At 31.4% G+C, this 60,716-nt stretch overlaps 3 protein-coding genes and 1 long non-coding RNA gene across 4 annotated transcripts; 2 read left to right on the top strand and 2 right to left on the bottom strand.

The window, feature by feature from the left end:
- The first annotated feature begins 3,423 nt into the window (after positions 1 to 3,423).
- On the top strand, positions 3,424 to 7,382 carry LOC148271550 (uncharacterized). Its single transcript, XR_015825067.1, has 2 exons — positions 3,424 to 3,596; positions 5,936 to 7,382. It is a non-coding gene; the product is annotated as an uncharacterized LOC148271550 (long non-coding RNA).
- A 3,366-nt stretch (positions 7,383 to 10,748) lies between these two features.
- LOC148271549 (ankyrin repeat domain-containing protein 13C) lies at positions 10,749 to 14,350 on the top strand. The gene is made up of 2 exons (XM_088241260.1): positions 10,749 to 10,930; positions 11,339 to 14,350. Exon 2 carries the CDS (start codon positions 11,456 to 11,458, stop codon positions 12,818 to 12,820), a length of 1,365 nt encoding a protein of 454 aa, XP_088097386.1. The 5' UTR covers positions 10,749 to 10,930; positions 11,339 to 11,455; the 3' UTR covers positions 12,821 to 14,350.
- A 31,630-nt stretch (positions 14,351 to 45,980) lies between these two features.
- On the bottom strand, positions 45,981 to 47,782 carry LOC148271548 (uncharacterized). The gene is made up of 2 exons (XM_088241259.1): positions 47,593 to 47,782; positions 45,981 to 46,327 (listed from the first exon to the last, which is right to left on the bottom strand). The coding sequence occupies exons 1-2, from the start codon at positions 47,700 to 47,702 to the stop codon at positions 46,093 to 46,095; spliced, it is 345 nt and encodes a 114-aa protein (XP_088097385.1). The 5' UTR covers positions 47,703 to 47,782; the 3' UTR covers positions 45,981 to 46,092.
- Positions 47,783 to 49,030: 1,248 nt separating this feature from the next.
- LOC148271547 (cyclic nucleotide-gated channel alpha-3-like) lies at positions 49,031 to 59,592 on the bottom strand (the record flags this gene model as incomplete). The annotated part of the gene is made up of 3 exons (XM_088241262.1): positions 49,031 to 49,233; positions 56,207 to 56,344; positions 59,492 to 59,592. Coding segments are annotated over 3 exons (442 nt in total), but the record flags the coding sequence as incomplete, so codon positions are not given.
- Positions 59,593 to 60,716: the final 1,124 nt, after the last annotated feature.

The raw sequence follows: 60,716 nt of genomic DNA, 5'->3' as shown, positions 1-60,716 counted from the left end.
TCTGCATGTGAAATGCCGCATGACGATTTATTTATAATGTGGTGTCGGTTGTTACATGCTTTATCTGGTGATTATTTTGTATTTTGTCTGGTTGATAAACCTATCCCATTCATTTTGTTTTTATTTATGTACTATGCTTAGATTAGACATTAGACCATTAGGGCATGTTTATAATTCCAATGTAGTCCACTGCTTCTGTTAATCAGTTCCTGCTTAATGGTTGGTCATTCCCCCCACTTCCCCGCTTATCACTACGCCCCTAATGACTGTAAAGCTTCTGCATTCAATGATTTTGTATCGAATAGATACCATTTCCAAGTAAAATAATGTATTTGCTAGGTGGAAAAGGTCGGAGTCATTAAAAAAAATTATAGACAATCACTCGTTTTGAATGATTCTATTTAAACTAGATTTGAGTGATATATATGCAATAGAATTCATCGCGCTCAAATTATTTTTCTATAATCTACATAGATGGCCTAATGTCTGGGGATGGTAATACGCCATTTCTTAAAAGTAATACCCATCATGTTTAATGTAAAGTCATCCGTGTATAATAATATTTTTATTTTATGAATGATTTAGGCGTTACAAAAGGTTAAATATAAAAAGGTAAACCGATAAAGTTACACACTAAAAAAGTATAATAGAAAAAAATATACTACTTATTCACTATCAAGAGTGGATTATCTTACCCTTATACAAATTCTTGCTATTAAAACAATTAAATTTCTTAGATTTTCACTGCTGTTCAGATAAACGATAAAATTTTCAGAGTTATTGTGCCGTGTCGTTCACACACTTTCTGACGTTTCAGATTGTATTACAGCGTTCATCATCAGGGTTGATGATCTGAAACTTCGAGAAAAAGGACAAATGACACACGGCGCAATAACCCAGGAAAACTTTAGTGTATCTTGCTAACCATGTTTAGCAAAACCCTTTTATGATAATGTAGTCGTAATAATCTTAAAAACTAGTAATCTCACATTTTTGCAGCTTCCTCTATATCATAACCACGTTCTTAGTTATTTTATAATGTTTGTTACTGCCTACCTCAAGTAATTATATTACATAGGTAGAATTCCAATAATATGTGAGTAGCTGGTGATCAAAATAGGATATTTGGACCGAATTAAATTTTACGAAACTGCCAAAAAACTAAAACATGTACTTCCATGTAATTTTTCTGCGTTTTTTTAAAGGAGAATTATTAACCGTTTATAGTGGGTCTCCTTAAAACTCTTTGTTAAAAGGAATGAAAAAAATGGAGAGCTCAAAATTTAAATTATATCTTGTCGATTGCCAGCTCCCCACATGTGATTTGGCAGATTCTTGCGTAGTCAGTAAAAATCTCTATTTCATACAATAGAACCTCGATTGTTCGAACTAATTCAGGGTGAAAGTTATCCGGATAACCTTATTTTAACTTTCAATACGATGGTTTGTTGTAAAAAGAACACTCTTCTCTCAAAACCATAGTTGTATAGAAAAAAAATCCAAAATTTTGTTTGTAAATAATCACTTGTGGATAACAAATAGGTGATATATTATATAAATAAAACACGAGTGATACTTTAATCCACAAATTTGGAATATCCAGTGACCGGTTTCATCGCTTTCGCGACATCTTCGAGACTGGTATAAATTTGTTGATAATGATCCTTATGATAAAAATAACTTTATTTAATTTACTTACATATAACTTTGAATTATCTATCCTTACCTCTGTTCTCTATAAATACATTTAACTCTTTAATAAAGATACCAGTCTCGAAGATGTCGCGAAAGCGATGAAACCGGTCACTGGATATTCCAAATTTGTGGATAAAAGTAACACTCGTGTTTTATTTAGATAATAAATTACAATGAACTTCTATCAAGAATTTTCACTTACAAACTTAAATGTTTTAAATAGGTGATAGATATTAATTACATTTCACTCTGAGTTAGTTCCATATAAACCTATAAAATTACAATGACAAGATATCTTACCGTATCGTAGTGTATTAAATGTTTATATTTTTGTTTTGAATTTAATTGTTGTGCCTAACAGTGTATTTTTGTTTTTCACAGCTGTCAATAACAAATAAAGCTATTTTATTTTAACATGTATTTGTGTAGGTTGAAAGTATTGTATGTTTGTGTATCTTAACTATGTATATAGTTGCTTAAGTCTTAATTAGTACCTATTTTATTTGTTTTTTATTTCATGTAGTAATGTTTGGAACACTTTAAAAGTTCTTCCTCCTTACAACTAACTTTATCCTAACCTCACATTTGAATTTCCTCAGAAGTTTGTAGTTCCAAAATAAAAGAAACCTTACTATAACTAAAGACTATAGACTAAATTGTCTGCCTTGTTGACACTAATGGTCAATGCGTTTGCTGACCATATTAGAGGTTTTGGGATCGATTCTCAACATTGTTGTGGCTTAGAGTTTGATTCTCTATACGGTCGACTAAATATTTTAGTTTTTAAAACTAAATTTATTTTAGTTTTATTTACTACGACATTTCATACTTTTATATTAAGTTGTAAGATGTGATCATCTTGACATTGTGTAATTCATCAGTTTAGATGTCAAACAATCTAGTTTTACACATAAATAAGTTGAGCTATAGGAAATTGGATCTAAAAATATTTTTCTTACACCCGGTAAAAATTAGAGCATTTAATTGTATACGAAGTTTCTCGAAAATGTATGAACAAATTAATAAAAATTAAGTTCTTTGAAAGACGTCACTAGTTCTCCGAAACCAACCGATGATAGTGTTGTAATAGATTTCCAGTTACCGGGAAGCCAATTCACCAATCAAGTCAACTCACCGAAAAGAACTTGTGACGTCACAGGCGGAGTAATTTCAAAATCATAAAACTTTAAAAATTCATAGTATTATTTTACTAGTTAAATAGTCTATTAGCAAATATAAAAAAACTACTGATCGTTCTCATTATGTTATATCTATAGATAATTAACCAATGCTTTTAATAATAAGACATCATTTGTAAACCCAGACTTCTCAGGAAATTTCAAACTCTCACAAATATTGCAAATCAATGCTTAAATGTTAATGTGTTGACGACAGGTTATTTATACATAATTTGTGATAACATGTGCTAAAACAGAATTCGCAGGAAGAATGAACTTTTATCCCGCTTATTTGAATTGTTTTAGTATCACTACATTATCCTCTTGGTCCTGCCTTGTAGGTGCACTCAAGTGCACATTAGAAATGCATGCAGTGTGGTATTAATGCCACATTTCCGCACCGTATTTCGCCGATTTAAACAAACTTGTTTCCTTTAAATTCAAACTCTTGATATTGATTTAATTTTTGGTTTGAGTTGTAGATTTGCAATATTTCTTTTCTGTTTTTCTAAACTTTCTGTCCTGTTTAGTACATATGGCACCTCTATTTTGCAGTGTTCGACGATTATTCAAGAGAAACTAAGCCATAGGAACATCACCCAGACTGTCACCAACCACAATATTCTTAATTCTATTCACTTTGCAATATTTCCAACTGAGCACACTTAAACAGAGTACAACTGCTTGTGTGTGATGGCCGGCCTAATGAAACCCAATCAGTGTGTATGTTTGTCTTGTTTATCTTTAGAGCGAGTACTCACCAACAATATTTCATTTATAGTTATTCCAAATATTATTTTGCGTTGTGTGAAACAATAAAAACAACAATAACGTTTGATATTTTGCCTTTTAGAAGTGTGTAGAAAACCACTCCAATGTTACAGCACATTAACAACACCATCTGTAGACTTTAATGGTGCTGACATTAGAAAGGTTTAATTAAAAAGTACCATTTATAAGAATTAAATGATAATTTTACTAATAAACATAAATTATAGTGTGCACGGACAGTTGGCTCTCAATCGGCTCTTTTAAAGTACCTATTAAAAATAAATCTAGATTACAGAAAATTACCGCAATAAATCTAACGGTAATCTGACGGCAACATTGTCAGAAATTTTCAGTTTGACTTAAGTGAGCTGTATTAACATTATAATGTCAGAGTTGGTATATTTTTGCTGACATACTAGAATACTCGCTCAAGAGCCAATAATTGTGTAAAAGTGAAACAATTCAGTCTGACAAATAAATCAGAGAAAAAACAGCAAAATTTAATAATACCATATTAGTAATGAAATCTCGCTGGTGTGAACTCGCTCATATGTTTTCTTTTCAATTAACACGAATACTCTTACACAAACAATTGTACTACTTCACTCTTTTTTAGGACAAAATGTACCTACGAAGATATTTGAAATTATTAAAAAAAAAAAACAATATTAAGGTATTTTCAATGACACTGAAAAGGTATTCACATATATTTTTTTTAAGTATGCCATTATTAGTCAAATAAAAGGTTACATGTAACATCTAGTGATAATAAAGTAATGTCATTTCAATTCAATATTAATTTTTCAAATATCATAAATAATTGTTGGCCCAAAAAGAGATTAATCATATTTGCATATTTAGACATAGCTTGTGGTATGAAATACAAAGTTGTTTAAGAAAAAATAACTACATATAATCAAGCATTATCAATTAATAGGGATAAAGTTGGATTATAGAGTTGGGATGAGGTTATTTACAACTCTGTAGTTGAAAATAGCCGAAAAGTTATAATATTTGGAAATCGTACGACTACAAATATATATTTTTTAATTTGTAAATTATTTTTTATTTTATAAGGGTGCCTATTAATTTAGTAAAAAGGTTACTATATTTTAAATAAAACTGTTGAAAAGAGGAATGTTTACAAGTATAGTTCCTAGAACTTCTCAGTTATTTACATGAAAATACCATGTTTCTTCAAGTCATGAAAATACGTAAGTAAATAATTTAAATGTATATAAAAATCATACGGGAATTAGTGGCAAGCATGGTTATGTATGTTTTGCTTCCATTTTTGAACAAACTTTGTTTTATGTTGAGTAATCGTGTGAATTGTTCTATTGTCTTGTATATACTTTATGTTTTCTGTTTGTCCTTGCACGGTTTTACACAAAAATATGGTAAAATAAAATGGCTTTATACTTTATACAAACAATATTGTAACATAGTTTTGTAAATCATAAACTATCACTCATTCTCATTACGCACTGTTTTTTTCATTTTGTTTTCTTAAAACGCACATGTAAATCAATGTGGATGTCCTATATTATTGGTATTTGATACACATGAAAATGAATTTGGCACTTTTTTTATTAATTGGTATTATTCACTTAATTAACGGAATTTTCGCAACTTTATTAATTTGGTTTTTTGTACACTTGTGTGCAGTAGAAACACATATGTATATCTGTAGTGCACTTTGCACAAACATTTAAAAGTGTTAAAACAGGAAAAATTTGATCAAAAGTGATATATAATTTATGTGACAAAAAAGTTGGAGTATAGTTTGAAAACTGGCCCTTAGAGTTCAGAATATTGTCACCCAAACATGTAAAACTTGTAAATCTACAAATGGACATAAATAATATTTTGGAGTTTTATGTTATGACTTCAAGTAATCTATAGTGTGTTAAAATTGTATATCCGTAGAGTGTTGCATTACCTAAAAATAGTATATTTAAAAAAGAAGTAAGTTCGTGATTTACGAGTTTTACAAGTTAGTCTGATGATATTTGACATTGAATAGTATATGATTTGAAACGATAAACCATACAACTATTTATATATTATTGAAAACCGATCACTTTAAGTAGTGTTAGAGGAGCCATTACTAAAAATAACTGTCAAAATAAATATTTAAAGTAAAGACGTTTATCTTTATATATGACGCAAGTAAAAAAATTAGTGATTTTCCTGTTTTAACATATTTAAGTTTGTTTTTTTGCATGTATTTACATTATAAATAGTGCAGTTGACATATTTTAATGTATTGTTTAAATCTGACACAATAGCGGGTGCTGATGAAAGGAACTCTGAAACACCAAGAAACTCCGGTTCATCTCGGGAGACTTCCATCATGGCGGCATTTCTGTCAGCCATTCTTATTCTGCTGACCAAGTGCAGAATAATTACGTAGAAGACAATTATCAACAATGTGATTAATTCAACAAGCCAACGACGGACTGGCCCGTCCGGCTAGCGGGAGTATCCTACAAAATGTACAGAATGACTGACATAGAGTAAAAGCTACTCTGATAGACCGATTTCCTGGACTATTTCAACCGCCAGTCTGCCGCTGTCAAAAGCCTCCGATAACCGAATGTGGAAAAGTGAAACGAAGTTCTGAAATTGTGTAGTCAACTTTTATCATCTGCATTTTGATTTTCTCGGGACATTATCGTAAATGATGCCAACTTTTGACCTTTTCAGCAACCATTTTCACAATAATTTCTGTTAATGATTGACTGATAGTTCAAGAAGTGGCAAAGAACTTCAAAATGCATTCTAGGTATAAACCATTATGTGGCTGTGTTTCGAATTAATCAATGAACAATAATAGACAATAAAATGAATATTTATGTTAATTGTAAACAGTATTTTTCGAATAAATAAATGTATTTTTGTACACTAGCAAATGTCTGATGAAAGTTTAATGAGTGTCATATACAAGTCATAGGCTAATAGGCAAATTTCATTGAAATTTTATAAGCTCCAATACGTCCTTTGAAGATTTATACTAAAAAATAAGTAACTTTTTATACAAAGTAGTATTACAACTGTCAATCCTACTTGAATAATGATAGTTTTTTTTATTCAATTTTTACCTATACTATTAGGATACAATAATGGCCTATGTGTGAAATGATAATCTACAAGTATCACTATGTTTTTCCTATGTTTGCTCAAAGAGTAATATTAGGCTATCAATTTATTTTAAAATATATGTTTGTCACTTTGGGGTCTTATAAGAAGAGAAATATAACATAACGATAATAAATATAGGTATCTACAAGCACTTTTGAAACATCACCAATTTGTAATAATTATCAATTAATTTAATCGCACCAAAAGCTATAAAAAACATGTTTTTAGTGTAGAAAACATTTCCTATTTTTGTGCATACTAGTCAAATTCACACTTTTCAGTATGAGACCTCATTAAATATATAAAAAGATAAATAATTCATTTAGAAGTGCCTCTTGAATACATATCCAGCAATAAATCAAAATTATCTACTCACAAATTGTGCCTTAATCTTTTGAAATACATTTTGTCGTATTTCAAAGACCACCAAGGCCTTTAAAAATCATAACTTTTTAGTTTTAAAAAAGGCTTCAAATGAAAAAATCTTGAAAATATTGAAGAGTGCCTTATTCTTTTATAAATATTGGTTTTTTAAACACTATTACAAACTGCATCTGTTATTTTTAAACACTGTTACATAAAAAAAAAACAAAAGTGCTGTCAACAATTTATTTATATGCAGTGTTCTTTTCCTAAATTTAAAAATAGGTCTTAAATGCAAGAAAAAGCATATCATTTGACACATTCTAACAAAGAATTTGTTACACTTTTAAGTGACTTTAATATCTTTATGTCTTTGGTAGTTTATTTATTTTGTTTAACAAACTAAAGAAAACTTAACATTGTAATTTAGCATACAAATATTTTTTGTTCACAACTACACAGTTCTTTACTCTTTGATTTATTATTTAAATAACAAGTCTTCCAAACCTTTGTTTATTTCTTATGAAAATTAAGCAATTTTGCTGAAATCCTTCATTTCTTCTTTGGTAGGTTTAAAACCTACTCGATGTAAGTTAATTTTTAATATTATTCTGTATAAAATTAATAATTACTTAATTGTTTTAAGATTGCGATGTATCCTTTTCAAAAAGCGTTGGCAGTGTAATAGGTTGTATTAAAAGGACAATAACTTATTTTGTGCTTTTTGCAAGAAAACAAGATGCATACAATTAAGAATAGTCCAGAAGGAGCGTAGAATCATATTTGAATACATCGAACTGTGTCCAATAATTCCCCCACTTAGACCCACTTTCGCCGTGCGCATACTTGAAGTCACCGGGTAATGTTGCCAGATGGCGAAGAATATAACCATAACACAAACGTAAGAGAAAAAAAAAGCAATCTGTTAATTTCTCTAAAATTTCATTGTGTACGCGGAAACATTAATTGACACAACAGAGTTGATAAGTAAAGGGTCATTTAATAAGAGTAATTGAATTAATGAACTTTGAACTTAACATATAAAACAAATTTTATTTGATATAAAACGGATATTTTTATATCATGTTTAATAATATTTTATGTTTTAAAGATAATTTCGTTCAAATGTCCCCCACGGCGTTGTTTAATCCGAGGTTGAATTTTCATTAATTCTTTAATTAGATGAGTAAAGTAGGGTAAAAAAATTTACTACTCTGGCAACACTAACGAAATTTCCATTTTGTTTCTTCGACAATCTGACAGATGGAAAAATAATTCAATTTTTAATAATGCATTTATTATATACACATTCATTTGCAAATTACAGATGAAATGTGATTGCATCCTGTTTCTTTAAGATCCTAGCAGTATTTCTAAACTTTAAGGGGACACAACACGGCATAGTTGAATTCAAATCAGGAGTTGCGTACTGAGCAACGTCTACAAAGAAACTAATGGGTCAAAACGTAAACCTACTCATTTATGAGTAATTGAGTCGCCTTCTGTTTGATGCGCGTATGCGGTTTCTGGACTATTCTTAATTCTATGGCAAGGTGTATTGTTTATGATTTTTTTTGAATATTTTTGTATGAAGTCTTTATTACATAAATGTTATCCATATTATACATTGTAAGGTAATTTATTCATTTGCAGACAATTTATAATTGTTTTGAGAAATTGAATAATAAATAAATTTTGATAAAAACATGTGTTTTGATTACTTGAATGTTCCTGATATAAAAACAATATCACCCAGACCCTGCTATATCTAAGATTAATGTTTGGAAAATCAGAGTATGACAGGGTTACGAATAGTGAAATCAGGCAAAAGTGCAAATCTGAGACAAATATAATTGATAACATTAAGAATGGGTCACAAAGATGATTTGGTCATATCTGACATTCTACAGAACTAATGAAAGACAAAAAAATGGCAAAACAGATCTTTACGGCTTAGAGCTAATGGCAACATAGGACGAGAACGGCCAAAAAAAACGTGGCATGTTTAGATAAATCAAAGCCTCAAGTCTGGTCTTGTCAAAAGCAGACACAACCGAAGGGTATATATGATAAAATGTGTGAATGTGGTAGAAGCTAGGAATGTTTGTCAGGGTGGACGTGTGTGGGGGTCCATCCTCTCAGCCTACCCCTACAGTGAAATAACGTGATGGTATTAGTAGTAGTAGTATTACCTACTACGGCGGCCTCCGTGGTGTAGTGGTCAAGACGCTTGACTCACGCACGGAAGGTTCGGGTTCTATTCCCGGTGAGAACACAAAAAATTAAAAATGTGATTTTTCTCAAGCCTGTGTGCTCTGTGATGTAATTCACCACTGTAATTAAGCCTCCTGGCCTGTTGTGGTGCAAAAAAAAAATTAAAAAATACCTACTTATATATTATCTTTTAAGGTGAGATCATCAAGAGTAAGAATATAAAATATGGACAATACGTGGTAAGAAGTGCGGTGAACGGGAAAAATGTTGCCAGAATAACTTTAAAATATTTTTGTTATTTATTATCTACGAAGGATTTTTACAAAGAAATATAATAATAATTTATAATATAATATTAACGTGGACATATTTCAAAAGAGTAAGACAATGGATAATCTTAAAATAAATGTTAGGTGGATTGTAATATTTATAAATGGTACTATTTGTTGATTCTAAAATTATACTTATTTACACTTTCTGAATAATGGCTTTTTTGACTGTGCCCATACGTTATTAGTCAAATTATATTTGTTTCAAGAAGCTTTTAATCCAATATGAAATCGAATTTTACATTCAAAGATTAGAGATCCGACATTCAAACCTTACTCTATCCCAATTTGATTCCTATTTTCTAAAAATGAGTTCATTACAATTGAAAATTGCCCTAAAATTGAAATATTTGTGTATGTAAAAATGCAAACGTTTATATTTTTTTAAATATATGTTTAACATATGAAAATATGATGAACAAACCTAATTTATATATTATATTATTATTTTTTTTATCTCATTCTGACACTGTCCCCGTCCAGCAATTAATTGTATGTTACTTTTATTAAATAATGCTATTGTTGCTTTGATAATAATTTTTTAATTACCCAACATCATTCATAATTACGTATTAATTGATACACACAATATGTTGAAAAATATCGTACTGCTTATATCATAGTGGTTTAGAAATTACTCTCGCACTTATAAAAGATTTTCACTGAGGGTATTTTAGAGACTTTTTAAAATACCGTTTATTTGCCGAAATTGTTTTTTATTGCTATTGTGTATTATTATGGTAAAACTTTCTGTTATCGAGGTGGGTAGGTGCTTTTTTCATATTTTTTTCAATTAGGTACCTTTTTTATTTTTCACGTTGCATGACTGCGCTATGCTTTGCAATCTACCGAATTCGATGAAAATTAATTTATTTTTCATCGTTAAAAAAATGCTTTATGGGCAAAAATCGTTAAATTCCTTATATGAAAAATCCTGGAGGACTTATTTATTTTCCAGCTCCCTTCCCCAGTGATCTACCAATTATTATTCAACAAATCTACCGATTTTTTGTTTCTGATTACCGAATTCCACTTGATAGAGGTTGGCGACCCTGATGCCTGCGATCCTGCGAAAATTAAGGAAAAAAAATGTGCGTTATGGCCGTATAGTTGTTATTAATTTGCTATATTTGTATACAAAAAGGTTTACAATATTGTTGGTTGAGTATCTGTGTCCATTCTAAGTATATATAAATATATATACACACTATTGATTATATTGTATGATGAATTCAGGTGAGCAATCGGATTATTTAAAATACTTTCGATTAAGATGTTTGCACAAACGTCACCTATATAAAGAAACCTAACCTAAACACAATTGACAACTAATCTTATCTGTTTTCTTAACCATTTTGTAACAGCCTTATTGATTCTTGAGCCGTTTATTCTAGGATATTGTACAATTTGATATGTTTTCGCTTTTCAAAGCGTATACCTTGGGACTGTTTTGAATGCAATGAATTCTGCAAAGCTGGTTGGCAGTGAATCAACGAATTGGCACTTTTCAGTGATAAAATTTACGTCACATAGACACGCAAATTTGTATTTTACCCGACATAAGCGAAATATATGTATAATGGAAATAATTTGGCGCTAATGGACAAAATTTTCGATTGATTTAGACTACGTGTATCGTTCTAGGTGTCATCAAAATGAAAACCAGTTTGTGCACATTGGACGTGTATAGAGCTCAAATCAACACGTAAATATTGAAGGAGCATGTGAATTTAGGCGGTGAAAAATGTCAGCAGTCGTATTATGGTCGATTACATAGCCAGCACAATGTCGGAAGTTGTGGAGCCTGCCAATGGCGAGCAAGAAGAGGGGTACCCTCTGCACGAGTGTGTCTTCAAAGGGGACCTGCGCAAGTTGTCCGCCCTGATAAGGAAAAACGACGTGGGGAAGAAGGACAGGCACGGCAACACGGCGCTCCACCTCGCCGTCATGCTCGGGAGGAAAGAGTGCGTTCAGATACTCCTCGCCCACGGCGCTCCGGTCAAAGTGAAGAACCTCCTCGGCTGGTCGCCGCTAGCAGAGGCCATCAGCTACGGAGACCGGCAAACCATCTCTTCTCTCGTGCGCAAGTTGAAGCAGCAAGCTCGCGAACAGATGGAGGAACGGCGACCGAACCTCGTGCAAGCGTTGCATCAGATAAAAGACTTCTACATGGAGCTAAAGTGGGACTTCCAGTCCTGGGTCCCCCTCGTCTCCAGAATACTCCCCTCGGACATCTGCAAGATCTACAAGTCAGGGTCTAGCATCCGCCTCGACACCACCTTGGTCGATTTCTCCGATATGAAGTGGGAGAGGGGCGACATCAGTTTCATCTTCAAAGGAGACGAAGTCCCAAACAAGTCTCTAACCGTGTTAGACAACAAGTTCAGAGTCTTTCAGCGAGTTCGCTACGAAGAAACTCAACTAGAGATCGAAGACGAAGTGGATATCTTAATGTCTAGCGATATCCTAGCTGCTCAAATGTCCACCAAGAGTATATCTTTCACTCGCGCTCAGTCCGGATGGTTCTTCCGAGAAGATAAAAAGGAAACAGTAGCCGGACAATATCAGAGCGATCTCTACTGCATCAATGGGCTCGTTTTGGAGTCGAGGAAACGGCGAGAGCATCTTTCAACCGACGATCTCCAGAAAAACAAGGCTCTGATGGAAAGCTTTACCAAAGGGAATACGCAAGGTCTCGATTCTAACGGGGAGCCGGTCAGAAGAAGTTCATTGAATCCTCCGCCGGAATGCGGGACTTCTTGGACCGAGTATATCGATTCACCTTCTGGACGGTACACCGGTCTGGGCCGCGAGCTCGTATACAAAGAAACGAGTAAAAACTTTCGCGCCACTGTCGCCATGAGCGACGATTTCCCTCTCAGTGTCGGGATGCTTCTTAACGTCCTCGAAGTTATCGCGCCGTTCAAGCATTTTTCAAAGCTAAGACGATTCGTCTCTTTGAAGCTACCGAGCGGCTTTCCCGTCAAGATAGACATCCCCATCTTACCGACGGTGACTGCGAAAATCACATTCCAGCAGTTCGAGTTCCGCGAGGGAATACCGCAAACCATGTTCCAAATCCCGGCGGACTACGTGGAAGATCCATTCAGATTTCCCGACTTATGACGCTTTGATATACTAACACTGTTCGACATGGGGGAGAGGCAGAGATGGAGGTGGGACATGACCAGAAACCGCCACACAAGGAAGAAGACATATCGTCCTACTCCACTATCCGAGAAAGGAATCGTCTCCATTGAGTTCCCTATGCTGTTTGGCCTCGGAAGCTCCTACTCCAGTCACTGCGTTCTGTACGTAGAGTAATGTCTTCGTTTCATACTGTAAAATGGTATTATGAGATCTCCAGGCTTTAATATTTTACATATTTAGAAGTACTTTATATCGGAGTTTATTTTATACTCTTAAAAAAAAATACAACTGAAACTATCCAATCCCTTTTGAGAAATAATTAATAGTTTTGTAAACGATGATTATTTTTACAACTACATACTAGTAAACTACCGTGTTTTGTATTCCTATTGTTGGTTTCATAGGATATTATTACAAACAGGATGAAATTTATGTCAATTCTTTTACTATAAAGGTACCAACTAAAGTAATCATAACAAGGTGATTTCATTTATCTTATAATATGAGATATCCACTGAGTACTTAATTATTGATACAGGCGTTAATGTGTACAATTTTTCCTTAGTTTATTTACACATAAATGTAAATTCACCTCGATGGCTACACCACTTGTGCATCACACGCATCTTACTAATTTTTAGCCCACTTGAGTAGTTATGTTTTCACCCGTATATTTACGTGTAGAGATTTCAAATTAGCCGTAGTTTGTTAGCCCTTCACAGAACTACCATTAGTGTTACAAAATTACAAACCGTGTTATTAAATAAACAATACCGCTTTAATTGTAATATTTTAACTGTTTTTAATGTCCAAGCACTATCAGATCTAGGTAATAACCATAGCTAAATGGGTCTATTTTACAAACATTTTATGGTAATACAAAAGAAGACTTGAGTTTTGACAGCTGTAACTGTCAGTTTGTTTAGTGTTTAGCTCCAGTAATTTTGCCATATTTGTGTGTTTTTGTGATTGTTTCCAAAGTGTTTTTTAGTTTTTTAATGGTTGCTGGTAAAGGAGTACTTCCCAGATAAGCTGAATCTATCTTTGTTTTATTATTTTGATCTTCATTTAAGTTTTTAAATTTCATACTACTGAAATTTTCAGTTTCAGATGTAAATTGCAACAATAACTTTTTTTTGTTTTTTTTCACATTGTTATACAGTTTTATAGTTTCAAATGATTTAATTTTGTGGGAATATGGAGAGGTTACAAACGCGAGGTAAGGAACCTCCCGATGTCCCCTCTACATCTTCATCAAACACTTCATTATCTTCTTCCCCAATTTCACCAAATAAAGTAAGAAAACCATACAAAAATAATTCTGTCAAAAATATTCAAAATAATTCTTCAAACGTCTTAACTCCTATTTCTCAGTTATCTTCAACATGAAACCAACCTTCATCTTCAGATTCAGTAGATATTATCATTAACAAATATACAGAGAGAGACAGTGGACCTTTCTGTGTTTTTGTCCAAATTTCATTAAATGTCATCAAACTTGGCCAACTCTTGCATTTCCTTAATATTTACAATATCATACTTCGTGCGGGAATAAAATTTATTGGCCGAAACCACGTATCTGTACAATTTGTCGACTTTTTAGCGGCAAACGCTTTTATAGATGATAATCGTTTGGAAACAAATTGTTAATTCCATTTCAAATAATTTTTCATACTTGGTGGTTTTAACGCACATTCTCTCAGCTAGCGAAGTGCTCATGCAGACCGCTCAGGTAGGAACATCTAGAGTTTCATTGACCTTGGATTAAGCAGTATGAGAACACTCGCCCTCCACTCAATAGCCAGACTCTTAAATATCTAGGCTTGAAGGACGAGAACTAATTTACGGAGACCCGTCACAATAGATCTACTCAGGTCGCACTGACATCAGGAGCTTATATAGTCCTGACTCCCAATTTTTTAAATAATAAATCTCCTTCAAGCTCAGTTCTTTAAAGTATCGAGCTATTAGTAAGGTAAGGGGGGCAAGCGCTCTTAGATGACAACTTTAATATTCATTATGTATTTACCCCTCAGTTCCTCTTGACGTGTATAGGTATGGTGATCTCTGATCTCGTGATGATTATATTCATTACTTAAGGAATATTTGAAAGAATAACACTTAGCGATGGATCCCCTATCTGGAACGGCTCTGTGTGGGCTGCGCTGTGGGCATTTGTCACGGATAGAACTGATAATTCAGCGACTAAGCAGTTCCATCTTGTCGACATCAATGGGCATTGTTTTTCTCAGTATTAACAGTACAGACTGTCCAGAGTTTTTCTTATAACAAATAAAGCGGTATTGTTTATTTTAACAACAAAATGATATCTATTCATATAGATTGAGAATCGATGATTGAAAAATCACCCTTATCTTGCGTAACTTATTACCTTCACTGTCCTAAACACTAAAGTACATCGTAATGTTGATCGTTATTGATATTAAATGTTTTAAGTCACTAAAAGTAACTTAATTAGTTAAAATACAGCACTGCTGATGAATATTATTATTAAACATTAGTCCTATTTTAGACATGTATTTTTTTATGTTGAACAGTGTTAGTAAGATGCTTTTTAGATTTTAATTTATGTAGTATTAACTATAAAATATTTGACTTAGTAATAAATTTTATGACTGTCCTGATATTAAAACCCTCTGTAAATGAAATGATTTGAAATTGTCATTAAATTTCATTACTGATAAAGCGATTCGGAAATCGAAACAATTCAATCTGCTAAATAGTAACAAACCTGATTGAATTATATCAATACCCCCTCTTCAAAGGTCTGGGCACTGACAGTGCCCCCAGCGGTAGAATTTGCTTAGCCCTTCAAGTACGAGCGTGACCGTATGCTGACAGTGGACATTGTCGTGAAACACTGTCCTCACTCCTGTTTTTAAGTAAATATATTTGTGTTTACTTTATTTTGGCCCTGAAATATACAATTTTTAGTATGTGGTGTGCAACAAGGGAATAAACATTGAAACTATATTTATTACATTGATAATTTACAGTAAATAATAGTCACGTTAACTCAATTTTGATTCTCCGTAGTTAAGTCTACGCACTTGATATTTGTTATAATTTACGCATGCTTTAAAAATCCATTGCTCTTTTCCGATTATTTGTCATATGTAAATGTGTGTGATCTTTGATTGATGATCCCAAAACAATATTTAAAAAAAGATGTTTGTAAAAGTCTATGTTTTCGGACTCCTATGATAGCCATTTTGTTTCCAGTGTCCAGGCCTTAAGTCTAGGTGGTGTTAAATATATCATATTTTTTCACTTTCTTCTTGTAAGTAAAAAAAATCTGTACATCAATCTGTTAGATTGCTACCAGCATCAAAATGTCATCTAAAATATTAAAACAGTTAGTGTATTAGATCTAAATTTGTTGCATCAGAGAGACAAAACATTTTGAGAAAGGAATATTTAAGTCTAGGCATTTACATGGCTTATGAGCTGTCATTGGCCGGTTTAAGTGGCCACTTTGAACACTGTGTAACATTCACCATTCTACCTATGTTTAACATTTAAACATCCACATTTCCTCAACTCTTCCATCGGTTCTCTATTGACCTCTGTGAAGTAAAAGAGCTGAAACCTTTATCATGTAAAATAACTCCCTAGAGAGAAATCCAGCCTGTCTGAAAAAAATTTGACATACTTAAAAACATTGAATGAAGATTTAGTTTAATAAATCCATGACAATTTTATCGGAAATCGAACCGGAATCTCATTATTGATATCTGTCTGTGTAACATTGGCCATTCTGCCTATGTTTGAAAATTCTCATTTCCTCATCTCTTCCCTCTGTTGACTTTTGTGAAGTAAAAGAGTCAAAACCTCCCTTCTCAAAAATGTTTTCCCTCTCTGATGCAACAAATTCAGATTTAAATAACTCCCAAGGTGGAAATTCAGCCTGTCTACCGACATTTGGACATACTCGAATCATTTTCGGTTAAAATATTAATTTGTACAATCTTTCCACCGATTTAATTAAAATTATTTTTTATTTTAAATTAAATAGATTATAAGAATTGCACTCAAACCACATTTCCTAAAAGACATATCCAAGTTCATTGCAGCTTTTAGAATGCATACTTTATATATATGCAGTTATTTAAATACCCCATCAATTTATTTAAGTCCTGAATTTTGTATAATAATTATGTATCCAGTTGCTACTTTCAAAGTTCCTAGACTTTTCATTTTTGGAATACAGAGTATGTCCATAATCTCGACGGTAAAATGGCTAAATAACTGATGCGTAGTAAAGTTAATTTTGCAGGAGAGTGATTTTTGATCAATTCCAAAACAATGTAGGTAAGACATATGCTATGTAAAACTATTAGGGCTATGTAGGATAATTACCAAACACCGATTTCATTGTAAACCTAAAAAAAATAATGAATCTGTTGATTTCATGAACATCACACAACAGCATTTTTCATATAAATGTCAAAGTATATGTCAGATATCCATGGGTGTTTACTCATATGACGCAGCTTCAAATTTTGTAAAAAAGGGTACAGCAGGGCCTCGACAATCCGGCCCGGCTAAAAACTGGACCTTGTCGGATTACCGAGGCACCCGTGTTGTGGTTTGCAATACTTTGATGGTAATAAAACATAAATATTATGTTTAACTTTAGAAATTTCTTAATTTATCAAAAGACAATATTGACAAAAGTGAATAAGAAACTTGTAGGAAGGCTGCACGTTTGAAATGAAGCTGAAAAAACAGAAACAGAAGCGCTGCGGCTCTTATTACAATAGAATTATGGCTCATCAGTTACTTAGCGTTTTTACCGTTGATATTATATGTATTATAAGCAACTTAAAATATTTAGTGGATAGTTGTGTGACTCCTTTAAAATCATATTTTTGCCAGTGTTAAAAACCTCTTAGCAAACAAAATTGAAATTTGATTATTAATGAGGAAGTTTAGTTTAGATTGTGATTACACGAGTTCTTCTACACGGTACACTCGATACATTTTGTGGATATGTAAGATTCGCCCGGAAACCAATGCCCACTGTCATCTGACCTACTCCCAAAGGGGAGAGAGTCTGATTTACGTTTCCGTTTCGCTGCCGTTGGTGATGTTTTAGTTTGGTGTGTTGGCAGGCCTGATACTCGGTGTTGCCAGAGCCCAGTCTTGAGGACAATGCAGAAGAAAGAAAGAAGTAGCAAAAACATCTAGTATGTGAACAACAAATATCAAAACATACAAAATACTCATTACTTACTGTGGATGTCAAATTGCTGACAGTCGGGGAATAGAAAATTACTTAATTTCCCTACTCGCAAAAAGAAAGAACAACATTGATCGCCACTACAAAAGCCGTGAAGCCCTCACTACAAACACTTAGTTCGTTCGGTCACTTCATCAGTTAATTAGTAATTTATTCCATTCCTGATTCAAGACGTAATAAATACACATTGAAGCATGACATTTTTTTCTTATGCCACTCTGGGGTAAGAGCTCCCTATGCAGTGGATAGCATATAACATAAAATCCTATAGATACACTTGTGACCTTATAAAACAATTGATTACAAACTGATCAACAGAACTGATAAAAAATAATGACAACATAAGTTTGTCAATTTTTGACCATTTTCCTTAGTTAGTCGTAAATAACGGTATCAGAAAATCAAATACAAATTGTAATAGAGTGGGATATGTACCTCGAACCACCCGATTCAGCGTCCAAGATATTACCACAGGACCACAGCCATTCTCCTCATCAAATGGCTTAATAAGTTTGACGATCATTACGCTTTTCAAATGTCACATTAGCCGATTGTGAATGTCAAATAATGATGAAAAAGAAACGTGAATTTGAAGGATGTAATAATTAGTAAGGGTTTTTTTCGTGGGCAAATTGTAATCATGTCCAAAAAAATTAATCCATCTTCAGGTATCCCTAAACTTCCTCATTCTTTTGATACTTCTTGCACTATAAATAAAATTCATGCAACAAACGAGGGTTGATATGCGCTTCCTGACCTATTTCGAAATGTATGTGAAAAAAAAATCTACCTTATTTTTCGATGTAGTCATTTCAAACTTGTATGAACTTCTTCCAGCGATGCTCCAACATTTCTATACCTTCTTGGTAGAACATTTGTCCGATCCCTGCTAACCACTCCTCTACACAGCACATGACCTCATTGTAATCCAAAAGTTTATTTCCCCGCAAGTGCTACTTGAGTTTTGGGAATGGCCGGTGGTCACTGGGGCTAGATCAAGTGAATGCAGAGGGGGGGGCTTAACCAGTTCACACCCGGCTTTATGAATTAATTTATTAACGGTTATTAAATTTATTGTCCATTTATACAATTTCTAGGGTTTAAATATTACAATCAAACAGATCTTGTCTTGAGTTATCAATACTACAAAGACGGGTCATTGGAGAATTAAGGCTGATCGATGAACAGTACTTCATTGTTTCTTAACCTACGAGTGGGAATATGGAATTTTACCTGTCCCGGTAATGATAGCACATCGATTATACATTTTAGTATGCCGAACATATATGTGGAGTCGATATTAGTTCTACGTTTTTCTAGACTAGAAATATTTAATTGTCTCTATATCAGCATATGAATAGTTACCTCTCTCTAGTCCAAGTATTCACCCTACTTTTCGAAGCAAGCGATGTTGGACTGATTTAATGTGATTTATGCAATTCAAATAGAATGGAGACCAGACCACGGAGGCATATTCTAGAAGAGGGCGAACAGTTGAGCAATAAAGAGTTTTGTTAGTGCCGACATTAGTAAAATCAGAGGATATTCTGTTAATGAAGTGATTTATTTACTATATTATCATATGCTCATTGTATGTCAGTTTATAGTCCAAAACAACTCCTAAATCTCTAATGGACTTAACAACATCCATTTTGGAGTCTTCTATTAGAGAAATCAGTTGTTTTGTTCTATGAAATGATATTATTTTGCATGTTTTAATAATAAGTTCTAATCTATTGACTTTACATTAGGTTAAAAGAATAATAATAAGAATAAGCAGCCATTGACACTAACGCCTTACGCGCTGGAGCATTGTCCTGCTGAAATAACACCCCCTTCCCAGTGCCGTGGTCAGCGGCCTGTTGTAACTAAACCTTTTGCAGGTTTCAATTTGTCCCTCGGGACTTTACACATGAGCATATTAGACACCTTGAAGCAGGTCAGGGGTAAAGCGTATTAATCAACCCTCGTATGGGCATTCTGTCTAAATGAATGGTTTGAAGTGCACTTGGGACAAAGCGAAGTAATTAAAGTAGCTTCGCATCATTGGGTGCATATCAGGTTAACCTGCTGGCCAGGTTTTAAACGTAATATTCAAACATAAGACAATATATGACATGTGTGTGTTTTTTCAACACAGTGTGACTTGATCTATTCTAATCATGAAATTAGTGCATAAGCACTTGGGTAAAAATTAAGAGATTTTCATAGCAATGATAATTTTTTCAACGCTAGTAAACCTCCATATACATTTATTTTTTAATTCACCCCTTAAATTTTAAGTATTTAATAAATGTCAAATGAAATTAGCAAATTGATGGTGTGATTTTCAAAGACGTATATTTTAGAAAATAAATCTATAATTATTGATGTTATTTATTCCATCGGTGTAACTTTGAAATGATTGTTATAAAGGATAAGTTATATGTATTAGTTAATTGAATGTAATAGTTGTTTGTTTATATTCTAAGCTTCTTCACGGATATAAAATATATTTAAATGTTTTTCTGATTGATGTTTTTTCCCAAATGTATGCTTGTAGTAACCGCACACAAGCCTTTGGATAAATCCTATCTTCCTTTCCAGCATAGAAGTCTTCTGCTGAAGATTGTATATGTACAGCTTTGTTTTTCTGAAGTTGCCTGCAGATTACAGATATGTTCGACATTTAACAATCGTCAAGCTGTGACAAATAGCGATTGTAAAATGTCTCAAATTGCTACCAGATATATATTTTTTTCAATTGTCAAATGTCACTGACAAGATACGTCTAAATTTAGAAGATTGTTGAAAATGTCGGAGGGTGATGTAGTATATATGTATGATCAATATTATATTATAATAGCAGTAACATCTTTGTGCGTTACCTCCTCAACTGTGAGGCCATAAATTCCGGTGAAATAGCATATGGCCCTGCAGTTAGAATGCGGTATTTATTTAACTTATATTCCCAGATTATGGTCTGTCACAGACATTTATGGATGTTACACTGGAAACATCATCGATGCTCTATTTTTTTTGCTTTCCTTACTGATTTACGATAAATTAATACATATTTTATTTTAATTAAATATATCTCACTCTGCAAAGTACCACTTTTTCATTAATACTTACTCAACAAGAGATTCATTAAAAATAATTATATTGGATTATTCCACAACGGGGGACTCGTACTCTGAAGGTCCATGTTTCGTATGATTTCTTCCAGCATTAACTTTCATCTGCTGACACCGCAGCTTGTTACTTTTTCCAAAATTTGATGCCGGTAGGATCAGGGATAGTAATATAAAACTACAAACTAAAAAGTTTGAAAGTTGTCGAGGTCTTCTATCGAGATGTGCTGACCTTTTTTTACTGATTAGTCATTGTATCAATTTGTGTACCTACCTTCCAGGTGCCTGTGCGGTGTCCAGTGTTGGTATTAAATACATTTGCTTGCTGAATACGGCTTCTGCGGATAATATGGATCTATTTTTCTGTACACATCGGCAGTTTAGCAGCTATCTGCCTTTTATTCATTAACTTCTAACTTATATTTACAGTCTGCATTATGTAATGGGTTAAACTGAACAGCCTGTAAAGTAATGCTCACTGCAATTTGTCAAATAAATAATGTTACATTATAATTGATAAATAATCAACCATCATCGCCCTGTGATATTTTCTAAAATAATCATCTTACCTGGTGGATCAGGTGTATATTATCGGCAACATCTAGCGATTATAAAAAAATTGACCATATCTATTAGCAACCCGCAACATTTGGTAATCGAACATTTGTTTCAACATTTTACAATAGTCTCATGCCGGCAAAAGTTTTGAGCAGCACTTTAAATCTGTATGACTTATTTTCACTTTGTAATATCATAATTATTGTATTGATGCAACACTTTCCTATTTATAAATTTGGGATGAAATTCATATTTTTCATAAACATTTTTGACATTCTGGTAGAACATGAAATAATACTTTTTCATTCATTCAAATCATCCAAAGATCTTACTTATGACATTTGAAAGATTTATTTTTAACCATCTCATCTTTAAGGTAAATAATAACAACTGAGGTAAAATTATTATTCCCCTTTTTTTCCCGATTTTTGTGACAGCCTCATTAATTACATATAATAGAATATAACAATAAATATATTGTGGACTATCAAATTATTGCATTATGTTTATTAGATGTCAAAGGGATTACAATACACAAAAATGATTTTAGTAAAACAGGAAAAAATATCAGTTGATTCCTTGTTATTGCATGCTACCAAAAATGTCTATATCATCAAAAATTATTTGTAATTTAATTTTATAATGCTTAGAATAAATATTTACTTTATGTGCAATGCTTTCTGACTCTTTTGATATGTAAAAAATACATAAATGTAAAAAATATGAATGTATCGGTGTATGTAGTTATTTTCCAAAAATATTTATTCATGACTGTTTTCTTCGAAGCCATTTTATGACACTCCTATGTTATTCTCTGACACCTTTCCTACCTCAAGTGTATATTGGGTACCATTTGTTTGTGTTACTATGAAGTTTCTATGAAATAAACGAAAACGGAATACTCGCATGCTTTCTTTTCAAAATATGAACCACTCAGAAATCAAGTTGGCCAGAGACTTTGTTAAAGAATGAATTTGGTGGGCATAGAATTAAGAATAGTTCAGAAAGCGTATACGAGCATCAAACAGAAGGCGACTAAACTACTCATAAATGAGTAGTTTTACGTTTTGACCCATTAGTTTCTTTGTAGACGTCGCTCAGTACGCAACTCCTGATTTGAATTCAACTATGCCATGTTGTGTCCTTTTAAAGTGTAGAAACTACTAGGATCTTGAAGAAACGATGGGATGACATTTCATTGTAATTAGCAAATAAATGTGTAAGTAGCAAATACGTTACTTAAAAATTGAATTATATTTCCATCTGTCAGATTGTCGAAGAAAAGAAAATGGACATTTCGTTAGTGTTGCCAGGGTAGTAATTTTTTTTACCCTACTTTGCTCATCTAATGAGAGAACTAATGAAAATTGGACCTCGGATTAAACAACTCTGTGGTGGACATTTGACCAACATTATCTTTAAAACATCAAACATTATTCAACATTATATAAAAATATCCGTTTTATGTAAAATAAAATTTGTTTTATATTTTAAGTTCAAAGCTCATTAATTCAATTAATCTTATTAAATGACCCTTTACTTATCTACTCGGTTGTGTCAATCAATATTTCCGCGTGCACAATAAAATTTTAGAGATATTAACAGATTGTTTTTTTTTTTTTTACCTTACATTTGTGTTATGATTATATTTTTTCCCATCGTGCAACATTACACGGCGACATCACGAATGCGGGCGGCGAAAGTGGGGAAATTTTTGGACACAGTCCGATGTATTCAAAAATGATTCTACGCTCCTTCTGAAGTCGCCGCGTAATTTTGCCAGATCGCAAAAAATATAATCATAACACAAACAAAAACATAATTATATTTTTAAAAAAAACTATTTATTAATTTCTCTAAAATTTTATTGTACACGCGGAAACATTGGTTGACACAATAGAGTAGATTAAGTAAAGGGTCATATAATAAAAGTAATTGAATTAATGAACTTAAAAAATAAAACAAATTTCATAAACGGATATTGTGTCATAAAAACAAAACAAAACGCTTTGTTGGTTTCCAAAACTCAGCTCGCCGTATGCTTTGTACTATTTTTATCCACTCCGTTTTCCTTTTTTCATCAGCAGGTAAGCTAAAATTCCACTAAATCAATTAAAACCAATGTTTTTATAAATAAAAAGTAGCGTATAAAATTTAACTACCCTGGCAACACTAACAAAACATCCATTTTGTTTTCTTTGACAATCTCTAAATTTTTTAAAAGTAATGCATTTGCTACTCACGCATGCATTTGCTAATTACACATGAAATGTGATCCCATCCTGTTTCTTTTTGATCACAGCAGCATTTCTACACTAAAAACGACACAACACAGCATAGTTGAATTGAAATCGGGAGTTGCGTACTGACTGACATCTACAAAGGAACTAATGGGTCAAAACGTAAAACTACTCCTTTAAGAGTAGTTTAGTCGCCTTCTGTTTGATGCACCTGTCAGTGCACCTCAGTATATATATAGTAAATTTGTATGTCATTATTTTATTTATTTATTTTATTTTATTAACATAAACGGCAAATCTGCCTTTTTCAAAAATTTATAATACGAACATATTTGGCTTAATATTTTTTTTTAAAAAACATAAATTTCCTTTTACCCAAGATTTATAAAAAAATTTAACCTAATAAATATACAAGATTTATAAAAAAAAATTACCTAAAAATTATACAGCAAATTCAGTAGAAAGTTTAAACAATTTAAGAATAAATAAAAAAAAATATATATATATTTTTAAGTAATATAACAAGAAAATTGAAAATATTATGAAATGTATAAATAAATAAACATAATTACCATTCACCATCTTTGAAAAAGTTCAAAAGGTTTGTTCTATAGGAACAATACCCTACACTAAATATATCCGATACGTGGGAATAACTATTGCCGAGTTCATGAAGTCTTTTCAATACAGCATTACAAGTATATACTATCCGTGAATTGTTGCTACAAAATGGTGGCACCTGTCTAGTCATTCTTCCAGGCACCCTGAAGTTGATGAGAGATAGCAGTTCAGGGCAATCCCATATTGAATTTACAATTTAAAAGGTCTATAATTTTTCTTCTATCTTTTTTATTATCAATCAAATCTCCCAATTCTGACGATGGAAGGGTGTGTTAGTTCCATTAGCTTGTTAGACCAGAGAACCAACTCCGATCGGGCAAACCAGGGCCCCGATTACAACGGGAAGTTATCTTCGACTATCTATAAAGAAAAACCGATATGTGTGTATGAAAATGAGTATATTTGCATGAAAATTTAAAGTATCTTCCTCGGTAACCTAAAATTGAACATATTTAGAAGAAAAAAGTGTATTCATATTCTGCTTTTCATACAGAAAACTTAATTTTACTTTGTAGATAAATTAACACTTAGGAGTTAACACTCCCCATTGTAATACGGGCCCAGAGCTGTCGCCACCCATCTACTGGCCATTCTATAACAGCTCATACAGAGCAACCTTTCACATGAAGGATGGGGTTTTTAAAAAAAAAAAAAAATTTAAATGGGAGTTGCTTTATTATTTACCTTGCTTATAATATACAAGGTTTATATATATAAAAGTGGATTTTTCTGCAGTTAAATTTCTTTAAATTTATCTAAACTGTTAGGATCAGGAGGGATATACTTATGTGGACCAATCGGGAACTTCTCAGCATTTGCTCATGTGATGAAGCATGGGTTGCCCTGGCATAAAAAATAAACATCTTTCGCATTTTGCAGTTTAATAGACACCCACCCTGATTCAGACATCTACCAAAATTTAATACCTTTCAATTTGAAGAGAAAAATCAGGGTTTACAAGTCCATTTTATTCCCAGAATCACTTACCATAAATAAATTTTTAACATTTTATTTTTTTATTTTTCAGAAATATTTGCATTCCCAAATATTTAATTTTGAGGGCCATTTTCAATGAGTTGTAAATAACTCACTATTAGAAAATGGGAATCAAGTTGGGGTAAAATTTATTGCAATAGAGAGGGAAAACATTTTTGAGAAGGGAATATGGGAGTCTAGGCATTTGTACTTAATCGCATCGCCTCGTATGTCGACATATTTCACGACAGTGAGCCTTCCCTTAGGAAAGCACTTTCTAACTTTTAATTTTTCTTTTTACATTTTGTTATATTATTTTAATAACATAACTATCTATTGTAATTTGTGATCTATTTTTGTATTTAAAATGAATTGGGTCTTTTTCTGTAATGTTCTAAATATCTGAATAAATAAATGAAAAATGAAAATGAAACACGGACCTTCGGTCCGTGAGTTCGAGACACTAGCCACAATACCACAACCCGATTCAAAAACATTAGGTTTTGAACTTCATATTAAAAAAATTTAAATGTAAGATTATTTCTACGGGTAGAAACAATCACAAGTCAAAATGCCTTACTTTTCAAGAGATAGTGTTTTGTATCTCAAACATTGCGGGAATCAAATCTAACATCGAAAGAATGTCCTTTTATTCCTCAATACTTATAGGAATTGGATTATTGCTATAATTCGGGAATACATAGTTAGGTGAAAAGTCTTCAATGATATGTTGTTTAATGCATAAAGTTTAAAAGGTTCTTCCAGAAAACTTTTTTGTAGCTGATAAATAAACTAATAAATTAATTTTTATGTAATAATGTTATTTGACCTACGTGTTTTGGAACACGTGTGGATATAGTTGCATAACTACAAGGACAAGCAAATAAAAAAAATATATAGATAAAGTTTATGTGATTGTTCCCTGCCCATAGATTTATATTTGTCAATACATTCAACTCCATGCACGAGTTTGATTCTGAATGCTGACAGCTCTTACGATGCTGATTGACTGTCGGGTTGTGGTCTGGTAGTTTCGTGAGCTCTGCATCTGATGTCTGAGGTTTAAAGTTTTAAACCCTGTTTCACCATAACTTGATTCTGAACATTTGAGTTGTAGAGTTACAAAATCTGCGGTGCTATTCTGAACCACTCTTGGCCGTAGAAAACACTTTTATGTTGCATATTTACATACAAAATACGCGAGTTAAAAGAATTTTCTATGGCCGTGAGAGAGTTTGGAATATCACCCCTGGACGAATTTTGATAAAAGAGAGGCAAGGGTATCATCTAATAATCTACAAAAAGATGTGACTGAGTTACTAATCCTGCTCAATGGTGGTAAAAGTATTTTTAAGAATATTAGTAAATTGCAAAGCCTGCTACAGTTAGTTTATTGAACCTTAAAATTCCCCTTTTCTTGTTGTCAAGCTTTTTCTTTATGAAAATATTTTTTTTTCGTTTCGCTGTTAGGTCAGTAAAAGACATCAATGATATTTAGCGATCATTTATTAGTTTCATTTTAAATATTTACAAACTGTGTCGATTCATAGACGTCGAACGATGACACTTGAGTTCATAACTCTCGAGCCACTCGTGTGGCCTTTTTCTGAGGAACTAAACAAAATATTTTCTACCTAGTAATTCCATAAAAATGAATATTATATATTATGCAGCCCACCTTAGAGGCCATGAAAAAGTATTAAAAACTATGTATATATTCAAATATTTCCATAAACTATATTAAAATACACCTGATTACATAATTGAAAAACAAATCCAAACAATAATAAATAAACACATTTTCTTTCATGCAATTGTAACATTAACTACATATTCTTTTGAATTTAAACTTAACAGAATGTTTTATACATGGTAAAATATTTGAAAAGATAACTTTTTTCGAATTATAACCGATATCTTTCTTAAATCATTATTTTATTACACAATATCCAGCCTTTATTAACAAAGCAGTTAATTATATAAAAACATCAAATGCCTTCGAGATAATGTTTAAATAAACTTCGTAGAAGCTGTCAAAAATTTAAATATTTGAAATTTGGCACGGAATGCTATATAAACATTTGACAGTATTATTTTTATGATGGCAACATTCAAACGTTGAATAATGACAGACAATAATAATTTTAAAAGCCTTTGGATGTATTTTTATTATCAAATAAGTTATTTGGTATTACTCTTTAAGTAATTATAATCTGTACATTTTGATTATGAATTAAAATTGTGAAAGTGCCACAGTATAAAATATTTGTAATTTATGGAATCAAATCTGCAAATGTGTGCTCTTTTTGATAATCACTCAGAATGTTCTTGCTTTGCACAAAAATATGTTACTTTTAGTAGCATTGTTTGATGAGCAGTGTGATTCTGAACGCTCTCTATGAGTAGAGAGGTACGTAAATTACGTGCTAGCAACGCTCTCTCTACCTTCCCTTGTGGGCATTCAGAATCGCACAGCAGAATTATAATATTATAATTTTGGCAAAGCTTTGCAAAACATTCCATAGATGACAGTACCGTGTACTTGCAAATGCGAATTTTTGTAGCCTTATCTGCAGCTAACAAAGAAGTTGAATAGTTTTGATCAGTTATTATTTGTTTTATATGCATTACTTATTAGTTCCATAGCATCTACAAATTGGCCATATTTGACAAATACCATGTTTATCCTGTTAACATTTCTCCGAATATTTTAATCTGTGGCTCTTTCGTTTTCAATCCTTCGTTTTGACAAATAAAAAACAAAATAGCAAAACATCACAATAATTTTAAAATTCTTCACTATCTACAAATGTTACTCTTTCGATTTTAATAAAAATGCGTAACTTTATATATTATTTCAAATACAAAGTATTACCACCAAACAGATATTATATAAATACATGTTTATATCCACATGTATACAGAATAAAACAAATTAAAACATATATTAATAAATTTCTTGTTTAAAAAATAAAATGGATTGAATTCAGAGCAGACAGAATGCTAGTGATATTTTTGACAGCATAAAATGAAATTAAAATCACTAATCAACTTGGTGTTCACATGATAGAGGTTACACTAAACTAATTTTGTAAATTTCTACTTGCTTATTACTTTTGTAAACATATTTTCAGACATATAAAAGCTTTGAACTAAGTATCCATAAGCAATTATATATTTGTTTTATCTACATCCAGTTCTTATTGAAAATTTCATAATTTGTATCTTATTCCCGCTCATTTTGCACAAAATAAATACACATGATTGTCAGAAAGTTGGAAAATCATAATATATCACTATCATAGACTTTGTTCTGATTTAATCCATTTAAATACATAATTGTATATAATATACATGTTTATAAAACTTCATAACGAAAAGGATTTGGCAGTAATGGTCTGTTTAATCATATATTTTACAGAGCCTATCTAAAGAGACGCTAACGATAATTTTTCTATCGATTGACTACATTTTCAATTGGAAAATTTACATTTTAAAGTTACTTGACACTGGAAGATGATTGAGAATGGTTTTGTGAAACGCCGAATGAAATTTTGCAAAATGAGTGAAGTTTTAAAAGTGCACTCGAGCATTGACGGTGTCGAGGCAGCTGGATGAATTGGTGAGCAAACTGTAGGTTGCCCAAATGTGCTCCTCGTAATGAACTAATGTTGTGGGCCTGGAAGCAGAACAAATGGAATGGAATGCACCTGGTTAGCACCATGCGAAGGAACCAGTAAAGAAGTGCTTGCAAAGGTTTACTTTCGACTTGATGAAACTTAGCCGAAACCAAGTGAGGGTTATCGTATTGCATTTTTACGTAGAATTTACATTTTATACATAAACCAGACATGCAGAGATTAACAAAATTTTAATAATCTTGCAAATAATTAGAAGCTTGATTTTTTATTCCTTCAGTATTTTTTGTGTGGTGAAAACATCAACAAAAGTTTTATAGAAGAGTTAATTAAATACATGGACCTTTGGCATAATTTTTAAAGATTCTTTTTTGAATTTAGGATTACACTTGGTAAACACAAGAATCGTATAAGTATGAAAAAGTAAAGCTGGCGGTTCAAAGTTCATGTTTACCCCATAAAATAATTTACGCAGTTATTCTAGTGGCTGATACAACATGTAATAATCAAAAGACATTGTTTAAAACTTCACTCACTTCGCATTAGATAGTTGTTTGTTAGAAGATTTTATTTTGGTCCCTTACTGCGCTTCAAAACACCATTTTTCGTAATTACTTTGTACAAATTTTAAATACAATCACATAGTGAAATACTATATTACATGGTCACGGCATTGCCGACAAATTCAACATATTTACATATAAATGCGGAGTACCTATTCAAAGTAACGCCATTATTTTGATAAATCCGTGATTGCTAGCAGTAATTTGAAATGGAACGAAACTTAATATAATTACTACTCCACAAAGGTACCCGTCGGGGTGATTAATTCATAATCATGTATGACATTAAAATTATGGTCACAATTGAAATCTCTTCTGGTTTCATTTTTTTATCTCCTATCTATTTGTTTTAAGCACACCGGACTCCCATTTTACGCGGTTTTAAAAAGAAAAAAAAATGCGGTGCAAACAAATTTAACTATTCAAACATTACGTAACGGTATTCATTTTTGGACATTTTCACACCCCTTTCACGTACTTACAACTCAGTATGCGTAGAGAGGTACGTGGAAGGCTCTAAATATTTCAAGAGATGAAAACCATGTTGTAGTCAATGTACGTAAACAGGTACGTCTATCTATATATATTACTACTACTACTATCATCACTCCACATTCAAAGGGGTAGGCAGAGAGGACGGCCTTAAATGCCCTCCTGACATACATTGCTAGCTTCTTCCACATGCATACATCAAGTCATACATGCCCTTTGGTTGTGCCTGCTGTTAACATGACTTAACTGGAGGTTTTGGTCTTAAAATTCTTTTGTCATCCATTCGACCAAATCATCTTAATGATTCTTTCTTAAAATTACCAATTATACCTGTCTAAGATATGCACTCTAATTTCATAACCATGTCATATGTTGATTTCCCAAAGTTTCATCTAAGAGATCACATTTCAACCGCATTCACTTTGTTTTCATCCTTACTCTACCAGTTCCATGTGTCACTTCCATTCAAGTGTTGGGTCTTACACTCTATGCTGTACCAAATGTGCGAAAACAGGTATGTCAATCGTCCGATAGTGATAATTAATAATATTTTTTACCAAATCTACTAAAATCAAATTATGCAACAATCTTTTTCTAGTGCCTTGCCGGGTCCACCCGACGTTGGCGATCACTACAGCGAAAGCATATGTATCGGTCCTGCGCAACAATAATGAAATTTTATTTCTCGATATCCTGAATGGATGTTTTACAAGGAAACCTACGCACTATTTTCATTTATTGTACTTTTCTTCACTGTATTGCGATCAAAAGGAATGTATCCTCTATGTCGAACAGGACTCCGGGTATCCTCTATGTCAAACAGGACTCCGGTGCATTGCTAATCAAGATAAAATCATTTTATAATCTCCTCTTCTAAAACTAGACAATGAACAATGAAACTGAAGCGACATTTAAAGCATCTTTGTGGAGAAGTAATTTTTCCAGTAATATCTCAATTTATATTAAAAGTCTTAATAATGCTCATGGAATAAATTAAACAATTATAAATGAAGATCGTAAAATATAATTTCTGTATTTTTTGGCAAACTTTTGGAAGAATTAAGTTATGTGTTTTGGCATTGTTAGTTTTTCTTACTTAGTATATTATTATTAAAATAACAAATTCGAGTATAAAATTGTATTGGCAATTTGCTCCGGCTAAACTTACTTTGAAACTAGTTGTATTTTAAATATTCGATTCAAATTATTGTTAGTACGATGGAATGCCACCTTGTGTAAGGACAATAATTTTATGCCTCACAACCAATTGTTTAAGGTTACGTTCAGTTGGGTTATTTTCACAGAGTTATTCCATAAATCCAAAAGTTAATTGTATAAAAGATTAATCTGCAGGAGCAAAATATCTACGAGGTAGGCCGATAAAGATGTTAAAAGCAAAATGTCAAACTTTTGGAACTATTCCATTGAAATGATAATTTCATTTAAATAACACCCAGACTGTATTTTACAAGCTAACTTCATTTTCAAATATTCATAGTCTGTTAATATTTCGATTTGATAATAATTGTATTTTAACAAAATGCATAAGTTTTTTAAGTGCATATTTCCAAAAAAAAATAAAATATCAATTAGAAACAATTAATTTATAATCTGTTTATGCATCTACTTTTTTATTATGGGATAAGTTTGTGAATTTTCACAAAAGAAAAGTGAGGTTCAAAATGCTACAATGCTACACACAGCAAATAATTTTAGGATTCAAATGTTAGGACACCATTTATGGCTGTCAGTTAAAATAGTTACTGTTAGTACAATTCTACTTTGTTATATGAGACTCATCTAGAAACCAATGCCTGCTGTCATCTGACCTGCTAAAGTCTTAAAAACAGCGCAGAATGTAAATTATACATTTTCCGAATATCAACAATAAATAATAAAATATATTTAAATGGTTGATTACCTAGTACGGATGTCAAATTGCTGACAGTCAGGGAAATAGAAAATGACCTCAATTCCCCACTAGGAAGTAAAGATAACATAATGGACTACTACTACTATATAAGCAATGCCCGCTGTCATCTGACCTGCTATCGTCTTAAAAACAGTGCAGAATGTAAATTATACATTTTCCGTATGTCAACAATAAATATTAATTATTAATAATATTAATTCGCAGATAACACCCACAGCACAAGAAAAATCTTATGGCATAAATGCTGATGGGAAAATTAATGCCCCCAGGAATCTAGTTATCTTTAAGAAATTAAATTGGATAAATACATACGTATTTAATTTTATATTTATAAATATTTAACTCGTTAATTCAAGTATTAAGTCAGCCAGATTAAAAAAAAACACCAAAATCCCTTAACATGTAATTAAATTATTTTAAAAGCTATTGTAACAAAACGACAAATGCATTATGACACAACATACATCAAAGTTTTACTAGGGCTGGCTTGTTTCTGCATAACACATATCTTAGGTTGTGCGGTCAGCCAAACTTTAAAAATCTTCAAAACTTTTGTGTATTAAAAAAAATTGATGAATGCATTATTTATCATTTGACAAAGTAAAAATACATTCCAACTGTTAGTAAAAATACATTCCAACATTATTCACTCTTTTCACAACGGTTCGATTATCTCAGTTTCACTTTTCTATGTCTGCTTTCTGCATAACTGCATTCAATTATTATAATTTCTTTGCCTACTGACATTTTTGAATGAAAACAATGCTTTATTTGAATCCTAAATATTTTTTGCCGTGATGTGTCATTTTTTAGCATGCATACATAAATAATTGTATAATTTAAAATACCTACGTATCTTGGAGTGTTTTTTCATTACATATAATAAAATAAGTGGCACAATGTCTTAGGTATAATAATTCCTATTAATGTATATATATGAAAATTACTTAATCGTTTTATTTACAATTCGTTTTATATCAATCACTAGTCATTTTAAACGTTATTTTAGAATATTTTTGAAAATAAAAAAAGAGATTTTGATTCCTTAACTTAGTAAGTATGTACAAAAATTATGTTTAGTGGAAATTTTAATGGTCATTTTATGTATATTTATTACTAATTAATGTTCCTTTATTTATTTTAATTCATGGTAGACTATTAAATACCTATTTTACAAAACCATAGATATTTCTACGTTGAACTCAAGAAAGGTAACAAAATAACTGTTATGCTAAGTACTTTTTTGTATGTTGACACAATTGAAATTCTGTACAATTAATACATAAATAATGTTGGGTTTGGTAAATAGATATTATGATCCACTTTATTTGATAATTATCAGGGATTTTATTAACTTTAACATTTGTTACTATATTTATTCGTTAAAGAGGATGTTTTACTTTATTTTTTTGCATTTAAAAGGCGCGAAAAAGTATCAGATGTTGCCAAAATGGGTATAATTTAGATAAGGTTTGGTTAGGTTATTATATCTATGTGTGAAATAGAACCAGACCCCCGGAAGAGTGTTTTCGACTTGATGGCTTAAATGCGGTAAAAATTATGAATATGAAGTAGAGTGCAGACAATTCCACCTTGTATAATAATTGGCTAGTTCACCTACGATCCTTAAGGTCCTGAGTTCGATCTCTGACAGGGCGGATGTAAAATTTTGATTTCAAAGATTGTTTAAACTGGAATATTGAATTGTTCCTGGATTGTCACGTTAAGGTGGTGTAACTTAAGCGTAGGACTGATCACCTTATCTTCATGTAACAGATGATCTAAATATGCTGCATTTGGTTTAAGAATGCAGTGCCCTATGCATCACTGGGTCCGGAAAAGAGAATGCTGATGATGATGATGAGGTTAGGTTAGATGGGAAAAGTATCGGGTTTAAAATTGGTTAGGTTACTTCCATTAAATAAAATGAAACACAGTTTTTTCACAGATATACAATGTTTTTGAACTAAAATCTTTTTAAAACACTTTTATGCTGTGGCGAGTTTTGTCATAAGAAAACATTGTCAAACCCATGAAAAGTTTGAGAATTCAACATAAGGTTTGCCGAACAGTATTCATATCCCTTCATATTTATGGATGCATCAAAATATCTTAGGGAAAATACATGTCAAAGAAAATCCACCCTTAAGTCAGTTTTGATTCAGGCAGACAATAATTTGTCACCTCCTAGAAAATTCTGATAATGTTGATCATGTTTTTGCCGTAGCAAGCCCCTCTGCTTGGAACCAAAAGCCTTCATACTGTATATCATCAACAGCCCCAGTCGGTTCAGATCTAAATGCAAATTTGAAATCACATATTTTACATTCTTCTTCAACAAGTAATTGAACATGACCTATAGTATTAATTACCAATAAGTGAGTTTTGCATAGCACATAGAAAACATGAAAAACATGCTACGTGTAAAACTCTCTGATCGGATAAGAAACACCGAGATACATAGAAGGTCGGAAGTAACGGACATAGTCGAAAGGGCGGCTAAGCTTAAATGATCATTTGCGGGACATGTTGCCAGGCTAAAAGACCGAAGATGGACTAAAAAGGTAGTCAAACGGAGACCTCGTGAAGGCAAAAGAGGTAGAGGGAAATCCCTCACACGATGGTCAGGTGATATCAAGGGAATTGCTGGTGACTAGATGCAGAAAGCACAAGACACAGGCGTATGGGGGAGGCTCGTTCAGCAGTGGACAAAAATGGCTGCGTGATAATGATGATAATAGATGTAAGCATATAACATAAGCATTTTATAGCACCTTTGAGGTGATTTTTAAAAAAAAAGTGCTATTCAAATGACTTAATTATCAATATTGATATTCTCATAAAACAAAACGTGTCAAGTATGACATTACTACTTCGCCAAAGAACCTGAAGCCTATGGGAACGCCTAAAAAGCTCCATCAACGCGCTTCTCCAAGCCACTGCAGGGTGGATCCATTCACTCCTGTTCGAGCGATGGCGGGATATACTGAGACCACCATAAGTGCTTCAAATATAAAATTTACTAGATAATTTGGTTTTGTATGGTAAAATTGGCTCTGCACTATGTAGCCATTTTACTGGAATAAAAAAAAATGAAATTTTAAACACGGAAAGCCTCCTTTCTATTCTTTTAACTTTGTATCTATATACATAAACATTATTGTTTTTAATTTTATCTAAACGTAAAATGAAAGGTAATATTGTAATTTCAAACGAAATAATTTTCCAGATTTGTATTTTGAATGTGTACCTACCTAAATATTTAATGCAATATGGCAATAAATATTAATATATATATATTTTAAAATATAACATTTCATACAACTATGAAAATGCAAATGTAAATAATATTCCCCAATAATTATCACTGTTTCAGTGGTTTTATATTATTATTATATCATGAATTTTGATAATTGTGTGTCACTGTCATAATTTAATAGCATCCTTTTGGATCCTTTTTAGGAATATTACAAAATGAACCATGTAAATGTTTGAATTAAATTTTATAATTCTATGCTGTATAATCATTTTGTATATTACTTTTAAAAAATCAAATCTATGGTTGCCTATTTTTAAGAAATACTCTTAAAAGCAATGAACAAAAATGTATGAACAAATACTAGTCTGTTGATATGTTTATTATATTATATGAGTATTTTCATAATCTATTTGGGGATAACATTACAATATTTTGATGTATTTTTATGGAATATAATATTGTACGTCCATTTTTGACATATCAACACCTTGTATTGAATAACACAGCAATTCATTTTAATGGAAAGCAAAATGAATTGTACACAAATTATGGATGACCTGTTGTTTGATTGTATTTGATTATGATGTACAGAATAAGAAAAATGTAATTATTTAAACGTAAAGTGAATTACTGCTTTATTCAATTAAGATGTCTATAATTTTGATAGCTGTACATATTTTATATGAATTTTCGACAATTTTATCCATAGAAAACATAATATTACTGTAGATTTTGATTAAACTAATCTACTGTAGTATTTAAAATAAAAATAGATTCCAGCAAGGAAAGAAGATGATTGACCAATAGTCGGTGTTGGATTGACTCGAATTCATAGAGAAAATAACTGTACTTTGTCGCCATTTTGTTACATTGACAATTAGAATAACTGTGATGTTGCAAGTTGAGAATATTTATGTATGTGATCTTTTACAAGAAAATTAATACACATTTTTATTTCAATCACTCATTGCCCGCTGCAATCTGCATATTTACACATATATTTATATATCAGATCAATCGTTCTGTTAAATCTAGTAGTTATAGCATATCTTTGTCACTTATTTTAAAATGAACACTTCACTTTTGCCGCTACGAAGTCCTAATAACCACACCACGGCCATTTTGTTCAAAATGTCAGTGAATATTTTTATAAATGTCACATTGTTTACTTAGGCATTTTAGATTCAATATCTTGTCCAAAATCTGTCCTTGTATTGTCATACATTAAAATTTTAAACCCGCACATATGAAGTTAGCACCTCGCACAACACAATTATTCATTATCAGTAAGAAGCTTATACAAATAAAATTGAGATCATAATCATATCACAAATATAGAATAATTAAGATTTTTCTGACAAATATTTACAACTAGTACAAACTAATCTGTAGAAGTGACCAAAGAGGGAACAGTTTTTTTTAATCAGCTGTCAAATTATTTTTATTAATATAATATAAATATTTATAGATAACTCTTAATGGAAAGTCAAGTTCTTTCGAATGGATTTCTGACATATTGCTTTAAAATGTAAAAGGATTTCTATATTTTATATTTCCTGTGTACTGGCCAATGAAAAATACAGTTCTGTGCGTGAAATAGAACCTGAATCCTAGACACTTAGTGCTTTTGATTCGATGGATACTCTCAGACATGAAGAAGGAAATCAAGCGGGGATAAGTCAGCCTGTGCTGGTTGGCGTATTAAAATACCGAGCTTGCAGTCATGGGTCTGATTCCTGGCAGGGAAGACATGAAATATTGATTTTAAAGGTTGCTTAAACTGAAATATTTCATTGTTTCTGATCTGGCATCTGAAGCATAGGACTGATTACTTCATGCAATATATGATCAAGATACACTGCATTAGGTTTACAAATGCACTACATCATGCACCACTGGGCACGGAAAGGGGAATGATGATGATGATTAAATATAATTTCACTGAAAGGATTTATGTCCAATCACACTAAACAGCCCTACCCATACGAACGTACATGATACGTCTGCGATATTATCACAACAAACCGTATCCCGTACGTCCAGGTACAAAAAAGTATACCCTCAACAACAGAAACCTTCGTGATACGTCAAATTGTTTTTACTCGCCGTACGCATACCAATACGTTATACCGCTAGTTTAGTATTTCGAGATCAGTCGAAGTTAATGGATGTGTTCGAGTTTTGTTTGTATGAGGAAGGAATCAGTAAAAAGTCACAATTCTCAAGCCTCTTCATATTTAGTAGTTCAACTTGAAAATGTAATGAAAAAGTGGCCCAAGGAAAGGTGTTGGTGTTAATTTTGAACACCAACAATCGCTAGCTACCTCATTTGCATTACATTCAATACAAAATATATTTGAAAAAATATTTAATAGAATATTATTACAAAAAAATATCCAGGGACATCTTATGTTGAGAACCTCTGACTTGCAAAGGATATAAAAAGGGCCATAAATGAGTCCATTGTAAATAAGTATTGTTATTAAGAAATCCAGACATGAAATTCAAAACCTGATGATTTTTCACCTATTTTTTGAACCCAGAGATGGGCGGTTAAATAGTTTTCTGTTAAATTTCTCTGAAATGGGTTTTTAAACATAATAATGTGTATTATGTTAAATTCTAATTCTTTCGTTGTCTTTTGTCTAGTTCTTTTTAAGTGGATTTCTATCAGATTGAGAATTTTGTATATTTTCATAGTAGTATTTGAATACTAGAATACCATTGAAATTGGATAAATAACATTAAATTATTTTTGTATTTCTAATATTTATGTGAAAGTGTTGCTTTATATCACAAAATAAACCGCGTCCTCGGAGGACCACTGGTTAAATCTGAGGATGTTAGAGCAATCGCCCTTTACGTAATAACCCGATATTTTAAGGAGCTCGGCTTGGAAGGGGATATTTGGCAATGTGAGAATAATCACCCTCCTCAATAGCCAGTCTATTTAAGAACCTGAACTCAGAGTGCAAGATCTAGTTACATGGACCCGTCACAATAGATCTACATAAGTCGCAGTAATGTCAGGAGCTTCTGACCTGCTTCTGATTCAAAGCACTGACCTTCATTTTTCTTCCCAGATATAAAAAATCCTAGAATGTAATAAAACTCCAAATTCTACTGTAGTATAGCCGTCAATTGCACAGAGAAGTGTGTACTAGTTTGCAAAATTATGAAAAAAATCCTCTTCTATTTGTGAACTTTGACACATTCAATATTCAGACAAGAAATACATGTTGAAACTACTGAAATGACAAAAATCAAATATCGTTTTCCATGTAGTTGATTTTGACAAATTTGCATACAAATGGAAGACCAGAGGTTAAATAAAAAAAAAGCTTTCTGTTGGAGATGTTTCCATAGATTACTGTCATTTCTCTTGTAATACCTTGTACAAAAATACATTTCCACTATATAAGTATGTATACACTACACATTTCGCATAATTGGGCTTAATTCATTCATATGCATCATGTACCTATATTTTTTTACAAATAGTTTCATACATTTCAAATTCAACTGATAATTTTTACCCAGTGAGTTATACTTAATCTAATCTATTTATATTTTACAGCGAAAAGTAATAAATTTTGACCCGTTTTTTAGTTAAAGTAATTACAATTATCACTTACGATTAAATGTAAAAATGAAAATAAAAATATCATACCTGACAAAATGAAACTTTGTTTTTTATTAGTAATAAAGGAATCTCACTGTCAAAAGCCTAGAAAAGTTAAGACATTGAAATAGCTTTACTGTGAATCTTCAATATGGGAAAACCAAAATTTACTTAATGTATAGATTATTCTTGTATGAGGTTAGATTAGCTTTTATTATATCTTACTTTGTTGGGTAAGGTTTATTTTATTTATATAAGTAATGCAATAAATTACTTTTTACAATTTCCAATATTCAATACAAAAAAATCGACTTTACAAACCAAGTGTGTGGAATAACGTTGGTGTTAGGAAAGGTTAGCCTAAATCCTTTCATACTAAATAAGGTCAAGTTATGTATTTTTACAATGTGATGTAAATAATGAGATAACCTTTACAGTGAGTTCCAATTTTTAACATATATAAACAAAACTTCAAAATAATAATTGTATAAATAAAGGTAGTTTTTGGTTGGGTTACGTTTTGTTATTTCGTGCTTAGTAATATAAGGTTATATTTTCCTGTAATGTAATATGAATAATGAGATAGCTCTAACCGTGAGATCCAATCTTCAACATAAACAATCAAAACTTTAAAAACAGTGTTTGAATAACGCTGGTGTTAGGTTGGGTTAGCTTACATACTACCATGCTAAGTAAGGTTAGGTTATTATAGTGTTCTAGTAGTCCTATGGCTACTCGGGGCCGAGTGCCCTTGGCCCCCCCCACTACACGACGCAGTAGCTGAGATATATGGGGGCCTGGGGCAGTGAACTCCGCTGTTAAATGATGCTCTCCCGATTGCGTTCATTCTCCTCTAAGGAACTGGTAGAGCTTGCTCCGCATATCTGCATTTCGATCTCCGCCAATCTGAAATGTTCAAAAAGAAATCAACCCTTAATCACTTGAAGAAATCCACCGTTTTTGTATTCACATGTTACAAATTTTGGTGATAATAGTAAAGTTACTAAAGAAATTAAAAACATAAGGTAATTCAACAAAAATACAAATTAAAAACATACAATTTGTGGCCATTCATCAATACAATTTCAAATGCATATATGTATATCTTCAATTATAGAATTAATCAAAATAGATAGAATTACATTTGTTTTTTTTTATTTTAATATTTTTGTAATTCCTTATACAATATACAAAACAATAAAAATGTGAACTTATTTACTAAGATTTATTCCTAAGAGATTATTCGCAAAAGTTGAGTATCATGAAAAATGTCAATTTTATTTTGGCAGTATGTTATATTCCTGACACATGCGGGCCATAGGTGTGTTGGTGTGTGGTATGTTGCATTACTTGAACACAGAGGCAGTTTATCCCTAATTTTATATTCTGTATGAAATGAAGAAGTTCAGTGCTACAGGGAATTTGAAATAACAGATGTTTTGTTACACGCGGTAAAAATTAAATTATTTAATTGTACGGCGTAGTTTCTCAAAAATGTATGAAAAAAATAGTAAAAATGGTATTATTAACTACTTTGAAACATCACAAGTTCTTCAGAACAATAACCAGTAAATTATTGGGTTGTTATGTGTTTTGATAGATTTTCTGTTTCCGGATAGTTCCTTTTTTGAACGTTTAGTATTTTATAACAACCACAGGGTTCTACTTTTAAATGTTGGCACAATTCACCGACGACTATGTCACGGGCGGAGTAATTTTAAAATTACAAAACTTCAAATAATCAGCTATGATAATACATAAAATAGGTATTTTGACTTAGTTTGATAATTAACAAATAAAAATAAAATCACTGAATCGTTCATGTATTTTTTTTTGTCTTTTTTCTAAAATAAATAAGTAAAACAATGTGGGACACTTCGAACATCATATTGGATAAAATATGAATATTTTAGTTTTCATTTTATATATAATATTTTAGTAAATGCTTTTTATTTTATTTTATTTGATTTATTGTATGTATCACCTAAGCCAATTACAACAGTTATATGAAGAAACATAATATGTAGAAGAAACTGAACAAAAAGAAAATAAAACTACGAAGCAAAGACAAACAAGGGCAATAAAATAATGGGATACAATATATTTAAAAACATCAACATATAAGACTTCGAGATTCTCACACTGTTAACGGGGAAGAGATCTACGAAAAGCCGGAAGATCTAACCTTAAGAATTCCAAGTTGTGTTATCAATTGAATAATCTACACATTCTGTACATTGGGGCGTAAAAACAAAATTTGCTCTGAGAATATTTGATAAATAGCAGATTTTGACTTATGGTGACACGGTTAGGAACATGAAAAGAAATTTGGCAAGGTATCCAAAATAAAACACTTTTATTGGATATGATACTATTTATATATTTTAAAATATATGTGATGCGTTTCGTCTGGTTAGGGCATTATCAAGCTGACTTAAATATTTACAAAGTATCCTTTGATTTTATAACAATAATTGGTGTTTAATGATATAGGTGTTCAATAGTGATAATAGTTTATGGGGGATGATTCAATTATTTTGCAAAATAAACCTTTGTGAATTAAATCAATATTAAAATCGAATTATTATATTAACTTTAAAGCTTTATCCCTAAAAATATTAAAAATAATGGGTAAAAATAAAAGTTTTCCTATGTACCTAATAAAATGCTGTACCCTAATTGATTATTAATTACTTAACTTTTCTTGGTCTATACAAAAATCCTCAATACTTGTTAAATACCCCCCATAAAATATATATATTTATATATTATTTGCTTATTTTTCCATGCATATATTATTTACATAGAAATATATTTACAAAAATACACCTAAGAAAAATACATCTTAAAATTAAGCTATAACATAAATTGTAAAAAATACCCACAAAGACTTCAGCGTCTGAGCGTGGGCCATTCCTTTTTTAATCATCAAAAAGTTTATAGCAAATAAATATGGTATTACATGACCATGAAAAGAAAAGAGAAGAAAAAGAAAAGAAAAACCAAATTAACATATCCTGATATTACGAAAACATGATTTATTTGCAGTATGCATTTATTGTTAAATTTTTTATTATTTTAAAAGAATGTGTCTATCTGTTCCTTCCATGCTAATCCAAGACCTCAAACCTACTTAAAACTGTACCAGTGATTTAATGTTTTTTTAGTTCCTTAGAAGATTGAAGGATCTTGGACCAACATGTAAGCTGTGCCTCTGTGCGAACTTAGTTCTGCATCCTGGAACTGACGGTACACTATCGGATCTATTACTAATACGATTCAAATTATTACTAAACAATTCCCTATTTAAGTAAACATATTTCAGGTACTGAAATAAATATAATTTTCTTATACTAAGGAGTCCACTCTCTATGTATAATTTATTACTAGGAAATAGTCTATGTGTTTTGTAAATTATTTTAATCATATTTTTCTGGGCAATTTCTATTGAGCGACTATGCGCGTCCAAGACTCCTCCCCACCCTATTAGAACTATTGTGCACCCATAATAATAATAATTAAGGATAACTTATAAAGCGCCATTTCTGTAATATAATACCTCAAGGGCGCTTTACAAACAGTAATTATTGTTAGCATATAAAGATACTTTGTAAATATTAAAGTCAGTTTGATAATGTCCTAACAAGACGAAACGCGTCATATAAATTTAAAAAAAATGAAAGTAGAATTAAATCAAATAAAAGTGTTTTATTTTGGATACCTTGCCAAATTTTAATTTGGAATTCTACCAATTATCTACATACACAATAAATATAAAAATAATTTTTATTAAATATTTATATCTAAAACCACTTACTTACTTTTCTATACTCCCTTCATCCCCTCCCCCTTTTTCAAACTATTTCTCCCACAACATAAAATATTTTCCTAACCTAATCAGCGCTTTTAAGAGTTGCTTATTAAAATGCATGTCGTGTTAGTTTTATATTTTTGTGCATCAACTATGGTGAAGGTGTATGGTGGGTTTTGTATGTTGGTTTAATTGGTGCCCTGATGAAGAGACGGGTACGTCTTGAATCCGGCAGACATCGGTATGTGGTTACATACAAATATTTAATAACATTTAGTAAAATGCTTGACCACAAAGTTTAAATGCTTTAAATATTAATTATATGAAAAGAAATTGATTGCAACAGATGGCACATCGCTTATAGCATTAAGTATTTTGAAAAAGCATATAATAGCCCAAGAATTTAAAATTTTAAACATCAAATGTTTTATAACCAGCTGATTTTGTGCACATGTGTTCTAGATGTGTTACTCAATGAACACTCAAAACTCTCTGCCCCCCTCTGCTTGCGTCTTGAGATATTTCATTATACAGGATGTTCGGTGGTATATTATCTACTTAAAACCGTTATAACTTTTAAACGCAAGCAGCTAAAATGATTTAAATTATGGCGTTTTAATCACAAAATTATGTTTTTATTTATTAAAAAAACATTGGTTGAAACAGCAGAGTTGTTTCGCTATCGAGGCGTAATTTAAATAGGATGTTTGCTCTCGGCGCTAAGCAAATTCTGTAAAAGTTACAATATTTGCGCAATAAATTGCGTGCTTTGAATAAAATAAATGGGAAATTGAGTTAACAGATTAAAGGCTTTAGAAACAGCTGTAAACAGTCGTGGCTAAAGCCTAGCTTCATCTATATTGTTTGCGTCTGATGAAAAGATCTAGTGCGGAAGTGATTCGGTGTGGAAAAATCGACAAATGTCAACCGCCGATCTCTTTCGTCCAAAGTATAATAATAATTTGAAAATCTGCAACTTCTGTTATTTCAACGCCAATCTCAAAGTATTTCTAGAAGAACATTTCTTATACTTATCCCTTATAGGAACATTAACTTTGAAAAAAAAACTGAATATTTTTTTTCCAAAGTTTACCATATGAAACGTTCAGTAAATAGTTAAGTACCACATCTAGAAACACATGTGCAAAAAATCAGCTGGTTATGAAACATTGGCGCCTCAAAATCAAAACCAACCAGCTAAGGGAAGGTAACCCCGACAGAAAATCCACCAGAGAAGGCAACGGGAAAGCACTCTGGTCATCTTTTCCCAGGAATCACTACGGCGAGTACATCAATAAGCAATCGTCCTGGCTGCGAAAGGTAAAATTAGCGCAGGACAGATACATATGCTTTCGCTGTAGTGATCGCCAACGTCGGGGGGACCCGGCAAGACACCAGAAGAAAAATGAGACATTTTATGTTTATGGCTATTTTTGGTCTAATATTCTTGGTCCATCTCAGTTCTACGGTTCTTCAATGAAGACAGATTGCTCCATTTCAAAAGAGGAATAATTTTAAAAAAATATAGTAAATTTCCACCAACCTATGCTCCACTTCCCACTGTTGCTGGTTAAGTTTAACAGACATGGCGGCATTCTCAGTTTCCACTGTGCGGAGTCTTTCTCTTAGGCGCTTGATTTCTGATTCCAGAGCTTCGTGGGAACCTAAAAGGGGTGTTTCTCCCGATCCTGCCAGATGGTACAGTGAATCGCCTTGAACTGAAAAATTCCCTAAAATCAAATGCAAACCGTTACATGGAATATTTCAAAACTGTTAAGATATTTGTTCTAAGATGTATTTAATTTTTATTAGATAAAAAAAAAAAAGTTACATAAAAAATAAGTACATGCATCCAGTTAACGTTTTCCACAAATATGATGATAAAACATCTTACACAAAAAAGAGAAAAACATAAAATATTAAATAAGAAAAGAAAAGCAGAGCACTGTAAGAAGGATGAGGAAAAAAGTGAAAGAGTGGGGGGAGAGGAATATTTATAAAACAGTTGATCAATTTGAAATTAATAAACATATTAAAAGGTACATAAATTAATTACACATTGACAAACGTTTCATGTAGCTGTGTACATCATCAAATTGTCATGATCGTAGAACAATGGCACATGTGATTTTTTTAAACTTTACATGACAGTGGTTTAATTTTTTTTGTTTTTTTTTGACACTTAATGTCACATCTCTATAAGTACAAAATGTATATCCTATGACACTTGGGTAAGTTTGTTAGTTATATATTAACATATATATAAATACATATTTTAAACCTAGAATATAAAGCCTTTATTTAACCTTTTTAAGATCAAATATAAAAGAACGTCAATGTTGCATTTTTCGCACATCCATCGTTGTTCTAGGATCACAATAAAATGCAAACTGTTTCATTAAATATCTCAAAACTGTTCGGATATTTCGTGGTTTCGGATGTGACGGGGTTTAATGACTGTATATCAATAGATGAAAAAAGCATTATAGTTAGAGCAAGAATGATAGAGGAAAGAGTGTTGTGCATAGTTAGTGCCACAGACTGGCAGATGGAATAAATACTAATTTCTAGAAATTGTATTGTGACTAGTCACGCGAAATGGGATATAAAGTATAATTTTGGAGAGTAGGTTAAAAGAGTCTACTTTATTATTTAATAATTTATATAAATAGCATAATTCAGATACAGTGCATCTATTTTCAAAGGTAAAAAAATCCATTTTGTTTAACCGATTGGCTGTAAATGCAAAGCGTTTTATTTTTTTTATAATCTAGGTATTTTAAAAATTTACAATGTATGTATGTAAGGTATGTACAATTTTATTATTAATAAAATTTTAAAAATGTAAATTACATTCCTATGCGTGTTAGTTTGCCATAGACAATAAAAGTTCGTAAAAAAAACTAGCGACATCTACTGTTAAAAAAAGGAAATATCAGATCTAAACATTTCTTTTTACTAAGGAGTATTTTTAGTATTTCCGAATTTTTTTGAATTCAGTTCAATTTTATTTATTTTTTAAAAACTAGATACTAATTATACGCATTTAGAAAGTCTGTGTAGTGTCCTATGCACCATTAGGTGCGGAAAGGTAATGATGATGATGGTGATGAAAATGTGTACAAAATACCTTAACAGCGATCGGGCACCTATGGTGTCTTTACAACATCAAAACGGAGTGTAATATGGGCGACCTACATTTCCTATACATTCCCTCACCGGGTCTGGGCGGGTGTCCCGCGCTGTGGTGGGAGGGCGCGCGGGAGCGGCCGCCCGAGGAGCGCGCGCTGGATGCGGCGGACAGCGGCGAGGCGGGCGAGCGCGCGCCGGGCGCGGGCGCGGCCGGGCACGCCAGCGGGCACGCCAGCGGCGCGAGCGTGGGCCGGCACGACGGGCTGCGCGCGGCGCTGCAAGGCGTGAAACATCAATTTTAAAGGGAAAATACAGCAGTTTTACGGGAAAAAACAATTACTTATTATTTAATTTTAACCAATCGAAGCGTATATAATACTTATGGATATAGTTAATCAATCAACCGAACATAAAAAACTATAGTAAGATATGTTCCGAAATATACGAACGTACAATAAAATATGTTCCGAAAAATATGAACGTACAATAAGATATGTTCTGAAATATACGAACGTACAATACGATATGTTCCGAAATATACGAACGTACAATAAGATATGTTCAGAAATATACGAACGTACAATAAGACATGTTCCAAAATATATGAATGTACAATAAGATAAGATAAACACACACACGCACCCTCTCCCTCGTTCATTCCCACACGCACATGTATCCTCTCCCACATTCATTCACGCATACACACATTCACATACACATGAATACAAACGTCACACAAATACAATTACTAAACTTCTTTTCTTATATATTATGTGTCATTACATTTACAGTAGATTTTTTTAATTAGCTTTAGTATTGTTAAGATTTTTCTAATTATTTTTTTTATGTAATAGCTGTATAAATCCCAAATAAAATAAAATAAAATAAAGATATGTTCCGAAATATACGAACATTCAATAAGACATGTTCCGAAATATACGAACGTACAATAAGACATGTTCCGAAATATACGAATGTACAGTAAGATATGTTCCGAAATATACGAACGTATCCACTATCCATTTCTTAATAGCAATTTTATATTGTGAGAACTTACTAATTGTCCTTATGGATAATGAAAGTAGATTGTACACTTTAACCGAGTAGTAGGCCAATCCTCTTTGACCGAAGGTTGTATTAATTTTTTTATTTTTTGCAGCATCGGGGTGGAGTATTTAGAAAATCTTGTATTTGTAACGGAAGGTGGAGAATAATGTTTACGTGCGTATAGTAACAAAGCTTTTAACATAAAGTTGTTTTATAGATTTTACATTAAGATTTTCAAATATACCGAGGAAGGTAGTTCTGATTGGGACTCTAAGGATAATTTTTATTAAAGCTTTTTGTGCAGTTATTATTTGCTTGATCGGTGTCGTTTGCACATCCCCATCCAATTATCGCATATTCCAAAACCGATTGAGTTATTGCGTAATATATTTTTACAAGTTCTAAGTATGTAAGCAAGGTAAATAATGCTTTTCTCATCAAGTAAAATAGGAGAAGTGATTGATTTCAATGGTTTTCCTACCTGAATAGTGAATGTTCCCGGTAAGGCGGACATGAAGCGACAAGCATTTCTTCGAGTGGTACTCTTCCAAGAGACTCCACAAGGCCTGGAGTCGATTGACAGCGACCCATCGCAACTGAAACATTATATTAACATTAAACACTGTGTGAAAAATCTCCCTCGAGTCACAGTGTGACCTGAGGTTAGGAAATGATCGCCTGATAACCGCTGTATCTTTTTATCTTATTAAAATTATGTGTGTCTTGTTAATCCAGCCGGACCGAAGGGGGGAATTCGAATCCCCCATATACCGATTTGGTCAATTTCACTTTATGTACATGAGCATTCGGCAAACTAACAAAAATGAATAAAATACACGAATGAGTAAAATATGTGTACGCGAAAACATGAATAAATTATTGCACGGTCATAAACACTTCCAACGTTTTATTCTCCTGATGCCATATACAAGTAGGCGCTGGGGTCGTTTGGTCCCCCCGTTCGGATCATGTGTAATTTTTGGATGCTTGGTGAGGGAAAGGTTAAGTGATCTAATTAGATCTCTTTCTCTCAAGTGAATGTTTTATATATTTGTCTCGGGGTACTCTATATTTTGTCATTTTCGGAGATCCTAATGGACAAAATATTAAATTAAAAATGATCTAACTTACCTAAATATGTTACATGTTTTTTTCTTATATGTTAAGATTTATTTAAAGATTACAAAAAATAGTGTTAATATTCATAGTGGTTGCCGAGATATTAATTAATTAAGTACAATTTGCAACGCCGGATACATTACAGACACGGACAGGTTAAAAATGTGATTTTGCATTGCGAGTAAGATCGTAACAGTTTTTGGCGAAACGTGGATGTTCAAACATAGGTAGAATGGTGAATACTATGCAGTGTGTAATGTGGATACTAAAATAAGCCATTAACAATATATAAATCCTGGAAATGATTAGACTTCCATATTCCCTTCTCCAAAATGTTTTCAAATTTAAAATATTATTTATGTTTGAAAAGGTTCTTTTTAGAGAATTTTTTTTTGTAGCTGAGAACCAATAAATTTATCTTGCGCAATAAAGTACATTGATAATTATTACCCTTAATAGTGTTATTTGACTTACGTGTTCTTTTTACAACTAAACCTTGACAAAGAAGCTTGTTTGCTTTGAAACCGGTCGGCGAAAAATAAAAATTAGTGGTTAAAAACAAAGTTGCTTTATTTATTTTATTACTTGTATATTGTTTTAATATGTAATGAAATATTTTTGATTTATTTATTTATATATCTAGGAGTCCCGACTTAACACGGAATTTTCTAACAAGCCGGGACATAAAAAACATATAATTGTGTCTATGTAAAATTGTGTGTTTTGTGCATTAAATAAATACAATAAAAAAACTAAAATATATTTTTTTTAATACAATATTAAGTACACTACAAAATACTTTAAAATGTATCTGATTTATTGGAATTTTTCTTACCTTTTTCCAGTGGCGCTTTTTTATATTTCTCAAGTCTTTTGACAGCTATAGCCTCTAACCTCACCCTCGCTGCTGGATATTCCTTCAGAACATCCCACATGTCCTTCTTACTCAGCACGAAGAGATCCGAATACCCGACAGATCTTACCGAAGCCGTTCTTCGATTTCCTGGAATCATAGCATCGAGCGAATGAAATCAATACTTTATGTGAGGAGCATTCAATATTGATGTATAGAGACTGCAGTCAATGTGAAATCGTCTATTTAATCGAACGGTAACCTAACCTAACATCTCTGATTTAATTTTGATAATTTACATTGCTAGTTTAATTAAATGCATATTTTATTATTAACGTATTACCACAGAGATGAAGAACATTTTAGAGAAGGTAATATAGAAGTCTAGCCATCTACAAAGCTTATTACTGGCTGATTTAAGTGGCCACTTTACATAAAATAAAACAGACGTTGCCTAGTATGTAGGTGAAATAATTCAATTAGATGAATCTCACCCGCATAAACAAACGTTTCAGATCTTTTACTTCACAAATATCAACAGATGAAAGAATTGAAGGAATGTAGATGATTAAATATTGGCAGAATGGTGAGTGTTACACAGTGTGTAAAGTGGCTCTTAAACCAGCCAATGGCAGGTCATAAGCTTTGTAGACGCCTAGACGTCTATATTACCTTCTCTAAATTGTTCTAACTCTGTTGTAATATGTTAATATTAACATCTCCCCAAGGAGTTGAATCCAGTCCTTGTCTACGAAAATTTGGACAAACTCAAAATCTCAAAAAAATTTTTTTAGATTAATTTAATTTTAAACATTCATATTGTTAATTTCATTAAAATATGTATTTTATTAGTGTCTGCCTCGTGGTGTAGTGGTCAGCGCGTTTGCCTACCATGCAAGAGATCTCGGGTTCGATTCCCGACATGGCTGATATTAAATATTTATTTAAAAGAATGTTTTCACTCTAGAATATTTCATAGTCCCTAGACTGGTACCTGGAGCGTAAGACTGATCGTCGTACCTTCATGTAACACAAATAATCAAGATACGCTGCGATCGGTGTACGAATGCAGTGCCTTATTCACCATTAGGTGCGGAAAGGGAACGATGATAATGATTAGTGTTAACATGTAATTGACGAAAAATAAGCAGTAACTTTTTTTAGTTGCATAATTCTGTATTTTTAATATTACTTTTCATTGTTGTTAGTTGACATAAATAAATAAATAAATGTTTTCATTTTTTAAACTCAGGCGAAATAATGATTTTTATTGTTTTGAAATCATAAATGGATTTTTATAGAAAGAAACGTATTCAACTTTGTCCTTTTTTTTTAAACAGCATGGAACGTGTAAAAAAAAGGTTCCGGAGTATTTCGTTTGAAATACAAAATTTTGCCAATTTTAACAAGTCGATACAAAATTTAGTAGAACATTAATTTGTTGGCAACTTTTAACAATCAAGATATTTCTTTTCATTGTAATTCGATCTAGCAAATAACGGTCACAATCCCTGTAAATGCCTAGAATTCCCTATTCCTTCTAAGTTGCAATAAATATAAATCTTTGAAAATTAGTCTAAATTCAAATTTTTAAGGACACGGGCCGCCGTGCTCAAAAGATCGCTGATACGCTGTGATTGGAGTATTAATGCAGTTCTCTATGCACCATTATGTTCGGATACGGAAATAATAATGATGCGAAGTGCTTGCAGACATTTTTTTTTACTAACTTTTTAGTTTTGTAAATATAAATTGTAATCAATAATACTACAATTTATAAAAACAAAACTATCTCTATTTTTACAGGACAACTAACAAAAAGCACTCCAGTATTTAATACAAGGATCATCTATACACCGCTTAGAAATAAGTTGGTTTTATTTTTACAGGGGATTATAGCGTACCTAAATTATAAATCAATTCATTCCTTAAAAGAATACTTAAATTACTTATTCACAACTACTTTTCTTAAATTTAAAAAAGAGGATCACTTTGAGATATAAAGAATTAAGTCAAATACTTTTGATTTAAAAGTTTAAAAAGGAACTTATCATAAAAAACGAATTTACTTTTTGAATCACAAGGGATGTTTTCCATTTCACTAAATAAGCGCGATTTTTAAAGAAAAGTTTTTTGTGTAAGACAAGATTTTTGGTTAATTATAATTGACATATTTTTTTACTACTTTCATATCAAATAACATATTCTTTATATTTCAAATAATAATGTAATTACAAAATACATGTGCAGGATTTAAAAAAAACTATCGATACGGTCACATTTTTAAATATAAACTCACAAAAGTAATGTATATTAATAGGAAATTTCGATTGTTAACTGTTGTTTTTTTTATGCATTTATATTCGCAAAATACAGAGTAACAAATCTAACAATAAAATTAATCTAATTTATTCAGTTTAAGATTAAATCCAAATGAAATGATTCTAATAAGTTCAAGAAATCGTATTTTACAAAAATAATCAGCGAGGAATCATTAATATATTTTTATTTTCATTATTGCTATGCCTTTTATTACACAGCTTACTTGAAAATAGTATTTTTTCTATTTGCCATTGTGTTCTATTTAATACAACAAAACAATATCACAGTGGTATTTACAAAAAAAACAGGCTGGAGAAAAATCACATTTTATTCGGTGATATCTCTGGGAGTTGAAACCAAGTTCTGGAACTTTTGTGGCTTAAGCAAGCGTATTAAGCATTGTCCCAAAGAAGCGCCAATTGCATTACGTACAATGCAAAAAACTAACACATTATTTTAATTTTATGACGCAAATAAAAAAAATCACAATCGTTATTGTTAATGTACCTTTATGATTCTAAAATTTTTTTTTTCAATAGACCGCCTTTGTTAGGGTAAATATACGTAGGTACGCGTAAAACGTACTTTTTTTAAATACAATTATTAGGCTAATGCGTTTTTATAAATTGAGGGCCGTTTTTTAAAAATTCGGCATTTGTTTTAAATGCAATTTTTCAGAAGAGGGCTTTCTGTGATTCGCATCAAATCGCGTGATAAACCTTTGTTTTACAAAATTACGCCTTACAACTAAACCTAATTTATTTTAAGTTTATAATTTGCTTTTATATTTTATTAGTACCCAATAATAAATATTGAAATTAGGGATGCGCGATGAAATTTCGAGTTTTGAAAAATGACAAGTTTCTGATGTTCTTTTTAAGCCAGTGTGTTTTGGTGAGTATTTTGTTCAGGTAATCAATGCGTCTTGATACTGGCTTTTTATTTTTTTTAAACCCAAACCGCCAAATGGGGTGAATGTTGTGTTTTTAAAAAACGGCCCTCAATTATAGATATAAATATTATGGTGATATTTTCACACAATACTTAATATTAAAAACTCTGGAGAAAGTAAACGACAGTACAAAAAATATAAGTAAAGATCTTAAAAGGTAGGGTTGGTAAAATATCATGCACAAAGATGACACGCCAAGGTTCAATGCAAGCTTTTAATATAAAAAGCCAAAGTTAAGATCAATTAAAAGAAGAAAAAATATTTTAAAATTAAAGGGGTTATCACAGTTGCCACAGTCTCAATAGATTGCTACTCAGAGCTTGCGTCAAGACAAGGGAGTCGCCAGAAAAGTTGGATTTTTGAAAGCGGGGCTTAGTTTTCGTTACCTACATTAGCCAAACAATAGTTTGAAGCTGCTCAGATATCAAACAATGCCAATTTAACCAATTTTGTAAATGTATCCGTGAAAACCTTTTTAAAAATACCCTTTACAATAGATTTATTAAATAATTCGTTTTAGAGAGAGAGTTTCGCAGATTTCAGATTTGCAACCCAAGATTTTCATTTAAAATAATTGGACTTAACCGAGTGAATAATTATTTTTTATCCAACGCAAATATAATCTTTAAAAATGAAATCTCAAATAAACACTGGAGCTAGACGGATGTGGCGTCACTTGGGATACTTTGATACATCTACTAGTGAAAAATGTGCTTTCATGCATCGTATAAAATGCCTAACTCACGCGTGCTCGCTGGCCTCTAATTAAAAGAAGAACTTTAATTGGCAGGCAAATTTAATTTCTTTGATAATAAATAGTTTCGCCATTTGTCGAATAAAATTCAGGCAGCATTAAACATAAATGAAAAGATTAAATGTTACTAAAAACGACTTTCACAGAATACATTTATTCATGTTTTTGAAAATTGTAAATACGCATTGTAAGATAATATTTATGACTAAGGGTTCTAAAATTTGGAAAGAAATATTTTAGTGTTTGGAAAATTCATTAGTATAATGTTTGATTGGAAGAAAAGGACACTTTTGAAGCGAGAAATGACAGGACAAAACTAACTTTCGTCAAACGTATCTGCTTCAGTTTTTTTTTGTTAGACAAATTAATACTTGTGAAATTTTTCAAATGACATTTTTTTTTAGACAATAGATATCTCGGAACTTTATCTAAAACTTATATTAGGAAATTAATTGCAATTCTTTTATACCAGATAAAAAAAAACACGAATAAAATATCTTTAGTGAATACTTTGACGATTGTACTGTAGTGAATAAAAAAATTAAAATTCGCATTAAATACACTCCAGTCTTAGTTAGGCGAGTACCTAATTTTATTGTGAAACAACATGTTCATCGTTCAAAGTTTCAAATGAGCAAAAGTGTAAATATAAACTGATACAATATGAGTAATTTATTGTAATATCATATTTTTCAGTGTCTAGATTAAATGTCAAACCACAAACCTGCTCTATTTAAATAATTTATTTGTTTATTTAATAGAATATTTTCTATTAATAATCAACATTTTATTTCAAAGAAGTTATTGGCAGAAAACTCACATAGAGACAGGCGTATTACTTTTTGTTTATGCTTCTACCGTTAACAATCATGTACAAAAACAGAATAAAAATGATAATATACCCAAAAAATGTATCGCCTTTTTCGGATAATCTTGTGAAGATTGGATTCGACGTTTTTGCTAACATTGCAGGAGCCATCTTCCTGGTAAACATGGTATTATGTAGAAAAAATAATATATTTGTGTTCATATAACACCGAAATAGCATGGCCAAAAACGACGAGCTTAAATAAAACTCAACATGGCTCCGGCGGTACACATGACAAAAATGACTCGAATGAACGTATACTGCCGACTGCGACACGGTACAAATTAATAATCAATAAACACATTTTTTTTAAACGAAATTTGATTTTTCTTTTATTTTAAATCTTGAAGTAGGACACACATAAACAAATTTTTATTTGTGCTCTAATAATAACAATGTACATACATATTTTAAATTTATAAGTGGTTTAGCACATATTTTTTTACCTTCAGTTAAAATTTTTACGATTTTTTTCTTCGTACATTTTTTTTTCCTTATAATATTTTTTTTCTGCCTTATATAAAATTGAATTTTATGACTTTGCCTTTTTTAAAATTGGAGTCTGATTTTTACCCTTCCTCTGGCATTGTGATCATTGTTCATGTTAGCTTTGATAATTTTATTCCTAAAATTCTGTATTTTTTTAGAACTCATAACAAATGTCATCGTAATTTATTATAGAAATAAAATACAAATTAGGAATATCCAGTGACCGGTGTCATCGCTTTCGCGACATCTTCGAGACTGCTATCTTTATCAAGAAATTCAATGTATTTATTCAAGACTGAGGTAAGTATAGAAAATTCAAAACTATAAGATAGTAAATTAAATTAAATTATTTTGGTCTTAAGGACCATTAACAAAGAGGATTAAAGTATCACTCGTCTTTTATTTTTATAATAAATTACAATGAACTTCCATCAAGAATTTTTACTTACAAAATTAAATGTTTTTAATATCATCGCATTGAAGAATATTCTTTGCTTAAATCTGATTATACTTGTGTATCGGTTTTTTCAAAATAATTATTAAGGCTTTGTTTCGTAATATGGTTAGTTTGTTTACATTTTCTTGGTTTGATAAAAATAATATTCTGCTACAGTAGTTAATGTGATAGTTTACCCTGAAGATAGCACCAGCAACGGTAGCCAAATCGTCGGAAAGAATCCAACATACACGGAATGACCCAAAAAATACGATACATAAAATAAAATAAATAAAATTTACAATACTAGCTATGAAACGCGTCTTAAAAGAAAACAGCCTTACATGGCACCTTAAATGACAACATCATTTGGTCAAAGGAGTCAAATATACCTTGGACCAAAGATATATAACAATATACCATTGGCCACAAAAGCAGATAAAAATCATGAGCAATTTAAACTATTTGTAAAAAAATGGCTACTTGATTTGGGTCCCGAGAACTGTCTTGAGATGGTCACCCCACCAAAGCAGTAGTTTACAGTTGTTTATGTGTAATTATTTTTGTATTTCATGTTTTGTATTTTTATCCACACAGTGTCTCTATGAATATATGTCATATACTCATATATTTGGCATTTGTGCGGATGTTGGGCCACCGGGAGCTGACAGTAGCTTGTTACTTGACCTAATGTCTGCACAGTAGTTAAATGTGTGAGCTGTACTAATAATATAATGTTGTTTTCTTTTTCTTTCTTTTTTTTTTCTCTCTCTTACTATTATATATGTATATATATCTGTGTGGATTTAAATGTGAATATGTAATATTTTATATGTATTTTATATATATTTTTTAGACACTATAAGTATAATATATTAAATCATGTAAATGAATGCCTCGACACGGGTTGTTCCCAGTGAGGTATTCATATTTTAAAAAAAAGTTTTATATAAAACGTGAAGTAATAAATAAATAAATAAACAACAGTGACGTGAAAATTTACGCACCCATTAAAATCTGTACCTAACAAATTTTGAATTGAGTTTTAAATTTCACATGTATGAATTTTTCTAAGTAAAAATATGAAAAATAGACTGATACATCCGACGAAATTCGCAATTATTACAAAATAAAGTGGCATTCCGTTAGAAAGAAAAAATAAGAGATTGAGAGAGGGGTCTTGCAGTACTTAGAAAATTAGTGAAATGAAAGAAAGAATTATTTTAGTTGAATAATTGAGTGAAATTATCTTTACTCATTTTGGCGTGGCGTCTTGTAGTTGATATTTACCGAGTAGTTTACCTGCTGTTCCCATGTTTAATATCGATATTTCCCCGAAATATGAACCAGCCTTAAGTGTCGCGAGTACCGTTTTGCCGTTGTCCGCCACCACCTGAAGTCGACCCCTGTTCACTATGTACATCTCCTTGCCGACTTCACCTGAAATGTTTATATTTCACATATTCATATTTCACATGTTCATATTTCACATGTTCATATTTCACATGTTCATATTTCACATGTTCATATTTCACATGTTCATATTTCACATGTTCATATTTCAAACTTTCATATTTCACATATTCATTTTATATTTAACATGCATAACTTTCACATGTACATATTTAAAAATTATACCGAAGGCTTTAAACTATGAATCTATGAAAAAAAGTGTAATAAAAATAAATTATTTTAATAACAGCAGAGATGAAGAACATTTAAGAGATGGTAATATAGAAGTCTAGGCATCTAAAGGGCTGATGACCGTCAATGGCTCTCAATCTTGTCTACAAAAAATTTAACAAACTCAAAATATTGTTGATAAATCCACCTGGTTCATGAAGAAGTATAGAAATTGAAAAAATCAGATTTTCAAGCGTTGCCAAGCATGTAGGTGAAATAATTCAATTAGATGAATCTCACCCGCATAAATTAAGGTTTCAGCTCTTTAACTTCACAAACATCAACATATGAAAGAATTGAAGGAATATAGATGTTCAAATCCGGGTTGTGGTCCCGTGGTAGTATTGTGGAATCATGGGCCAAAGGTCCCAGGTTCGAATCCCACTCTACCACAACTCGATTTCCATTTTTCCAGCACAAGTTCGTAAATACGACTTTTTGGAAATGATCTGAAAATTTAAATATTTGAGTATATGATAAGAACTCCAGTATTTCTCTTTTTTTTTAATATAGGCAGAATGGTGAATGTTACACAGTGTGTAAAGTGGCCACTTAAACCAGCCATTGACAGGTCATAAGCCCTGTAGATGCCTAGACTTCTCTATTACATTTTCTTAAATGTTCTTCATCTCTGTTGTAATATGTAAATATAAACAGCTCCCGAGGGAGTTTAATCCATTTCTTGTCTACAAAAATTTGGACAAACTCAAAGTATTGTTGAAAAGTTATTATAAGTTTTAACAAGACATTTATTTAATGAGTCATTATAAGATTGAAAATAAAACAAACAAAAACACTTTGGTAAATAAGATAATGACTTAATTTTTATTAGGTCAGATAAGGTCACCAAACACATGTCTTTATTTATTTACGAAATGACATAAATGTAAACAAGTCAATAAGATTATCGATAATTTAAATAATAAAATGACAATAAATTAAATAAGTCACTAAGATTATCGGTAAGTCGGAACGAAAAAATCACAAAGCTAAAATGGTCGTTTTGATATTTAAAGAAATAAAGTAAACATGCCATTTGTATCGGAATAAAATTGACTAAGCGGCTTTCGGTTACTATATGTTCGTCTGCGTTGCGTCCTTCACACGGCAATGTAAACACTGCACTAATTGCGTCGCTTCTGTAGTGACACGGAAACTGAAATCTGAGTAGTAAAAAGACCGATGCAACGGTATTTTCCTATTCAGAAAGATGGATAATGTTTATTGAAGTAGTTTTATGATCTTAACTCATTTTTAGCTTTTTTGAGTTAAGTCGTTTTCATCTTAGGAGCGATATCAAATTATTACCTTATTAAAAAATCCGTTCAATTCATTAAAAAAAAAATTATAAATGTCACCGAAAGATAAATGAATTAAAACCGTTTATGTTCTTTTGAGGACATACGCAAATGTATAAAGGCTAGGCAGAAAGAGTTGAGACTAAAGTTTTCAAACAAAAAATCTTTTCCAGAAAGAAAATGAATAAAAGTACAATAGGAAGATAACAAACTTCAATAATACAATTTTACAAGTTTTTAATTGTATTTCCTTCCTTTGTCAGGCTCAAACTTTTCCGAATTGTAATTAAAGATTGTTTCCAATTCTTCCAAAGTTAAATAATAGCATTAGCAACTCTGCGTAGTACCAGTTTTTTTTAAATTCACCTCATCATTGGGATTAAGCCTTTGTACATATAAAAATATTATCAATAAATTAAATTATTTTTATTATTTATTTATAGTTATTGTAATGTTTTGTTATTCTTTCTCTTTTCTCTACTGCATTGACATGTTTTTCTACTTTTAAACTACTTTTAATTACTTATATTGTATATGTATATACAGTCAATATATTTCTGCTCTTACTATGTGTCATTAATTTTGAAAATGTTTTTAAATTGACTAAAATTTATTTTCTTATTTAAAAATTCTTTAAAGATTCGTCTCATCGTTTCTTTGAATCCCTTAAAATATGTATGTGTATATTTATGTTTTTCCTTTTTAAAAAATGTTTTTATCATTTTATTTTATTTTTACATCTGAGCATGTTTTTCGTTCATTATTTTAATTCTTAACTTTTAATTAGTTTTACAAATTTTCTTAATTTTTTTACTTTAATTTTAATTTTTGAGCAACTTCTATTTATGTTTTTTTTCCTTCTCTTTTTTGTACTTAAATTAATAACCTTACATATAATAACTTTATAATATGGAAACTTCGCTGGTCCATTAGAGTTAAGTCCAACTGTGTAAAATATAAAACTTTGTAACTGTACTGTATATTTCCTAAATAAAAGAAAATAAAATTAAAAAAAATAAAAGAAGCATTAAACACATGTCTATATTAATTTGATTACATTGATGAAAACACATTTTGCAGGTTTTAATTACAGAAGAGTTTTAAATTTTGTCATATTTTTACAATTGAAGGGTACACGACAAAACCAGGCGCATTAACAAATAATGAATTTTACAGGAGAGAAAAAAGGAAGATTAAAATCCTTTTATTGTGGGGTACCGGCTTCTTATACTGAATAAAGTAGGTTTCCGTTTAATGTTCAATATGTTTTTACATAAAATCACAGAAAAATGTTAACAAAAATATCTACATTTAAATTTGAAAACTCAATTCTCGAACATACAAAAATGAACTAATTACAGAAATCATTGCATTGCGCTGTGACCCCATATTTTTTTTACAATTTATGAAACAAGGAGACACATTTTATTAATTATACTCTATTGGACTAATTTAGCGTAAAACATGGCATCAATATCACGGAAATAAAATAAACAATGACCTCGTTTTGCCTTTCAATTAAAAACATCAAGTTATACTTTACGTTTTTCGGTGCAACTGGACATTGATCTGGAATATGTAAATGACAGAAAACAAATTTTCAAACCTTTTCTACAAATATAATCCCCCGGGGAAAATAGTACGGGCCGCAGTTTGAGAACCAGTTCACACAGGAAACCCGCTTCAGTATTTTGAAAGATCTCCACCCTGCAGGAGAAAAATCACAAATTAAAATAAATATTTTTTATAAGCGTTTCTTGCCATCTGTCGATGAAGATTTTAAGTGGTTTATAAACTACGTAGATAACAGTGGCGAACGGTGATTTAAAAAAAAATGTATGCTCCAAAACTGTTAATTAAATTTATAACAGTATTTAAATATGAGTAATATATAAATATATTATTGTTATTAAAAACATTTTTCAATTTGTGGTGTGACATTTTACACTTATGTGTTTATAAATTTGTATAAACCACTTTAATTTTGAGTTACACTTCGACCGGTTCCGAGGTTACTACCTCATCGTCAGGAATTCAACTAACTTTTAATTACACGCGTTGCTATTTATATTATAAAATATTGTATGAAAGAGACAGAAAAATGAAAAAAAAAGAGAGAAAGACGATAAAATGAATCGTAACGGGAATATTTTTAAAAAAAGACTCGAAATTAAATTTAATTGATTATTTATTATTTGAAGTGTTTGATTAATGGCTTAACTAATTTCTAATCGTTCTAAATTGTCTGAACGAAAACAATTTTTATTGACATGCAAAATTTCTACCCCCGTTTCATGATTTAAATCATGGCTTTCAGATAAAAAATGATTTGTGAATTCTGAAAAATTAATATTACTGAGACATATTGTATGTTCAATGATTCTAACTTTAAATTTACGTGAAGTTTTTCCAATATAGTAATTAATAATAAATAATCAATTAAATTTAACTTCAAGTCCTCTTTTAAAAATATTCCCGTTATGATTCATTTTATCTTCTTTCTATCCCTTTCTTTCATTTTCTGTCTCTTTCATACAATATTTTATAATATAAAAAGCAACGCGTGTAATCATAAGTTAGTTTAATTCCTGACGATTTTTTCAATTCAATTTTTCAATTCAATATTTATTTTAAATATAACATATACATTACAAAAATATATTCAATACGTACATATTATAAAAAAGGAAAAAAAATACACGAAAGAGACTCATGTCAAAGGAGTCGAAGAATCCTGCTCCGGAAAACCCCTTCGGATACATGGAACAGATCAATATCCAGAGCGATGTTGTTCAACATAGCGGTAGCTCTTCCAACAGGCATAACCATAG

This window comes from Micrasema longulum, unplaced genomic scaffold (assembly GCF_059751315.1).
Source record: "Micrasema longulum isolate JH-2025_06_02 unplaced genomic scaffold, ASM5975131v1 h1tg002803l, whole genome shotgun sequence".
Classification (NCBI taxonomy): domain Eukaryota; kingdom Metazoa; phylum Arthropoda; class Insecta; order Trichoptera; family Brachycentridae; genus Micrasema; species Micrasema longulum.
The sequence above is the reverse complement of the archived record's forward strand: the minus strand, read 5'-3'. Positions and strand labels throughout refer to the sequence as shown.

Bases quoted from the DNA above. Each gene is read 5' to 3' on its own strand.
- LOC148271549 (XM_088241260.1), top strand. From the start codon at position 11,456: ATGGTCGATTACATAGCCAGCACAATGTCGGAAGTTGTGGAGCCTGCC.
- LOC148271548 (XM_088241259.1), bottom strand. From the start codon at position 47,702: ATGGGTCGCTGTCAATCGACTCCAGGCCTTGTGGAGTCTCTTGGAAGA. The intron at 46,328-47,592 runs GTAGGAAAACCA...CGCCGCGCGCAG, and splicing joins CGGGAACATTCACTATTCAG to CCCGTCGTGCCGGCCCACGC.